Source organism: Solanum pennellii, chromosome 5 (assembly GCF_001406875.1).
Source record: "Solanum pennellii chromosome 5, SPENNV200".
NCBI classification, from domain to species: Eukaryota; Viridiplantae; Streptophyta; class Magnoliopsida; order Solanales; family Solanaceae; genus Solanum; species Solanum pennellii.
In genome coordinates, this window is record NC_028641.1 from 9,556,388 (window position 1) to 9,625,595 (window position 69,208).

Here is a 69,208-nt window from a genome sequence, read left to right on the forward strand (position 1 = left end):
TCAGGATCTTCTACTCCTATTAGGGGACAAAATGGGACAATCGAAAACGGTCAAATTGTTGCCAACATTGGTCAGAACAGGGGAAATGCAGGGACTACACGAGTCGTTCGTGATGTAGAAGAAACTATTAACAATGAATTAGCAGCTAAGAAGGAAACAGACCATCCCAACAAGGTTAATCCACTCGAGACTCGTGCAATGGCGTGGGATGAGGCTGAACGTGCTAAGTATATGGCAAGGTAATGCACTCAATGATCTGCCTCACTGATTCGGAATTAGTACTCATTATCAGTTTCAACACTTCCGTCAAAATCTATAAAACTAGTTTCAGCACTTAAAAGTGTTTATTAACAACTTGTAATCATATGAGTAACAGCAAATAAATGCAGGTATAAGCGCGAAGAGGTGAAAATACAAGCTTGGGAAAATCATGAAAAGAGGAAAGCTGAAATGGAAATGAAAAGAATGGAGGTAATATATCTTAATCCATTTCATTCCCTATATGTTCTTTCCTGTGATGGTAACTATACGAGTCATCGTTAGAGGCGGATTTAATATTTTAAAATTTATTGATGCAAATTATCAGTCTTTCGAAAACAGTTCTCTCTACCTCTACAAGGCAGTGGTAATGTCTGCATACATTTTACCCTTTCCATACCCACTAGTAGGATTTCTGTGAGCCTAGTGGTAAGGTCTGCATACATTTTATCCTCTCCAGACTCTACTTGTGAGATTCCATCTCTGTTTACATTCTATCATCTGCAGACCTCACTGGTACGATTTCGCTAGGTATATTATCGTTATTGTTGTTACGCCGAGTATGAACTTAATATCAATGTAACTTTTGAAAATAATTAACTACCCTATGTGGTATACTAAAATTACTTTTTTCACGTATGATCATTGAACTTTATCGATTGATTTTGCAGGTGAAGGCAGAGAGAATAAAAGCAAGGGCAGAGGAGAAGTACAAAAACAAATTGGCAGCATCAAGAAGAATAGCAGAAGAGAAAAGAGGTAATGCAGAAGCAGAGTTGAATGAAAAAGCTGTGAAGACATCAGAAAAGGCAGATTATATAAGGAGGACTGGTCATCTTCCTTCTTCTTTCTCCTTTAAGTTACCTTCTTCTTTCTGTTGGTAATAATAATAATAATAATACTATCCATTTGTGTATCTATAATTCACATTTACTAACTATTATTACTAGTAACTTTCTTTCTTTAATTAACATGTTCCAAATCATATGTGCAAACGTCTTTTTATTTGACGTAGTTTGACTCGACACATTTTATTTGACGTAGTTTGATTCGACACAAAATGTTATGATGATATTTGTGTGGCCATACACAGCTCTCTTCAATTAAGGAAATATTAAAAGAATAAAATTAAAATGTCATTCTTCTTCTAATTACAAGTATGTAATAAAAATATATAATGTCAAATAAAGTGGAATGGAGGGAGTAATGTCGAAATGTGTTTTGGTTGGTGATTTGTTGTTTTTTAACTATTAAAAGGTATTTGTCATGTGAGTCTATAGACCATACCTTTCATTTATCTTTTAGTTTATTCTATCGATTTAGTATTCATATATGATATTTCTTATGCTTAAACGTGTATATTGTAAAAGTTTATGTAGTTGTGATACCAAATCTCGAATGATATTTTAGTTTTTTTCGCATTTAATACTTTTGAAAGAATTATGACAAGAAGTTTTGGAATACATCGTTTGTCGCTTGTCTTTTTATTTTTATTAATTTTATTAAATTGGTTAAAGTATTAATTTAACTTATCTATCGATTTAGAACATAAGTCTCATTACAACTTTAACTTTGGATTGTGACAACTTCTAATTTCCTTTTTTTCCCCTTCATTTTCTAGCTTTCTCAAAATAATGATCTAGGAAAAGATTGATAAGAGGAAAAACCATGTTGATCGCAAGTGTGTGGTTGTGAATAAATAATTATAAAATTTTCTAATACCTATAATCAAAGATAGTCTTATATTATATGTCTAAAATTATTATACTTTATATCTCAACCTAATCAATTTAAAAACTATTATAGAGATGGTATTTATTAATATTCGATTTTAAAAACTATTATAGAGATGGTATTTGTCAATTACTTTAGTCAAAGTTAGCTAGTGCAGATGCGGACTGTTTTACTCTCTCTTGGAATCCACACCCCTCCTTACCGTCTGACAGTTTCCAATGTTTCCTCAACGTTACAAAATATACTCATCTATAATTGAATTTTAATTTTTTTTATTATATCATTCTTTAAGTTAGTTTTTTAAAAAAATTAGAAGAATCTTTAAGTGATAACTCATAAATTATGAGTTTTAAATGTCACATTACATACATACTTTTTTCTCACCCAATCCATATCGGTGTCAGTCCAAGAATTAAAAAAAAGGACTTCACAATTCTTAATTAATATAAAGAATTGTAACTCATTATTGAAGAATTATCTTTAAAATTTATGTAATATTATTTCAAATTTTAGGTAACTGATGGATGACAGAGTCAAATTTGTTAGTCACAAACTCACAATTGGGTGAACGAATTGTCCATTTTGGTATATGTTAATTTGAAAGTAAATGATCCCTATCATTCGAACAACTTTCTTATGTCAAAACTATTCTTTTTTTGTTGTTCGCCTCTCACTCAAGAGCTTCCACCTTTTTTATCTCTTAATAACTCTCAGTCGAAAGTGAGGAACATTACAAGATTATATTGTTAGGTGAAAATGGTCAATGTTGAAGAATTATTGATGCATTTCTTTGATCAATTGAAGGTTGCTAGTCATCCACTTTGTCTAGGAATGACACATTACTAGTTATCTGTTAGACCCCTAAACTACTTGATCTAACTACGTGCAGACATGTCAAGGACTTGGACATTGGTCTTGACATGAATGAGAGCAAAACAGTGCAACACAGGTTCAAGGTGCTTGAGTGTTGGCAAGGCAGCTTGAACATGCAAGGTTTACGTGCGGGCTAGAGTCATTGGCAAGGCAGCGTGTTGGCTTGACAAGGCAAAGCTGTGAAGACTTGACGATGGCAAGAACAAAGGCAGTTCACGTGAATTGCTGAAATAAAACTAAGTGTTGGAGGACAGCTAAAATATTCTAAGTGTTGAAAGCTGGCTGAAATATTCTAAGTGTTGGTATGTAGCCTGAAAATATTCCAAGTGTTAGAATATTAGTATTTCGTGTGGATAAGGATGTAATTTGAATTAGATTCTATCTGTTAGAAATATAGCTGTTGGAAACTTAGTTTGAATCCTGTGATGACAAGTGTCGGACATGTATCATTCGTAACTGCCGCATGTAACTGCCATGTGAAGAAATTTTATTAAGGGTGGAAATTTCGTCTAAGGCTGGGAGAGTGTGTTTTCTGGCCTTAGACAAATTCGTGAAGCCTTCCCTTTGTATTAATTATCAGATTAATAAAGGTTGGGACGAGTTCTTGTAAATTCTGTTTGTTGCTTAAGTATTTCTATACTTAGTCAAATTTGTGGGTGTAAGATAGGCTGAGTGTTGCAGGCGTTTGCAAGACTGCCTAGGGTGGTGTTCGGTAAAAATAAATCGACCCTCTTTCAATTGGTATCAGAGCACGGTTGAATGATGGTGAAAAACACAGAACTGTGGGAACTGGCACGAAAAATTGAAGCATTCGTTGGGTTTATAGATGATACTTTGGGAGACTCTTTTTTTGTGGATTTGTTGACACAAGTCATTGATTTGAGACTTAACACTGAGAAAGTTCACGGGGAGATTGGTGTATATCGACAGAATGTTGACAAACACATCACTGAAATCTTGAATTTTCGTACCACAACTACACAACAACTTGAGGGGCTGCAGAAGGAAAATGAAAACCTTCGGGCATAGATCGTTGTATTGTGTCGGGCTGTGGCTACGTTGAGTTCAAATCGTGTTGAATCATCTAAGGTTAAAATTCCAGAACCTAAAGCCTTTAGTGGCGCAAGAAGTGCTAAAGAACTGGAAAACTTCATTTGGGACATGGAACAGTATTTTACTGCTGCAAGGGTGCCTGACGCTGACAAGTTAAACATTACCACAATGTACTTGACGGGTGATGCTAAACTTTGGTGGAGAACTCGAAATGCAGATGATGTAAGTGCTGGTCGTCCTAGAATTGATACGTGGGATAAGTTAATAAAAGAAATGTGTGATCAATTTCTTCCTAGCAACGCCTCTTGGCTTGCAAGGGATAAGTTGAAAAGGCTAAGGCAGACGGGTTCGGTGAGGGAATACATTAAAGAATTCACCTCTGTGATGTTAGACATTCAAAACATGTATGATGAGGATAAATTACACAACTTCATTTCGGGTATGCAAGGCTGGGCTCAAAACGAACTTCGGAGGCAGAATGTTAAAGATTTGCCTAGCGCAATTGCCGCTAAAGATTCGTTGGTTGATTTCCGGACAACTCGTCCTTTGACGGATGTTTCCTCTACTTCAAAAACTAAGAAAAAGAACGATAAGAAAGGGGAATGGAAAAAGGATAATCGTAAGGACTGTACAAATGACAAAGGAAAGGCGCAAATGAAGGATGGAAAAGACAAACCAAAGAACAAAGATGGTAATTCTAAGGGCTGTTGGACTTGTGGCGGTCCTCATTTGGCCAAGTCTTGTCCGAACCGGGAAAAAGTAAATGCTTTGCTTGCTGGAAATATGAATCAAAGGGGCTGCAATGGCAAACCCATTGGGATTGTCCTTCAACCATATTACGGGAATTAATAATGTTGGAGAAACGTCTAGTACTTCGAATCCACATGCTTCCCTAATTCATATAAAAATGACAGTGAAAGAACAACGTGTGATGGAAATGGTTGATACAGGAGACACTCATACGTTTGTAGATGTGAAAATTGCTACAAAATTGGGGCTGAAGTTGTCTAAAAGCCATTCCTACGTTAAAACAGTCAATGCTAAGGCACAAGTCATTGTGGGTATGGCTTATGGTGTGTCTATGTCGACTGAAAATTGGGTGGGAAAACATATTTTGATGGTGATGCCGCTCGGTGAATTTGAGATCATACTTGCGATTGATTTTCTAAGAAAATTCCAGTTTGTTCCATTTCCTCACTTAGATGGAGTGATGGTCATGAATGGAATCAATGCTGGACTTCTTAAAGAAGTTCATCCATTTGGGAACATTAATAAAGTTGCAAAGAAGAAAGACAAGGGAATGTTCTTGTCTGCTATGTCAATCGACAAAGGGCTGAAGAAGGGTGATGACACTATACTTGCTGCCTTGGTTGAAGTTAAACCTGATGTTAAGATGGAAGTGCCTGATTGTGTTGCTGAATTGCTTAAACAGTATGTTGATGTTATGCCGCCTGAATTACCAAAGAATTTACCACCAAGGAGGGATATCGATCATAAAATTGAGTTGCTGTCTGGTACGGTTGCTCCTGCACAGGCTCCTTATCGTATGGCTCCTAAGGAATTGGCTGAATTGCGCAAACAATTGAACGAGTTGTTGGATGCTGGATTGATTCAGCCATCTAAGGCTCCATATGGTGCCCCTGTTTTATTTCAAAAGAAACAGGATGGGACGATGCGAATGTGTGTAGACTACAGGGCACTGAACAAGGCAACTGTAAAGAACAAGTATCCGGTTCCATTGGTGCAGGATTTGATGGACAGGTTGAGTAAGGCATGCTGGTTCACAAAACTTGATCTTAGGGCAGACTATTGGCAGGTTAGGATAGCAGAAGGTGATGAACCAAAAACAACATGTGTAACTAGATATGGTTCATATGAATTCCTTGTAATGCCATTTGGGCTGACTAATGCTCCGGCAACATTTTGCAACTTAATGAATAATGTACTGTTTTACTATCTTGATGACTTTGTTGTTGTTTATCTAGATGATATTGTCATTTATAGTTGAACATTGGAGGAACATGTTAATCACTTAAGTTTGGTTCTGTCTCAGTTGAGAAAATACACATTTTATGTTAAGATGGAAAAGTGTGAGTTTGCTCAACAGGAGATAAAATTTTTGGGGCATCTTGTTAGTAAAAACCAAGTTCGAATGGATCCTAAGGAAGTGCAAGCCATTGTTGATTGGCAGGCACCTCGTCATGTGAAGGATTTGAGGTCGTTTCTTGGCTTGGCTAACTGTTACAGAAAATTCATTGTTGGTTACTCAAAAAGGGCAGCGGCTTTGACAGACTTGTTGAAGAAAGATACAAAGTGGGTTTGGTCTGAACGATGTGATGAAGCATTTCAGAATTTGAACAAAATGCTATTGCATCTGAATCAATACTTAAATTACCTGATTTTGAGTTACCATTTGAAGTGCAAACTGATGCGTCAGACAAAGCAATTGGTGGCGTATTAGTGCAGGAAGGTCATCATGTGGCCTTTGAAAGTAGGAAATTCAATGATGCTGAACAGAGATACTCAACACATGAAAAAGAGATGGTTGCAGTGGTACACTGTCTGCAAGTTTGGAGAGTTTATCTCCTAGGTACTCGATTTGTAGTAAGAACTGATAATGTAGCAAATACATTTTTCAAGACACAGAAAAAGTTGAGTCCTAAACAAGCACGGTGGCAAGAATTCCTGACAGAATATGATTTCGTGTGGGAAGATAAACCAGGAAAACACAACCAGGTTGCTGATGCGCTGAGTAGAAAAGAAGTATTTGTTGCAGTATATTCAATTTCAAAACTCGAAACTGATTTGTATGATAGAATCAGGTTGTGTGCTGCAAATGATTCATTGTACGATAAATGGACGGGTCAAGTGCAAGATGGCACAATGAGACGGTATTGGATCGAGGACGATCTGCTCTATTTTAAAGGGGAGAATCGTTGTACCAAATCAGGGTGGACTGCGCAAAGACTTAATGAAAGAGGCGCATGATTCTGCTTGGGCTGGACATCCGGGTGTTGAAAGGATGTTAGCCTTACTGTCTCGTATTTATTTTTGGCCAAAGATGGAAGACGATATAGAGGCATACGTCAAAACTTGTCATGTTTGTCAAGTTGACAAGACTGAACGTAAAAAGAAAGCAGGTTTGTTGCAACCTTTGCCTGTTCCTGAAAGGCCGTGGCTATTAGTAAGCATGGATTTCATTTCTGGATTCCCTAAGGTTGACGGCAAAGCTTCTATCATGGTGGTAGTTGACAGGTTTTCAAAATATTCTGTTTTTGTTGCTGCACCTGAACTATGTTCATCTGAAATTACCGCTGATTTGTTCTACAAATATGTGGTTAAGTATTTTGGTGTTCCGGCTGACATCGTGAGTGATAGAGATACAAGGTTCACTAATAGATTTTGGACAGCTTTGTTCAATATGATGGGAACTGAGTTAAAATTTTCTACTGCGAATCATCCACAAACAGATGGACAGGCGGAAAGAATTAATCATTTGTTGGAAGAATACTTGAGGCACTATGTGACAGCAAGTCAACGGAATTGGGTGACATTGTTAGACACTGCGCAGTTCTGCTATAATCTGTACAAGTCGTCAGCAACAGAAATGAGCCCTATTGAAATCGTTTTAGGCAAACAGCCTATGACGCCACTAGATGTTGTCAAATCTAAAAATCAGGGAAAGTGTCCAGCAGCATACAGGGTTTCAAGGGACAGACTTGAAATGTTATCTGAGGCACAGGATAGATTGCGCAAGGCTCAACGGCGCATGAAGAAGTATGCTGATCAACATCGTTGCTCAGTTGAGTTCAATGTGGGTGACAAAGTGTTACTGAAACTTACTCCACAAATCTGGAAACAGATTGTAAGTAAGAATAGACATCGGGGTTTGATTCCTAAGTATGATGGTCCATTCGAAGTGGTGAAACAAGTGGGCGAAGTTGCTTATAGATTAAAGTTGCCAGAAAGGTTGAAAATTCATCCCACTTTCCATGTGAGTTTCTTGAAACCTTACTTTGCAGATGCAGATGATCCGGACAGAAACAGGTCAAAGAGGGCTCCTCCATCAGTACCTACACAGTATGATGCTGAAATTGAGAAGATCCTTGATCACCGGGTTTTGGGCACAAGTAAGAAGAATACTAAGACAAAATTCTTGGTTCACTGGAAAGGCAAGAGTGCAGCTGATGCAGTTTGGGAGAAGGCGAAAGACTTATGGCAGTTTGATGCTCAAATCAAGGACTATCTTAAAACAGTCTCGATGAGGACATCGAGTTCAAGTGGTGCGGGTGGACTGTTAGACCCGTAAACTACTTGATCTAACTACGTGCAGACATGTCAAGGACTTGGGCATTGGTCTTGACATGAATGGGGGCAAAACAGTGCAACACAAGTTCAAGGTGCTTGGGTGTTGGCAAGGCAGCTTGAACATGCAAGGCTTACGTGCAGGCTAGAGTCATTGGCAAGGCAGCATGTTGGCTTGACAAGGCAAAGCTGTGAAGACTTGATGATGGCAAGAACAAAGGCAGTTCACATGAATTGCTGAAATAAAACTAAGTGACAAGGCAAAGCTGTGAAGACTTGACGATGGCAAGAACAAAGGCAGTTCACATGAATTGTTGAAATAAAACTAAGTGTTGGAGGACAGCTAAAATATTCTAAGTGTTGGAAGCTGGCTGAAATATTCTAAGTGTTGGTATGTAGCCTGAAAATATTCTAAGTGTTAGAATATTAGTATTTCGTGTGGATAAGGATGTAATTTGAATTAGATTCTATCTGTTAGAAATATAGCTGTTGGAAACTTAGTTTGAATCCTGTGATGACAAGTGTCGGACATGTATCATTCGTAACTGCCGCATGTAACTGCCATGTGAAGAAATTTTATTAAGGGTGGAAATTTCGTCTAAGGCTGGGAGAGTGTGTTTTCTGGCCTTAGACAAATTCGTGAAGCCTTCCCTTTGTATTAATTATCAGATTAATAAAGGTTGAAACGAGTTCTTGTAAATTCTATTTGTTGTTTAAGTATTTCTATACTTAGTCAAATTTGTGAGTGTAAGATAGGCTGAGTGTTGCAGGCGTTTGCAAGACTGCCTAGGGTGGTGTTCGGTAAAAATAAATCGGCCCTCTTTCATTATCTATAGCAGCAACATTACTAGCTAGTAAATTAAATTGAAATATTTCCAGAAGTCATGAACCCTATGATTGGTCATATAACTGAAATTAGTCAACAGATTTGAACTTACCTGGTTATGTTTAGAGTAAACTTAATAGTTTAAAATCATAATTATCATTAATTCTATATTAATAGTTCCATAAAATTATCAAATCATAGTTATATTTTGAGTGGTATGAAATCAAAGTATAACTATATTTGATAATTTTTTAAAACTATCTCTATAAAGGGTAATTAGAGAGCTGAAGTTATCATTTATCAGTCATGTAAACAAATGAAATTCTATTTGCACGCCAGCTCGAAACAAACAGATATATATATTCTGAACAATGAATGGGCATTATGTTCACATCCTATTTAGAAGAGAATATAAATTAATGACTGAGTGCATCATCTCCCTTGCCAGGAACATTGCAGTGACCAAGCACACACAATGGGTACCATAAAAAGAAATTACTTCTGGTAGTTAAAGAGTAGCCCATTCAAAGCAAACACCTTCAATGCAAAAGAGTTCGAAATTCATCAACCACGACGTGGGCAAACATTAGCAAAATGACCTGGATCACCGCAGATGAAACATCTGCCAGTTATTGGTTCACCTGTTGCTGACACAAATGACACGTTACTGGAATGCGCACCACTCTGGCCACAGCCACGACCACGACCACGGCCACCTCTTCCGCTGCTAGTGGATGCAGAAGTATTTGCACGCTCTGCTCTTCCTCCACTGAGATTATCTTCCCATCTGTGGTACAGATAAAAAAGGTGTATCAACTAAACAAACTACTTTAACGTAATCAAGAACTGAGTAATACAGAGGTCTGAGCAATTATAACGAAGTTCAAATGTCAGCAATACAATTTTTTCGTCCTCCTGAATAGCAACTACCTCTAATTCATAAAAGAGTTTCTAGCAGTATGATGATGTGGTTTCTATTTGCAAATGAGTGTAGCTATTAAAGTGAGATAGACTGACATTATTTTACAGATTGTCGAACAGAACATGATATTGTCAACTATGACATGTCTGAGGCAGCTATTGGTGAAGAACTATAATTAGTTCTGAGCATTTACAGGGTTGCATCATGATAGATCAAGGATCATACTATAATGAAGAATTGGAGAGAAGATGTACAAAAAGATAGAGATATTTATATATAGTAAGTTTGCAGGTGGAAACCATGTATAAAGATAAAGACTCGTGTTAAAATTTAGTTTTCCCTACACGAAAAAGTTGCACTCCGATGATTGACATGAAAAGAACTTTCTTCCCCTGTTGTTGGCAGTATTGGCAGTGCGCAAAATGCAAGGCGCTCCACACGAATTACAAGGGATTGAAGATTCTCCTGCATTGTCAGAAGGGATCAGCCATAATGTTATTGAAGGATCGTAACATTCAACATAAGGTGGTGCATGTAATGCACATGGCTTTCTCAAGAGAATACACCACTGAATGTGCGCCTGTTCTGCTTAATACCAAGGCGTCAACAATTTCATTTTAATTAACAACAGAGAGGAACAGATACTATATCACATCACAGACCAATATTTTTCACATTGTGAGTTCTACTTTCACTGTATCACTTCATGTATTCTTTAGTTGCTTCAACAATGTTCTAATTGATAGGGTGAGAAGTGGAAAGGCTAGAGAGTAAATGTAACTGGAGAACAACCTTATGTTGGTAAGGGATATAAACAGCTAAATAACCCAAATTGCATAGATATCTCAATTCTCATACTCAAAGACCAATTTGGTGGCCAAAGGCCAAAGTGAGAACTTTTGCTTCATTCCAAAATTCAACTACGGCTACAGGAGGGTGGGAAAATTGCAGGAGGTGTTGATCATTGTACACAAGATATACAGATAAGGTAACAGAAGAGCACCAAACCATTGTCAACTTCCTGAGCCCGAGCAGTGCGACCACGAGAAGCCTGTGAAGGACAATCATTCGACAAATGCCCTGTTTGCCTGCAGTATGCACAAGAAATTTGTGCTCTGGAATTGTCTCTTTGTGCACTGCTGGATGCTGTAGGGTTCCCACGTCCTCTGCCTGGCAAAAGAACCCCAGCTACAGTCAGTCCTAAGGAGACAAGTATATCACTTAGGAAATTAAGTTCCTACAGCAACAAACAGATCATGATATACATACAAAAGTCTCAGATTGTTTGATTATTATGCAGTCATCAGTCTTTCCTAACTAAATTGTTCAATTGAAAAAAATAGATTACTCAAAAACGCGTTGGTTGAAAGTTTTAGTAGGTTAGCTGGTGCCTGGTGGCAGCCAAAATAGTGTACAAAGTTTCTAAATGAAAGTCAGATGATTAATGTTGACAAGGAGACTGCTTTGGTAGTTAGCTTGAACGAGTTTTTGGACAAGTTGCAGTTCCAATATTTCTCTCTTTATTCTTACTTTTGTGAAAAACGAAGAACACGATTATACTTTCTTGTTGTTACTTATCCCGACTATGGGGTTTCTAGTTTTACTTCTTGAAAGTATAGTAATTCGGAAGTCATGTAAAGAAGCCTTCTTAAGTAATTCTCTTGTGTCTTCTTCATTCCCTTAGCGATCAAGTGTCAAAAAAGTTTACTTGAGCTTGCAAGATCGTAAAAGATTCGTGAGCTAGTTGTCAAGTGCAGCACGGTGTGCTTAGTAGAAGTCTAAGGCTGTGACACGATGGTGTTTAAATAGTCAAAAGAAGTCAACTTGAAGTGGACAAGGATTGGAAGTCATCATTAATGTAATGTTTATACTCCCTCTATCCTAATTTATGTAATAATCTTTTCCTTTTTATTCAATTGCAAAAAATATGATATCTATCTATATTTAGTAGCAATTTAACTTTAAGCTTCCAGTTTTCCCTTAATGAGGTGACTAATAACGAGTTAACGACATAATTTAATGGCTAGTTTTAAATGGCATGTTTCAAAAGTCTTTCATTTATTTTGAACTCCATGCCTAGTCAAATACTTTTACATACATTTGGACGGAGTGAGTATTAAAAAATATTGCATACTGCTTTATTTGTGTGAGTTTGTATCCTATGTTAGTGCTGAATTAGTTTCCATTCAATCTAATGTGTCCCACATACAACAATGTTTTACTTCAATACATTCTCATTCCTCGGCACAATTGTGAGATTAACCACATTACACTCAACAAAGATTTCGAAGAAGCTTGGAGAGGTTATTATTTTATGATCTAAACCTCTCACTTCCACTATGGGAATCTGGTGATAAAGCAAAGATACTCGTACAAAAACCATGGGATCTTCAATCTTGCAGATATCAAAGTGTTAAGAAATAAGGGATAGAGAGTTTCTCTGGAATAAAATCCTCCCAGAGGTTTGACACCAAGTTGACATGAAGTCAAAGGTATTGTTCGTGACTAATGGGATTCTAAGATTCATTACTACACCAAGGAGCATAATTTGATGTTTTTGGGATGAAAGATATGCCTCTAACCCATTAAACTTCTTATATGTCTGCATCTGGAGATGGCATTACTGCAGGTAAAAGAATGACCACCTTTTTTATATTCATAATTTGTTCTCAAAAAGCTTGGTTAGAATAGGAATAGAAATAGGATTGTACAGTCTCCTACATGGAAAAGAATTATAATGTACAAATAGGGCTTCGTGTCAGTGTAACAATGTCCTCAACACAAGTCAATAATACTTTTCTCCTTTATTTCTCACATGGTATCAGAGCAATCACAGCAAGACTCATCACAGTTTTCATTTCCAATGTAGGATCCCCATGTTAAATTGCCCATGCACCACATGTCCAGCACTGGGCGTGAGGCTTAGTTTGAAGAGTCCCACGTTAGCCCTTTGAGGGAGAGGTGGTCTCTTCAATACGCATTGGGCAATCCTCACATCTTAAGCTAGTTTTTTTGGAGTTGAGTTAGGTCCAAGGTCCATAAGGACGACTGGTTGGTACATTATCTCGCGATTAGTAGACCTGACATTTATCAATTTATGGATCCTCCGTGGGACTCAGCTATCCACATTCTTGAGAAGTTTTCACGAATCAGGCCATGAGCAAGTTGTTGGATATAGGGGTGTGCATCAGTCGGTTCGGTTCAGTTTTATGTATTATCGATTTTTGGATTTTTAAATATGCTAACCCAGTAACAAACCGATAAGATATTATTAATCGATTTTCGATTCATCGATTTTTTATCATTATCGGTTCGATTTTTGGTTTACCCAATAAGAAAATGTCCGTAAAATATTATATGTCTTCTCACTTCTCTAAATGCTTTGATATAGTGAAACAAAAATGATAATGAGAATCGCATCAATAAGAGAAAATATAGTACGAAAGCTATAATTACATGTTATCACCAAAACATAGTATGAAATTTTTTATGTTAATCAAATTACGGACCTACAATTACAAACTAAAACTAAAATAAACTAGTCCAACAAGACTAAAACGAAAACTAATATCTAATCGCTACAATTATGAACCCCTTACTTTAATCTTTAGGTTTTGAGTAAATAGTAAAAACTAATAAAGTGGTCTAGTGTGAGTTGGTAGAGTACTAATAATTTGATATAGTTATAGTGTCTAATTATATATTAAATTATTAATATTTAATAATTAGGAAGGATAAAATAATAAATTATAACCGTCTTATTGGCTTATCGGTTTACCCAATAGCCCAATAATAAAAACCGATACCGAACCAAAACCCAATAATTTTTTTTATAAACCCAATAACACTTTTTTCGGGTCGATTTATCGATCGGTTCGGTTTTTGCACATCCCTAGTTGGATATTGAAATGTTGATTAGGTAGGATCACCTTCTGATAAACGTTCTACATTTAGATATTGTGTTTTGATAGGTCATTTTATGTCTAAAAAGTAAAAACAAAATGTGGTTGTTCGATCTAGTGCAGAAGCATAATATAGAATAGTGATGGTAACCACTTGTGAGCAAGTTTGGATCAAACAATTGCTCAAAGATTTAAAAATTAGAGAAATCAATCATATGGAACTTGTATGCGATAATCAAGTGGTCCTTCATATTGTATCAAATTATGTTTTCACGAGAGGACTAACATATTGAAATTGAACGTCACTTGGTGAGAGAAAAGATATTCTTAGGGGTTATTGTTACAAATTGGTAAAATCAAGTGATCAACTTGTAAATATTTTCACCACGTCCCTCATGAGTCCTCGTATTAGTTACATTTGTAACAAGGTCGGTACATATAGCTTATATGCACCAACTTAAGGAAGAGTTAGAACATGAATAGGATTGTATATAGTCTTTACATGGATAAAGATTATTATGTAGTGTCTAGTGCCGACAAAATGAACCCATATTTTGGTAACTTGTCAAATCCGCTCATATTTTAATGGGTTGGGTGAGTGATATTTTATATGGGTAAAAATTAAACTGTGTAAACTATGGGTATAATATGGATTAGTCATATGGGTTAAACTTTCAATTTTTATTCACTCAAAATTCATGATATAACTAAAAATATTGCAACTTCTCTTGCGTTTTATACCTTCTATAAAACTAATTATTCTTCCATGTAACTGAAAAGGTGAAGTATTTTTTAAATGTACATTTCTTTGTTATTATAATTATATTTTCTTTATTTATTTAATTTATAGTATAAAATAAGCAAATTATGTATTATTATTGACATAGTGCATTAAACATGTTTTAATCCTAAGATGCATATATTCATTTACTTGGAAATTAAAAATATTTTCCCCTTGTTATTACATAAATTTTATTTTATATTGAAACATTAAAGGATTTCTATTTTTGACTTCTATGATACGATAAAACTATATAAAGTATTTTCAACATTTTTTATCTAAATAAGTCTAAAATATTTTCTCTATGTTGAATTCTTAAGTAAAATACAATGTACTCGTGAAAATATAGGTAAATATGGGTAAACTTGTATTTTACCCAACCCATTTGTTATCCAATCCATTTTAGGGCAACTTTCATATATAGCAAATAAAAAATTCATAATTGTATGCTATAGCAAAGTTTGCATAATTGCACTCCATAGCAAACATAGAAACTATATAATTCGCTTTATATATACAGTTGAAGCAAATTGTATAAACGATGTGTATAAAACAAGAAAGGAAAAGACACTTGGGCAGAGAACTGTATAAAAACGAAGTGTATAAAACGAATTATATTATTATAAGTGTAGTACGATTATATACAATTTGAATTGTATAAAATGAGAAAGAGAGAAAGACAAAAGAAATTTGACAAGGAATATACAATTGAATCGAATTGTATAAAACGAGAAAGAGAGAAATTAGATACAATTTGAAAATTGTATAAAACGAGAAAGAGAGAAAGGCAAAAGAAACTGGGCATGGGAGTATTTTTATTGTATAATTACAAATTTATAGGACGAAAATATATGTACTTGCATGTGTATATACAATTTTCTCACGCTTTATACAAACAGAAGCAAAATATATGTATTTTGCTTCTGTTTGTATAAGTGAGAAAGGCGAGGGTGGCGAGCGAGATTTGGGAGAGTGGCAAGTGAGATCTGGAAGAGGGAAACAAAAATATATGTATTTATACAATTTTCTCTGCTTTATACAATTAGAAACAATTTTTATACACTTGTGTTTGTATAAAAAGTGAGGAAGCGAGGGAGATATTGGAGGAGAGTGGCGAGCGAGATATTTGGGAGAGAGGCGCCTGACAATTTTTTGCAAACGTTTGCTATGGAGCACAATTAAATCAAACCCTAGCTACTCCATTTATTTTAGGTTATTCGTTTGCTATTATATACAATTTTCCCTCCATTTTCCCCATATCAAATGGGGTGGGGGGGGGGTTGAATTATTACCCATTTAATGTCGACCTATTTTCAACCCGTCCAAATTTGACCCAGCCCACCCATTTGACACCACTAGTCAGTGTTATAAACAGAGCAAGGCGAGGCGCAACCAGTATTATTAAAAACGAAAAGGGCAAAAACGCTCTAAGGTCCGTAGGGCTTTGAGTGCAAAGCGCAAATAAAGTGTGAGCTTTAATGAAAAAAGGCGCAAAGGGAGAAAAAATAAAATGTGTATGTTTAGTCCAAGACTAATAATTATAAACTTGAATTACAACTATCTGACCAAAAAAATTGAAAAAAATTTATGATAAAGTGAAATATCAATTGTTTAGTGTCAGTTCTTCATAAGAGGCTCATTTACCAAAAAAAATTTGTTGGAGAACTATAATTACAACACTGAAGCGCATATAAAGCGAGGCGAAGCGCTCAACACGTTTTGAGCCTCGCTTTAGGGCTTAAGCGCGCCTTTGCGCTTTCTTCCCTGAAGCGAGGCAGCATTCAAAAAGCGATTGCTTCTACATTTGAATCGAGAAGCGCAAGAAAAGAGAAGGCGACACTCTTAATTAGAAAAAGCACTAATTAGGTTTTCTTTAAGAATTTGTAAGTTTTTTTTTATAAAAAAAAATTGAAATCTCCTTTCACGACTTCACAATACCTCCTTTCGTGACTGCGAGGCTACGACTGCTCCGCGAGTTTTTTTTCTATATTTTTATTGTTGCGACTGTTGTAAGTTCTATTTTCTCGTCTTTTCTTCTTCTTTTCTTCTCTGCGGGGTTGTGACTACTCTGCTACTGCTGTTTTTTAATTATGTTTTTGCTTTATATTTTATGACTTATGAGGATTATTTACTATCTATTTACTTTTAATCTAAAAATATATTACATCTATTCAGTTATTTGATATTTTTTTATTTTTATACTAAATATTGTTTTACTTTTAAAAAGTGTGCGCTTCTATGAAGCGAGCCCTGTCACTTTTTCCGCTTCTCGCTTCCAAAACACTGCCACTAGTAGTGTCTATAAATAGGGCCCAGTGCAATACATTGTGTAACACCTCAAATTCAAAAAAATAGAAAAAATGCAACTTTCCAGGACCTTGTGCCAGAACCACAGAAGCCATGGACGGTCTGTAGGTGGGGTCGTCATTTTGGGGTCCATGATTTAGGAATCTCTGATCCCACCCACAACCTACCAGTTGGGTCTGTAGTTTAGTAGTTGTTTAGAGGAAAATGACTTTTGGGTCAACTTCAAACAGTCATATCTTTTAGCACAAAATGAATGAGGCGGCCCATGACTTATCAAATTAAAGATAGTCGAATCCTCTTTCCAAAGCCACCAAGTTTGCTAAAATCCAAGATCGGAGTAAAACGTTATGCTTGTCTTAGTGAAGCCATGTCGGGCTGGCCACGAACCACGACCCAGTCAACGGGCCGTGGTTTTAACTACGGTCTGTCAATGGCCTTATGGATGGCCTTTGTCGGCTTTTAAGTCAGGGTCGTTTTGGTCTTTTCCTATATGCTTTGGGCACTTAAACTACGTCGTTTGATGCCTAGACTATGTCATTTTACTCTGTATCAACCTAATAATCTAGTCAGAACCTACCCAGAACCCTTATTTTACTAAAATCATCAAAGTTAGAACGAAAAGAAGAGAAAGAGGTGCCAATTGAATCTGAGAACAAGCAAATGTGTTCTTCAAAGTTCAACCCTAAAATCTAAAGAAGTTCTCCATAAATTGTCACTGAATATGTAGGATTTCACTAGTGGGTTCCTTTCATCCACTATGTTCCTAGAATTTAGTCAGTTCCTTGATTCCACATAACTTGTTTAAACCTAAGGTTTGTACAATCTTGGAGGAATTATGGTGATTTCAGATGTTATAGTATTCATAGTCTAAATAACATGTTTCTTGGAAACTTTGTTTAATTCCTTGTATCAAAGTCAGAACCTTAGTTTGTGTAAATTCTCTTAGTTCATAAATTATACTTGCTAGGTCAGTTAAACAGAAATTCATGCTCCAGATTTCGAATGTCACATTCTCAGTATATAAGTTGCATTCTCAATTATCATGTCACCATTTTGCACTATTAAGTATTTAGTGCATTTTAGCTTCATATGTATTCAATTAAGAGTAGACTTAGCACCGAGTTGGACTCGGGTTCAGCGTACCCTCATAGTCCAGACTAGTACCCGCGTAAGATTATAAGTCCTCTATTTTGGACATCGGTATTTGTGATCACACCACAAGCAAGCCTTTATACCCCTGAAAAGGCATATTGAGTCCTCTCGATGGGGCGTATATATCGGACTCCATGTTTAGCTCACATGATTTATGTCGGTTAACAGTAGATACCCACAATCAGATTCTTAGTGCATTGACCAAGTTTTCAACATTTATGTCAATATATAGTTCAGCATGTTATCTTCATAATTAGTTCTTAGTCATTGCATTTATCTTAGCTTTTCAGTTATGTTTCAGTATTTATATTCTTGCTCAGATTATGTCATTGCTCAATTATGCTTTGTTCGGCTCATATATATTTGTTCAGCTTAGTATATCTATATCCTGCATGATCAGTACATTTTCAAGTACTGGCGCATACTCTGCACTACCTGCTTTCATGATGTGGGTTCAGGCACTCAACATCCAGATCACGCTTAGATCGATTCTTGATTCGACTCCATCAGCTTCAGTGGTGAGTCCTTATACTTCCTGGACAATAGACATGCTTTCCATTTCATTCTCAGTTTTCAATTTTGTTAAGAGTTAGTTGGGGCAATTAGAGGCTTTCCAAACATATCAGTAGATTCATATTGAGTTGTTAAGTGGTCCTTTCAGTCACTACTAAACTCATGTTATGTTTATTATGATTATTCAGACTAGTTGGACTTGTTCCTCTTCAGATATTTATTGATTTAGTTCTGCTTAGTTGGACTTGTTCCTCTTCAGATATTTATTGATTTAGTTCCGCTTGGTGTTCTCCATCCATTCTTTGTCAGGTCATCGGATATCTTTAGTTGCTTGATTAAATTCACATTATTACTAGTCAAACGTTGCTTTAAAAAGTCCTTACCTACTTCAAAAAAAAACTTACTTGAATATATACCACTGAAATATTGCTCTCCTGTGATATCCTCGCATCGCGAGGGACGTTTTGCAGACAATAAGTCAAGTACCAATCCCTCCCAAGCGCAAGCTCTATCGCTACCTGGGTAGGCCAAGCTTGCTCATGCAGCAAGCAAGGCCTCGAGTGACAAAGGCAAGAGAGCAAATAACGTGCCACCGCGAGGAGTTCTGGGTGAGCCAACCTCTTCTCCTAATGGCCTCACGTGAGAAGAGAACCACTGTCAATTGAAAGGAGTCCCTAGACTTGGCATATAGTTTTGTGATCATGGGCACTATATTTAGTGTTTTGCAGATGATGATTAGGTTGGATCAAGAATTGACAAAAGATCTATTTAGGTTGTTGGATCCCTATTGGTGGGAACCTGTTGCCATTAAGGAGCAAGAAGCAAATTATTTTATCTCGATCCAGTGCAGAATCTGTTCAGGTTTATGGTTCAGTTCACATGTGAAATACTGTGGGTACATCACCTTTTAATTGAAGCCTGTGTCACCAACAAAACTTTGTATGATAATCAAGTTGTTCTACACATTACCTCAAATCCAGTGTACCACGAAAGAATTAAAAATATTGAGGTTGATTATCACCTTATTTGTGAAAAGATTCAAGAGAGTGTGATCTCCACTAGCTATGTAAAGTCAGGAGAGCAATTGGATGATATATTCACAAAAGTCTACATGGAAACTGGACAGAATATCCTTCTAACAAGCTGGCATGATTAAAGTTTATGCTCCATCTTGATGGGAGAGTATTACAGAATCATTATAGGTGTACATTACCTTGTGTTTATTGAGGTTTACAGCATTTATTACCTTGTATATGATAGTATAGTTGAAGTGTAGGGATTTCCAGATCTAGTTACCATATTCACTACATTGTACATAAAGCATAGTTTACTTTGAGCGACACTACAAGAAATTCATCCAATATTTTGTTCAGTAACACAAGCTTAATACTTATTATTAATTTGACAGTAACTGTAGGCATCTAACTTTTAGAGCATTTGGGTTTGCCTTCATTTTGTTTATGGTCTTTCTCTAAGACACAATAGTGAGTTTGGATTTGGTCCACAGAGAACTGATTAAGGGTTTTTTACATCAATTACTTTGGGTTTATTTTTTGAAAAAAAAATATATCACTAGACCACTAAAATATTGTTTTTTTTTGAGTTTACGTAAGGGTGAAATTTAATTGTACTTATACCGACCAGACGACATAGACAGCTACTAATCGTATTTCAAAATAGAACATTTATCGATTTAAAGGGAAACAATCAATCTAGATAATAATAATTCACTTGGGCAATAATGCAAATTGGATTTCAGCTTTTGCAGAGTGTTCCATTTCCACAAAAAAAATCCACAATACAAGTGTCCTCCTCCTTCCAAGAAAACGGAGTTCACTTTTCCATTTTGTCTTCCAACTATTTTTTGGAAGATATAGAAAACAAACCATTGTTTTGTGGAACTTAAATACTGCCTCAAAAAGAAAAGCAAACTGTCGAGGTTGGACATGAAACTACATTAAAGCAAAGAAGCACTACATGGGTGTTCCTTACCTGAAGTGTTGGAACTATTGCGAGAACCAGTTCCGCAAATTTCTACAAGCTGCCTAAGAATATCATCACAGCCACCAATGCAACCTAACAAGATATATAAATCATTCACGGTTATATGACTACATTATCTACAGGCAACAATAAATTGTGTTGATGCACTTACATAAATTAAGCAACTAGTATGGCAATATTATTTTAAAGACATTGTATTACTTCTATGCTAAAAGACAATTTCTTGCAGCATGTGGCAATTTACTCTTCTGTCAAAGTCTTCTCTCCTATTTTTAGTTTACCCTCCCTTTGTACCATTGAAAAGAAAACACAATCTTATATCGTAGCAATTAGCACCGAGAAATATTTCCAGTTTGATTGTTGAAATTAACAATGTCCAACTCAGTTGTGCTGTCCGCAATGACACCACAGTAGTATCTTCAGCTTTGTGTAGCTCTTGGAAAGTTCAACACAAAAAGTTCATTTTGGTAATGCCTCCACATCTACCTTGCTGTCACTACCCAATCTGAAGTCCCGCCAACCTTCAACACCCACCAAACTGTAAAGTATTAAACTTGGCGAAGATTTGATCAACTTCAACAGTTTACCACAAATGTTGCACACAGAAAAGAAAAGGTGGATTGCAACTTGCGAATAATTATTTTTCGTGAATTTGAATTCCATTTGTACATATCTTGGAGCATATTCATCATTCAGACTTCACCATTAGTATTTGAGAGTTCTTAAAATATATGTTCAACATAAAGAAAAGATTAGTTTTATTAAATAATTGGAAATGGAGTCAGAAGATAAAACATCAAAGACAAAATGTTAAGAAAGGGAACCACCACACATTGTACTTCTTTATACATATTTGTTGAAGGAGATTTATTTTTTTTTTATGACAAGGGAAACCCGCAGTCGCAACCCTTTGAGGGCGCACAGGGTTAAACCACCGCTCCTATGCAATAGCTCCCAAACCACATAGGAGCGGTAACCGGCACTAGGCAAGCCTGGTGCGACGAGCTCAACCCAGAAGGCAAACCCCTTGCTTTCGCTGGCAAGGGGTTTCGAACTTGAGACCTCCAACATGGAAGTCCTTTAACAATTTAATGTTCCACTGGGAAATAAAAAGGGATAGGGTTTCTCAGTAAGACTTAAACTATATCACAAAACAGTCCTATTCTCCAGCATACCTAAATGTTGAACACTGTAATCTGGCGGTATTTCCTGTTGTCGAAATTTAAACTGAATCTTGAAAACAGGTCCTGAAAGTCATATTCAGAAATCAGGAAACCAAATATGGAAAAAGATATATTGGATAAGGATACCCAATCCAGTACGAGAGAAGAAGAACTCCGAGAAGTAACCTGGACTGCAGGTAATGCATGTATTCTCGGTAACAGAAGCTTCTGAGACAGATCCAGGTAGCCAGACAACATTTCTGCACTGTATGAATCAATCAAATCATATCAAAATATAATAAGATCACCAGATAATCTTAACATATTATGTGTCTATGAATCTTGACATTTAAAATGGTAAATGTTGGGAATATTGTAATGACACTGTATCAAGTGGGGACTGTTAGAAGTAATTAGATTGATTCTTTCCTGATATTAGGTAGCTAAAAAGTTAACACTTGCACAATTAGTATTTAAACCAAGGTGATTGAGGGAATAATCAACTTCAATTTGCTCCTCCTTGTTCTATCATTTCACATGGAATCAGAGCGCTTGTGCTAAACTACTTGTTGTGCAATCACTAGCAACATCAAGAGAAAAAAGACCACTACTGCACAATTTTCAATGATCGCAAAGGCTGTCCGGATAATTGTCTTTTAGAAATTGGTGTTGCGCAAAAACCAATGTCACCAATAGAAGACCAAAATCCAGCTAAAAATACGTCTAACGTGCCTCCATGCACCACAAGATCTCCAGTCTCTGGCAGTGCGCCAGTTCACACCTCGAGTACGATTTCCTTCCACCTTCCAGCGAGATTCTTCTTCTGTGAAGATTGCCTTTTTATCCCGACTCTATCCGTCCAATTTCCTGTCAGCGTCTGTCACCGAAACCCTTTGTCAAAAACTCAGTCACTATTCAGTGAAGTTTCGGGACTTCCAGCCAGTCCTAGCCAATTTTCTGATATTGTTGGGCAAATTGGTAATTGTATCATCATTGATCTAAAGCTATTTTGTCAAATAGTTCATATTTTGTGTTGAAACTTTTTTGGTTCATCAGAATGTCAGTCAGATTTATATTTTTGGTTCTATAAACATGGAATCCAGCAAATAATCACCATAGAACCCTTGATAGATTGTGAAACTCATCTATCTTGATCTTCATATGTTCAATTATGGTGCAAAAGACAACGCGTTCAAGATCACTAGATTAAACAAGCCATAAATATTATTATTTTTTTAGAATGATAAACAAGCCATAAATATTGATGAGAAAGCTTAGGAAGAATAGGAAAAAGGTTGATGCCCAATTGTGTAACTGTTAGTTTTGGCCCGCGTGGGCTGTTATTTGATTTAGTAAATAATTTCTAAACTCTTAATTTTATAATTAGGGAGTTATTTTATAAAACCTACCAGTACCCACTGTGAAAAAATAAACAGAAGTATTATTGAAATAGTGTATTCTACATTATCACAATAAACCATATTTATAGACACCACATTATAATCCTATTCCAAGTAGGACAATATATACAATTCTATCCATACTAACACCCACTTTGACGGATAGTGGGAATTAACCACTTGGTCCCTCTCTCCATATTAAAAGAGAATAATGTATTCCATCTACAGTATTCTGAAAGAACAGGAAGGAAAAGAGAGAGAAACTGGTTTTCTCAAGAAGACAAAATCAAGTGCTTCTGCTCAATTTAAGTCGAGATTCAACAATAAGTTATGGCTGATCGGGGTATGTAGTCTTGACTAAATTACTAATGTTGTAGGTGTGCGCGAAAATTATTAAATTCAAACGAATATGAATAATTGGTAGGATTTCATGATAGAGTGTTTATGAACCACAGTCTAAAATCCTTACAGTAACCTCTTATGAAAGTCGATTGATACAAAATTGATGCACTGTTATCCATTCCAAACTTGCTTTTAAGTTTGGAAAAACGCTCGTCATTTATACACAAATGACATATTTCAACTAAATAATGTGATTTCTCAGTTAACTAACTTTACAAAGCAAGATTTGGATATGTAAATGCCTAAACAGTATACAAGTACAGTCTTAGTTTAGTTAACAGTTTCAAAAAAAAAGTATAGTCTTAGTTTCAGATTAGTGTCTATACATATCTACGTATCTTGGATAAGTTCCGGAAGTATTTCTAGTTATTAAAGATAGAAAAAAGGAAATCGATGTTCCTTGCCTGATCTGTGACGGTACCGCATGTCGCCGATGTCACCTTTTTGAAACTCAACTGTACTTTTTCATACCCTCTTCTTCTGAACACCTAGAAGTTTCTGAAGAATTACCAATTCATCTCCTACAGCTCCACCAGTCTTAACTTATCACAGACATTCATACTCCTCAATTGGTCCAGACAACTCATGCTCGACACCAGATCTTTTGCGAGTTGCAGACATGTCTCCCTCACAGGCTCCTCTATTGCTACTCAATTTATTCGTAGTCCTAATTATACCTATTTGACTTATCATCGCTTGTTACTATCTTACTATGCCTATGTGGCATCACTTCCATCTATTTTTATTCCTAAGACTATAAATGAAGCTCTGTCTCATCCAGACAGAAGACAAGTATGATTGATGAGATGGTTATTTTACACTCTAGTGGTAGTACTTGGGAGCTTGTTTCTTTGCCACCTAGAAAATCATCAGTCAATATTCGGTATGCATACACGATGGCAGATTGATCTGACTAAAGGCATGTTTGGTTGTCAAGGGTTATAAGCAACTCTCTAGACTTGACTATGGTGAATCACTTACCCCCCAAAGCAAAGATTGCTTCAGTCACGGTTTCCTATCTATGGTTGTTGCTCACAATTGAACTCTTTATCAATTGAGCAGCAAAAATATTTTCTAAATGGTGTGGTGATCTGAGGATGAAGCATATGTGATGGAGCAATCTTATTGGGGGGGATGCTGGTCTCTATATTGTTTCAAATAGTTTTCAAGTGAAATTCAACACAATTATTCAAGAGTTAGGAATGACTCGTGGTGGGGCTAGTCATGTTATATTTTATCGACAAACTGCTGCAAATCTATGCATTTATTTGGATGTATATATTGATGATATAGCTATCTTAGGCAATGATCAGGATGATATAACTAAATTACAACACTTCCAAACTAAGGATCTAGGCTGATTGAAGTCGCTCAGTCCAAATAAGAAATTTTCATCTCACTACATAAGTATGCGCTAGACATTCTGAAAGATAATGAATGACAAGTAAGTAGACCCATTGATACTCCGATGGATCTAAATGCTAAGCTTATCCTAGGGCAAGGGGAACCTCTTAGCGATCCTAGGAGATACAAATGGTTGGTTGGTGACTGATGACTTGGTGTGAGAAATGAAGTAATACAATCGAGGAAGATAGGAAAATGGATAGCTTCATCATACTCTAGAGCTATTGGGTGTTTAAATTCCTATTCTAAACTAGGGGGGAAAATCAAGGTTACATTGTTTAAAAGAAATAATATCCTCCTTAATTGATTCTATTTATTACAAATCATATATACATACTTTAATCATATCTACATGACTCTACAATATCTATGGAATATTCTCAACACTACCCTTTCAAGCTTAGTGCATAAAAGTCGCACAAACTATGCTTGTATAAAGAAAACAAGATAAACCTTAGCTTAATTGTTCCCTCAAGCTTTTGGTTCTTTAAATAGTGATGTATACCTATTCTAAAAAATGAGAAAGGATGTCAAGTTATAAAAGAATCTCTAATTGACTCCAACTGATTCTACAATATGTTAATTACTAGGTAAAATGTCCGCGCTTCGCGCGGTGGTGAACTACATCAATAATCTACCTGTAAACGTCTTATAATACATGTGTTTTTGAGTGGGTACAACCCTATGATAAATTGTCAAGAATATTTTATCCAAAGACAAAATGAAATGTTTTTTTAATCTTAAAACGAAAAAGATTTGATTCTAAGTGTTTACGAATATTGTTATTAATTCTTCATTTTACTCTAGTTGTTCATCACCAAAGTCTTTACAAAAGATATGTTATTGTTTCACTGTCTATATTTGTATTTTCAAAAAGTTGTACAAACATTATATTCATCAATTGCGAGAGTTTTTCTCCTACTCAAGGCCGCTACATACAAAATCTAAATATTACACATCTTATATAATTAGTTGTATACTTGATAGGTTAATTAAAATATAAAAACACATCTCTTGGAGTTCAATGAGTTAAGTATGTTGCTCAAATAATTTGGATTAAATGATGTCTTGGCAAGTCCCTTATTCAAAATCATACGAAGTCGACGACACTACTTTGATAGCCAAAAGACATATTTTATTGTTTATGTTTTGACCATTATGGTTAAAACTTCATTCTTTTCGGGACTTTTAATCTAAAGTTTATACAAAGGTAATTATTTCATTAATATATGATTAATATAGATTCATCCTACTTTGAGGGGTAATTCATTGACTCTAACCCAACATTTTGAACCCCAAACGTTTGATTAAGGTTGAGTACAATACTTACCATCCCACTACATTCCTTTTCTTTTTGAATGTCACTAATTGATTGAATGCCTCGATAAGATAGAAAGTTAGTGTGGAGTGGAACCACCATAACTTTTGAACACTCAAAGTCCTTTCTTGCACATCCCATGGATATTTTAGCCATTGAAAATTCTATAAAGATTAAAGTCATTTATTTTACAAGTTTAAGAATTCTTATCTACATGACACCAATACTCTATTGATTACATCAAACTCTTGATTAACACATCTTTACTTCAACATAATCATCAAAAGCATAAACATAAACAATAAAATTTAAAACATGTACACAAAAAAGAAAAATTAATAAAATAAAAACAAATTAATAATTGTTAAAAAAACATACCAGGATCTGTAATAATAAATTGAAACATAAAGGAACAATCGAGCCCACTTAATGCACATTGTTCTCTTAAGGAAATTATTTTCATTCTAGTACCCGAAGTTCAAAGGAATAGATCTTCTCAGGACAGAGTGATTCTATTCACCAGTGTGTTGATACAAAAACAATGGTTTCAGTCAGTCACTCAACATGAGCAAAGTACAGGAATATAAAATTCTACAGAAGAAAAAGAAGAAGAAGTTCAGAATTTTCGTTGTTTTAAAATGAGAGAAAATTCCTCTATTCATAGACAACAAGCAGTGTGAATAAATGCTTATTGTGCCTTATCAGAAAGGTCACAACTCTTTGGACAAGACACAATTTTTCATTAAAGTCACAATTTTTCATAAAAGTTACAACTCTTCATAAAAGTAGCAACTCTTCATCAAAGTTGCAACTCTTCATAAAAGTCACAACTCTTCACAAAAGTCGCAACTTTTCATAAAAGTCACAACTTTTCATGAAAGGGAATGCTAATTTTGAAAATAAATAAGTTAAAAGAGAATCATGGTTTGTAGTTGTGCCACATAGGCGGGCCTAAGGTTCTCTTTTATATAAATATATGATTATATCACAACCCCTTCAAGTTAGTTGTATATATGTAACTAACTCAAGGACTGGCGAGAGATTTGGTAAATAGATTTGCAAGTTGATCATTTGACTTCATGAATTTTATTTTATTTTTGAAACTGGTGACATTGTATTCCTCAGCATTAAGGTCTATGCTGGTCACCTCCAAAAGTGTTAGTTACATAGAAAAACCAACAAAAAACAGGACTACTTACAAAGCTCCTATGAAATCCACTAGTTGAATTTCTTCTTCTATGTTCATTTCTATACACCGAAAACCTAAAGTGGTAATTACTTTCCACTTAATCTTCTCTATAGTGCATTCTTTCCCTACAAAAAATCTCTGATTTCTCTCCTTCCAAATGCTCCACCACATACGAGCAGGTACGGTTCTCCACCACCTCCTCTGGCTTTTACTACCTCCCCTTCTGACCCAGCAACTTAGTAGATCTGTTGTATGTTCTGGCATAACCCAATATAGACTCATTATATTGGTAAATAGAGCCCATATTTGTGTTGTTACTTTGCAATGGAGAAAAAGATGATTGTTGGTTTCTAGGGCCTCTTTACAAAGATAACATCTTGAGGCAATAATCTTTCCCCTCTTTGAAGTTCATTATGTGTCACAAGCTCTCCTAGTTACCAACCACGTGAAACACTTCACCTTACACACTCCATAGCCCTAATTTGTTCCCCACAATTGTGGTTAGATCCCTTTTATACATTCTGTTCACAAAGAATTGACCATCAGTATGATGCCTCCATAACAATTTATCTGTTTCCAGATTTGTGCCAGGAAAAATCTCCAATCAAAGCTAGCATATCCGTTACCCACTCTATTTCCCAATCATTAAGAAATCGCCTAAAGAGCAAATTCCATCCTTGTGGGGACAAAACCTCTTGTATTTTGCTGTCAGGATTCATGCAAATGGAAAACAACCCAAGGAATAAATTTTCCAAGGACCCTTGACCAATCCAGTCTTCCTTCCAGAATAGAGCCTTATTTCCTCGACCAACCTTTATCCTTACATTGTCTATGAAAGCTAGCCATAAGTTTCTTATAGTCATCCGTATTCCCACACCATATGTTTCTGTCACTTCCTCTGAACACCATTGATCTTCCTGACCATACTTGTGTTGAATGAGTTCCTTCCATAGAGCTTGATCTTCCAAATTGTATCTCCACAACCATTTGGTGAGTAAGTTGTTGTTGTGTACCTTTTAGGTTTCTTACTCCCAAACCCCCATGTCTTTTGCATTGTTGGACCGCCATCCATTTAACTAAGTTGTAGCTCTTCTCAATCTTGTTACCTTGCCAAAGGAAGTTTCTCATCAATGAGTCTATTGCTTTGACTACCTTGCCGGGAATCGAAAAAAGTGACATCACATATTTTAGCAAAGAGTCTAAAACAGAATTAATCAAAGTGACTCTTCCCCCCAAGAATAGATATTGAGATTTCCAAAGTGCCAGTCTTTTCACTGATTTTCCTAGTACATCATCCCAGATGCTAACTGCTTTATGCTTAGCACCCAATGGCATACCTAGATAAACGGTAGGCAACCTCTCTATCTTGCACGTCAATATATTAGCCAAAGCTTGAATCTGTTGGACCTCTTTAATATGAAAAATGCTACTTTTCCTCCAATTCACTTTAAGTCCAGAGCATGCCTCAAAAATTACCAGAATAATTCTGATGTGACAGAGTAGTTCCTGCTCGGCTTCACAAAATATTATTGTGTCATCCGCATACAGTAAATGAGTCATATCCATCACCTTATTAATCCTGTTTTTTATTCTGAAACCCCTAATCCAGTTGTTTAGAAAAGCTCTCCTCATCAACTGTCCAACCCTTCCATGGCAATGATAAACACGAAAGGGGACAAAGGGTCACCTTGTCTAAGACCTTTTTCCGCATGAAAAAAACCTACAGGTTCTTCATTAACCAAAATGGAGAACTTGGTGGTTTTAATACAAAACACAATCCACTTGAGCCATGTAGGGCCAAAACCGATTTGCCTAAGAGTGTTGATCAGGAAGTCCCAATTAAGATGGTCATAGGCTTTTTCAATATCCAGTTTGCACATTACACCCGACACATCTCCTCTACTCCTAGTATCAATACATTCACTATCAATTAAAGCAGCATCCATTATTTGTCTCCCTTTAATGAAAGTCATTTGATTTTTGTTGACTAGCTTGTCTATCACCTTCTTCAGCCTTTCCGTCAACACTTTGGCAATTATTTTATAAACCCCAGTAATGAGACTGATTGGTCTGAAGTCTCTTAGATCATTTGCCCCCACCTTCTTAGGAATTAGAGCCACAAAGGTAGCATTGAAACTCTTCTCAAAACTTTGGTGACAGTGAAAGTGTTGGAAAGATCTGCATCAGATCTTCCTATATAGTTTCCCAGAATGCCTGAAAGAAGGCCATGGTATACCATCAGGCCCAGGTGCTTTATCACAAGCACACAATCTTATATTCTAGCACCTCATCCTCACTAAATTCTCAAGATAACCAGCTCTGCTCCTCCATTGTTATTCTCTGTATGTTAAGAATATTTAGTGAGGTCTCCAGTTTTCTACCTCCTTATACAAATGGTGGTAAAAATCCACATAGAGTTCTTGATTTCCGCCGGCTCAGAGAATAACTCTCCATTAATCTTTAATGAATCAATGGTGTTGATTCTCGTGTTAGTTGTTGCCATTCTGTGGAAATACTTCGTACTTTTATCGCCATTCTTGATCCACTGAATTCTAGACCTCTGTCTCCAAAAAATTTCTTCATTTTTTGCCACCTCCTCGTATTCCATGCCCAAGTGTACCTTTACAAGTTGTTCATCACCAGTAAGAGATCTAGTCTCTTCAGTAACTTCCATGTCCCTTATCTGACTCAAAATTTGCTCCTTCCTTGCCTTCCAGTTCCCCCTATTCTCTCTGCTCCATTCCTTCAGTTTTGTTTTAAGCAACCTCAACTTAGTAGCTAGTTTGTAGTCCGTCTTCCTAGCACTTCAAAGGAGCTCCACCATCCATGAACTTTACTTTTGAAACCCTCTACATTAAGCCACCACTTTTCAAACTTGAAATAGGATCTCCTGAAGGCCTTATCCCCACAAGTTAAGATGATGGGATTATGGTCAGACCCCAAGCTAGGCAAAGTACATTGCCTAATTTGAAGGAACATTTCATCACATGGGAACGAGTATAAAAATCTGTCAATCCTGGATGCATTCCTATGATTTGCCCCTCCTCTCCAAGTGTATGAGCCCCCAAATAAAGAAGGGTCAATCAACTCCAATTTGTTGATACAACTGGACAGATCCATCATGGCTCTAGAAAGCCTGATACAGTTGGTTTTCTCCAAAGGAAATCTAGTAGTACTGAAATCCCCACATACTACCCAAGGCCCTTCACAGAGACTCCTCATAGCTTCTAATTCTTCCCACAACTCCATTCTTTCATTTCTATCACAGGATGCATAGACTGCTGTGAGAAACCAAGTTAGTTCTTGATTAACTCCACATAATTTACAAGTAATTGATTGGTTTCCATATTCCACCATCTCCCCTTTCCATGATCTTTTGTCCCACAATAGAATTCAGATTGATTGCCTAGCAAGAATTGCAAGAGAAGGTACCAGAACTTTGGCAGAGAACCAGCTAAACGGAACGCAGCTACTGAATTGTAGTATAAGTAAATTTGGTTCAACAATGGTCTTATATATTCAGTATTCAGGAATTACAGGCTCTCTAGAAACAGTTGTGCAAAATTTCTGTGATAGCTATTGAACAGAATTACAGGAAAAGCACCTACTTGTGGGTAACCCAAGCAACCAACCATGAAGTTACCGTCCTGCATTAAATGAGAATTTTATCAAAAACATGCGTAAGGTAGGAAAAATTCAATTAGAAAATGAGAAGCAGCTGACTTAAGAAGTGCAATCAGACATAACATCCTTAAGCATGCAACTCTCATATATTCCAATCTAGCCAATAGATGAATTCATGCAACAGATAAGCTATTACCGGCTTTTGTCTGAGCACCATATCTGACTCTAGACAAAGTCCACATCTCCGAACAACAGCTCCAACTGCTTGTTGCTCGCCACTGCTGGATCTGTTTGATCTGCAGAGCCACAATTTTTTCAGGCAATCTAAGGAATGAGCCAGGCATAAGCAAAGCAAGCAAAAGACATACCTTTCAAAGAAGATAGCCATGGCTTCAAGGAGCTTTCCTTTGTTTGTTCTGGCCTGCAAAAGTTTCTCCGAGTACATAAAAAGAAAAGAAGTGCCTTGAACCTAATGGTACAAAGAAGCAGTGTGTCTCATTCTGATTATTATCTTAGCATAAGAATACCTTTGTCCATGGAAAAGAATGTAGTGAAGCTCATTTCCAGCAAAGTTTAGCTATAATTATTTAAGATCTACGCACTTTTGTCTTATCCCAAAATTCAATTTGTAGGACCACCAGCAGGAGGCTGAAGACTCTAATAAACAGAATGGTCACCCTAACATCTTAATCATTGGAAATCAGGTGAGGTCACTGTTTGATTTGATCTTGGAGCTGATATTGGGTATAGGTACCTCACATGCCTTAAGGAGAAACAATACGCAACTAGGTTAGACGCGATGGTTGTCAACAGAACTCTCCCTTCCCTAACAGTTTAAGCTAACGAAGTAGATGACAGTTCAGGTTCCTCTTTTTTATGTGAGAAGATACAAAATCTTGAAAAGCATCGGTATTTACTTAAAAAAAATTGACTTACATCTGAAAAGCAAGCTTTCATCTGCTGCAAGCAAGTTTCTAGAACCTCAGCCTTTCTCTTGGTTCCAGTGCTAACGGCTTTCATATCGCATTCCATCATAGCCCGGAGATATGGTTTCCATAGTTCATAACTGTAATAGAAAAAGAAAAGAACAAAAGGTAAGTTACCTACGTATTGCAAGCCAGTACTTAATGTAATAATATAAATGTTAGTGCATTGCAACAACACAATCAAGCTTAGAAGAAAAATGTGAAGACAACATGAACAAATGTTAATCACCTAAAGCTAATATGATGGAAGATGAACCATAAATTTGTTTAGTTCAGATAACAACTTTGATAAGAAATATGATTATTAAATACCCTGGTGCAATGTGTTAGGTTTTAACAATCAAATAAATGGTTTTCTAGAAAGCTTTCTGCTTCCTCTGACACCAAGGTTTAAAGTCACCGTGCTCTTTATTCTTTATAGATCAGAGAAGTTGAAGGAAATATCGTAGGGCCAGAAGTTGGTAGCTGTACTCTGTAGTTCTTTCTGCCTCATTGTACATAAGAACACAGTGGTTCTTATCAAGTAATATTAGGCCAAGAAAACAATGCCAAATGGCTTTAGCACAACATGCGACATGGAGCTAGTGAAATCTTTTTAGTCTTTGCTTTCTTTCAATGATGCTTGACCATCAATTCTGAAGTCTGCAGAACACTATTTCTATTCAAGTTGGAAAGAAAATTGAAAAACCTTAAAGAGCTCACCAGACTACATATCAACTCATTTGAGGGTCTATTAACACTTCTAATGATGTGGCTCTAACTCAAGAGCCTGATGAATGTAACATTCAGATTGCTTATGAAGTTTTATACAGCTCGGACAAGAAGAACTTGGGGCAGGAAAGCGAGAACTCCTTACTCAACTGGAAGACACTTTTAGAGTGACATGCGCTATTACCAATGTCTGCCTCGACTTCTAACCTACATCCAATGCACTACAATCTGCATTAACATACCATAACTGCACTGCAACTAAATCTTAATTTCTTGGAGACTAGAGGCTGACATCATTTTTCACGTACTCAGTAGCTAGCCGCAAAGAAACTGCCTACAGGCTACACCAATTCCAACCGCTGTTCCACAGGAAGTTTGAGGGGAATTGAAAAATATAAGTAACATAATCTTTGATGTTTTAAGGGAAGGGCATTATTTGCTGTCAGTTCTTCCTTTGCCAAAAAGATGTCCCCAATCCATCAGATCAAACAGTTTCACTAATCAAGCTATCCCAATTAATTGCTACCAGAATGTGCATCTATAGCTCGAGCTCTGCATATTTGTGTTTAAGAGGTATTCCCTCTTTCCCAAAGGGATACCTCGGGTTACTCACTAAGGCTATATTCCACATTGACTTTAGAACAAATGTTTTCCATGATAACAATGTGTCAACTTAAAAAGAACATAATCATCAAAAAGTATTAGGTTGTTTGAGCAACATACTTTTTGAGTCTCAGTGAAATGATCTGAGCAAGAGAAATTTCAGCAGATGCATCTGATATCAAGCATAGAACTGCTATACTCAACTGGATAACAGCTGCTCAGTTTTACCTAAACTATTTTGGAAATTTAACTATAATGTCGAGCACTAAGTTTTGACACTTTGAGTAAGTGTAAGCCATCATTGGATCTAAAAAAGCCAGAGACTATATATGAACCATATGAAAGGAATGCTAGTTGGCAACAATTTCACTTGCACAGTACATAAGGTTTCTAAACATGTTTATGCAGCAACTGATTTTGAAACATACAAGGTAATCTTAGGAAAAGTAATTGCAAATGCATGCCAGTTATGACGCACAACCTAATCCCAGGAAGACGACTTCCGAAATGGAATACCATGTCAATTAGTTACTAACATTACCCTGTCATAGTTCATCCATCTAGTGAGGGAAAAGATGGTTTTATGTAGAACACAATAGAAAGCTTGGAATATTATATTTTCCAGGTGCACCCCCCCCCCCCAAAGAAACACGGTTTAGTATGTTATTAACTGCATAATCATCAGAAAAGAATAAGAACAACAGCTCAATGATGAAATCGAGACAAGAGTACAAGAAAAACAAGTTAGATCTGAGTACTCACCCCATATCATCATATCCCATTACTAGTGCTTCCCCCTGGATTTAAGAAAACTCCTTATGAAGAGATTAATTCAGAAATGTGAAGAAGATGCGAAGAGAACTGCATACAGTAGCTGAGAAGAGAGCAAACCAAGGCTATAACAGCAGTAGGCAGCTTACAAACATATTGGAAGCTCAAAAATACCAACTTATTTTCTCAAAAAGGAAAAGGAGAGAGAATATGTTTTCTAATAAGAAAAAAGGTTTTCTTCCATTATTATCCATAACAAGTACCAGTGTTGAACAAGTTGCTTCACATTATGTCATTGGTTTATTTGAAAAATTAGAAAAAAGAAGCCATATCACTGCATCATATCAGCAGCTAAAAATATTGAGCAAGTCAAACCAGATAAAGTGTTTTCCATCCATCCGGGCCTATTTCCTGTAATTTTGCCAATTTTAGTGTGTTAAATTAGGTCTTATGTCTAACTCAGACCCCAAAAGCTATCTCAAAGGGAGGAAGATTTCCGACGCCTTATAAGGATTCCACCCATCTCATTAACCACCGATGTGGGACTTTTGTCATTTTTTAACACCTCACCTCACGCCCAGTGTTTAGCATCTGATACGTGGGCAATTTTGATTTTTTGGGGGCCCAACATCGGGTGAGACGGGCCCTGCTCTGATATCATGTGAAATTAAGTCTTAGGCTTAACTCACACCCCAAAAGCTAGCTCAAAAGGAGGAGGATTGCCCAAGCCTTATAAGGAGTCCACCTATCTCATTAACCACCGATGTGGGACTTTTGTCGTTCTTTAACATTTAGAAACCAGTCCTAATGAGGGACGGACCCACATCGTAATTCAACAAAACCCGCTTTGCTGAAAATTTTTGCTACTTACATATGAGCATTTATACTTGAAACGAATATCCAAGACTGAATGAATCTGCTTGACACATCAATGAAGGTTGGCTTAGTGGCCAAGCAAAGTCATTTCATCATTGAGGACATGGGTTCGAGCCTACTTGTGCACAGTCAAGATGCATTTTAAATATTTTTCGGTCACAAGTATGTTAGTACTACATTAGAACAATATTCTGCAAGGGAGTACCACAGTATACTAGTTTAGTTTATTAGCTTCATTTCTTTTATCTTTTTTATGTTAAATTAGTTCAATTAATAATATGTTAAAATTGTTGTGTCACAATTTCTTTTTAGTTATTTATTTGGGTCACATTTTATTACAATTTACACTACATTATGTATTGTTTGTAAATAATAACTTTTGAAAGTTAACTTGTATGTGTAAACTTGTGTATTTACGGTTTATTTTGTGTATTATAATACCTTTATATGTTGTAAAGTTGTCTTCCATTTTTTGGGATACATGAACGTGAGGTTAGTTCCATATTTTATTTTATTTTTTTATGACCTGCTATCCCGGCTAGCTTTCGCACACCTCGACTAATTCCATGGAAGACATGTCACCTCCCCCACTAGCAACATGTACCAGGTAACTCTGCCACGAAGGTTAGGACAGAAGGGAAGAATCACCTAGTGTTTTTGGTCTCCGTTGAATCTGAGACCTCAGTGTTCTCAACCACTTCATTGGCCACTAGGCCACACCCTTGGGTGCAATTCTATATTTTTATTTATTTATTGTTTTAGTAAATTAGCATTTTATTTTATTTAATTTTTATGGTATTTCAGAATTACTAAATTGTTACTGTTATTAAATAATTATAGAATAAAAATAAAAGTCAAAATTGAAGACTTTAGTCTTTTAGCTGACCAGATTCTGTCTATATACATATTCAAATAAAAGTTTTCATGGGCATTATTGGAAAAACAAACAAGATAAACATATAAAATTCACTTTGTTGTACACAGTAATCCTTATTGTCGACCATCACGTTATTCATAATTTGTTGTCTAATTGATTCTGCTTGACCAAAATCTTGGGTCCACCACTGATCCTAATGTGACAGAGAACAAAAATGGAACCACCGATATTCTACAGATACAGAAGCAACAACAACACATGTCAAAAGGAGAAACAACTCTGGAGGAATTTATTGTTACACTTACGCATGATGTAATGTAACAGTCAGAATCAAAGGAATCGTAAATCTTCTTAATGACAAATGTTGTCTTCATCTCTCTAGCAATTCACCCTCCAATAAAGAGAACAGGAGAGAAAACATTAGACCATGTTCTGAGATGAGTTTTCCGGGAAGTTTTGCAGTTCGATATGCACAAATGAGGCTTCCAGAAGATTATAAGATTTAGGCAGAGACCAAGAAGAAGATCAAGTGGGTATTGGTGAATTACCAAGAATGGAAACAAGTTTGCTGATAGATGAAGAAGGTATTTTGTGGTCCGGACTAACTGTTGATAGTACAAGCTTTGGAGACCAGAGTTACTCGGTACCCCGTGGAATAAGTCAAGGTGGCTGGCCTGGCCACCACGGTTATCCTAAAAAAGTTTCAGGTAAATGTATACTAATAAAATATGGATGGTGACAAGTGCATGAATAGAGTTTGTGAAACTCCAGTTATGCTTTGTATTGCATGATATTTACTAATTCATTCGGGAAAAGAATAATGCCGGTGTATACCACATTGAACCGAAAAGGGACCTGCAGCATGTAATTCAAACCTCTAATACAAAACCAGTAAAAGGTTGATCATTTCTTTACCAGAGAAATTTAAGGGAGAAGGATCCACGAGACACATTTACCAGTAAAAGTAGGAAGTAGGAAAACCGAGACATGCACTGAATACATGATTGTTGCTGAATGAGAAAGATGAACATCTTAATTTGATGATCTTATTGTAAATATGGCTCAGTACTGCCTATGTACTGGTTGTAGTAATATACAAAGTTACCAGTTTCAAACAAAAAATATCTTAATTTGACACTCCCTCTCTTTTTATAGACACTGAAATGTCATGTACTTCCACTAACTGATACTTCTATAGAAGCTCTCATAAAAGGAAGAACAAAGTACTTCAAGAAAAGATTGAAGGGGAAACATGAATTTCCCCTATTTAATGTATTTACTTTCCAAAGTAAATTTTACTATGATTATATGAAGTTTACTTATTTCTAATCAAAGCAATATATACACAAGTGAGAAAAGTAAATGGAAGATCTGAAAAAGAAAAAAAAATAATACACATAAGAAAATAAATAATTTAGTTGAGTAAGGATATTACTAGTTTAGTTGGCGAGAATCGAGTGTTTGAGTCCTTAATTGCATAAAATCGATCAAGTAGTTTCTTTATATGATCATGCATTGTTGCATCTGTTCCAATGCCAGCCTATTAGAAAAAACAATAAGGAAATAGATGAAAATCCATGTAATCATTTTCTGGGAAAACCTATTAATACTGAAGGTCAGGCACATGAAAACACACTGTTTATCATAAAAAATGATTAACGCTGTTCTGAAAAAACAAACTAGCATCACAGAATCCATACCTTGTCCATACAACCCAATAGATCAGCCTCACTTAAAAGGGGAGGAGGTCTTGTAACTCCTGAATCAAGTGTCAAAGTAGTTGGAGTAAACTGCACTTTACAACAGCAAACAGGTACATGTGTTCAAGCATCTTGCAGCAAGAAAACAGGAGATAATCTATATAACTGAATAACTCATTTCTTTACACAAGCTTTGTTTTCCTAGAGTGCATGTAAATTATCTGATGTATGTGGAAAGAATTTCCAATATGATCTCTCGACATGGAAGGTTGTATATGCAAATATGGACCATTTCATCAAGATATATCAAACATTACAATATGCAGGCAGAAATGGATTGTCAGCATATATGCCGAATTTCACAGATTTTATGCCTACTGTGAACCTGAACTTGTAATAAACAGAATTAGTCCCTTGGCTCAACTAAAACTGCAAATTTAGCATAGGTTTTCAAACTGTTGCTGCATTTTATTGTATTTGGATAAAGTAATAGATCTCATTAATAATACAAGGCCATCTTGGTCATATATAAGAGGTATACCAAAAAGAAGAAACCTACAAAAGAAGGTTTTCTCCAAATGTCAGTCAATCTTCTATATAATTAGGAACAACATGGGTGCACCAAAAGTAAATAAGGGATTGAAGACCACTCCTTAATTGAGCAAAGCTCGTCTCCACCCCTTCAAAAACTTCCCTCTTTCTCTACTTCCAAATGATCCACATCCACGCAAGGGAATTACATTCCAAGCCTTGTGCCTTCTTGTCCTAGCTCCAGTCTTCCAGCTGAATAACAACTCTTCCACTGACCTTGGCAACACCCAAGATATGCCAAATCAACTAAAGATATCCCACAAGAACCTTAAATGGTTCCTCACTCAATTAAAAGTAAGATGAAGAGAATTTTTATTATCACTAACAGTAGCATACACATGATGCAATTGACTTTTAAGTGGTAAGATGGGAATTAAAAGAAAAACTCCCAAAATAAAAGGAAACAGCCAAGCTCAAGCAGGAGAGGTGGATTGTATTATGTTTTACTCTTCCTCAAGCACATGCAATTTACTTTATAGACCATTCGATGCACTTTGAGAGAACCTCTCTCCTCCTATAGGTGATGCATACTCTAGTATAACTATTTTGTACCGGCTCATACCCTGTTTTGCCAATAAAAAATCACTAAACATTGAAACTACTGACAGGCCCTTCGCTAATCCCACCACTGCCTCCACTTTCATCTTCCCCCATTATCCCCCTCTCAATCAAGTATCATCTATCTATACCCCTTGAGCTACCTTTTGGCTTCTTGTACACACTCCAACTTCAGCGATCAACCTCAGTCAACTCAAAGTTGCGCAGTATCCACTAAATCTTATGATTTATTGAACCCCTCCCCTATTCAAGTCCTGGCAGATTCAACTAAAAGCTCACCAACTTGCTTAGTCAACACCAACATTAACTGCTCAATAATAAAAGTAATGATATCAAATTCAGTTTTGGTGCATAAACAAGATGAGCAATTTCACAATAAGGCAGCTAGGAGATAAACTGCAGATACATTCATATAGGAGGATTGATTTTCAAATTTTCCTAAATTATTTGAGAGGGGAACATCAAGAGGGGGGAAGGAAGGGCTAGAAAGGAAGGAAATGTTTTAGGCAATTTTGTCAAATTTAGACACCTACCATACCCAAGGGTGTGGCCTAGTGGTCAATGAAGTGGTTGAGGACCGTGATACCTCGGGTTCAAAACTCAGTGGAGACAAAAGAACCTAGGTGATTCTTCTCATCTTTCCTAGCCTTGGTGGACATAGATACCAAGTATTTGTTAGTGGTGAGAGGTGGCAGGTATCCCGTGGAATTAGTTGAAGTGCGTGGGACACCACAGTCATCAAAAAAAAATGTAGCCACTTACCACTGCCAGAAGTAATAAAGGAAAGAATAGTGCAAGAGAACTCATATTTCTTAAGAGAATTATGAATCAAGTCTGAGTTCAAAAGGACACATCAAGATTACATATCAAGTCAGCTGTCAGCCCCACAGGCAATAGGTTCATTCTTTAATTTTTGACAAAAAGGTTCATTTTTTAATTTGCAGTTACAGAATAGAAGTTGTATAGAATTTACTTAGAAATGGCTTCAAACAATAAAGCTTGTCATAGGGAAGATGATAATCAAAATACTGCAGAGGAACTCACCAAAAAGTGCCTGCTTAGCCTCACCATTGCTTAATTGCAATGTCATAAATAGAATAATAAATTGTTTTTTGGATATAAACAAAGAGAGCACAAACCAACCTGTTGGCCGAAACTGTATGTGGGGATCACTGAACCTCCCCATGATTCAAAGCGGTATACATCAAGGTAGTTTTTCTGGAATACAAGGAAAATGATAATTTATTAGAAATAGCCAGTTAGGATTGCAGTTGCACTAGTTCTCTACAATATCTTGTTTAAAGTGAAAAAATTACATGATTGAGTTAGAGTAGAGCGCAAAACAAATTTCAGAAAGGAGAAAAAATAATTAACATCCTCCAGCCTCCGGGTATTGGTTTCTAAATAGATGTAGCAAGTCTATCCTCAAAGTACAAATTGGTCCAGTTTAAGAAAACAGAAGATATTATGAATTGAGATTTGGCTTAAAATATGAAAAAAATAGAGCATTCAAATGAAATAAAAACAATATAACAGTTAAATTTTCTTCTTCCACCATTATTGGTAAATCAAACTGTTGGCTGATCCAGGATTTCCAAGAAGATATTCTCGACATCAAGATATGATCTTCTAAGATGGAAAGATATTCTTCATATCAAGATATGATCCTCTAAGATCTTAGGATTAGGATAATTATGGTAAGCTAGTATAGCATATCTCTGATATGATTCTCTCTTAATGTAAAATATACGATTTTGTATAATCCCACATTTCATGGAATTTAGGTGATTTTATTCCACAATCTCTTATGTATATATAAAGTCATGTATATGACATAGAAACATATGAATGAAATTATTCAACAATCTAATTTCACATGGTACCAATTTAATTCTACCTATCTTGAAAAATCCTATTTTGCTATCTTTATCTGCTCAAACCATGTCTGAAAATGGTACTGCCGCAAATACTCCAGTCTCTCAAATTATTTCTGCAACCGTAGAGAACTCTACAGTTTCAACTCAAGATTTGCAACATTTAGCTTCAACAGGTTGTTTGTTTTTTTTTTTGACACTAGTAACATTGTATTTGAGTCCGTACTTAGGTAGTACTGAAAAAACATGTTTACAAAAAGAAGAAAAAGATTAAAGTCCTTCCAATGCTAAACCAGGAACTAGATGGACCCAAAACCATCTATGATTGACTCAGTCTCATTGGAGTAGACATTTGTACACCAAAAACAGAATAACAAAATACATTTAAGCTTGACTTCCTGCAGGTTGTTGTCCCTAGTTTCAAAACATCTATCATTTCTCTCTCCATATAGTCCACCATATACAAGCAGGTATTATCCTCCATCTTTCTCTTTTTGCTCTGTTTGTAGCCTCAACTCCAGCCTCCTCCCAACTGAAAAGAGTCTCATCAATCTTACTAGGCATACCCCAGGAAATGCCTCTGAGATTAAGGAAAACCTGCCACAGTTTGAACAGTGAAATTCCAGTGTAGTTGTTCATTGGCCTTCTCAGGTATTTCTTACTCTTTTATAACTAATGTCTAAGACAAACTTTCTCCAACGTGGGTTGTTGATTCCGTGGCAGCTGATCACATGACCAGTCTCTCTCATCTCTTCAAATCATATTCCCCTTGTCCTAGCTAAAAAGAATAACTTCAGTTGATGGTTCAATTATTACTGTAGCTGGACAAAGAAATATACCACTTGGAAAATCCTTGATACTTAAAGATGTCCTTCATATCTTAAAGTTATCTGCATATTTCATTTCTATCCAGAAACTCACCAAAGAATCCAAATGATGTCTTCATTCCGCCCCTCCATCACACCCTTAACCAATCTTCTTTTGTCCTTGTCATTCAGTCCCCTTACATTCCATGTGACTAACTTGAATTTTATCTATGACATATAGTCAAGTTTCTACCCTTACATTCTATATGACTAACTTGATTTTCATCTTATTTACCCAAAGGAAATAAGGTAGAAAGATGCAACTGGGTTTTTGCCGATCCTGATGGTTCTCTCGCTAGACTTAAAGTCAGACTTGTGGCTAAAGGCTATACTCAGACTTATGGGGTCGATTATTTCGACACTTTCTCCCTAGTAAACAAGCTCACCTTGTTTATTCCATAAGCAAATTCTCAGCATTGGCCTTCACATCAGTTGAATATCAAGAATATGTTTTTTTATGGTGATCTCTATGAAGAGGTTCATATGGAGCAACCACGTAGGTTTGTTGCTCAAGGGGTAAGTGTGTAGAGTCCTCATTCCTAGTTTGGAAAATTTAGCGACGTACTTTAAGAATTTGGGTTGAAAAGAGCAATTGTGATCATTGATTTCTTCTCTGAAGAAGTTTTTACACGCCAAGTTCCATACCAAAACTTAGGGAAGTTGAAATACTTCTTGGGTGTAGAAGTAACAAGAAGCAAGAAAGGGATTTTCTTGTCCTAAAAAAAGTACGTACTTACCTACTTGCAGAAACTGGAAAGTTGGGAGCTAAGCCTTGTGGCCCACCAATGGTTCCTCATGTACATCTTACTAAGGATGATGTTGATCTGTTTGATGATCCAGAAAGATACAAAAGGCTATTAGGAGATTGAACTACCTCACTTGACCCGTCCATATATTGCCTATGCAGTTCGTATTATCAGTCAATTCATGTATGTACCAACAGTCAAATACTGAGCAGCCTCGTAACAAATCTTGTTTCGTTTGAAGGAGCTCCTGGCCTTGGCATATTGTATAGTGATTACGAGCATACTCGTGTTGATTGTCTTGCAAATGCTAATTGGGTTGGATCAAGAATCGATAGACGGTCTACTATTGGCTATTGTGTATTTTTAGGTGAAATTTGGTATCTTGGAGGAGTAAGAAACAAAATGGAGTATCTAATTCTAATGCAGAATTCGAGTATAGAGCTATGGCTCAATCCACATGTGATGGATAGATCACCTTGTAGCTATGGTTGGTTTGAAGCCTTCTTCTCCAGCAAAACTTTGGTGTGATAATCAAGTTGCTTAGCATATTGCCTTAAATCCGGTGTACCATGAACAAACGAATCATATCAAGGTTGATTGTCACTTTATCCGTGAGAAGATTCTAGAGGCCATGATTTCCACCAGCTATGTGAAGACAGGGGAGCAATTGGGTGATATATTTACAAAGGCTTTAAATTGAAATCAGGTGGAATATCTTTGTAACGAAATTGAGCATGATTAATACAGTGTTATCAAAGGTGTGCTTTAAGCACGCTTAAGCCCTGAAGCGAGGCTCAAAACATGTTGAGCGCTTCGGCATTGTCATCAAAGGTTATGAGGCAAAAATTTCCTTGCCAATGAGCCTCTGTGAAGAAGTGACACTAAACAATTGATATTTCACTTGATCATAAAAAAAATTCAATTTCTTTGGTCATAAATGTGTCATTCATGTTTATAATTATTAGTCGTGGACTAAACATATATATTTGTATTTTTTTCTCCCTTTGCGCCTTTTTTCATTAAAGCCCGCGCTTTATTTGCACTTAAAGCCCCACGGACCTTAGAGCTTTTTTTGCGCTTTTCGCCTTTGATAACACTAGATTAATATCTATGCTCCAACTTGAGGGGAAGTGTTGCAAAATGTACATACACATGTCTACTGTCTACATATAGTATACATAGCAAAATCATAGGTAGAGATATTTAGAATTTTTTCTGATTTTTTTCCTTAGACAGATTTACTTGTATGCCTACGAATAGCTGTTGTTCTTGGAATAATACTACAAAACTGGTCCATTTTCTTGTATTTAACAAGAACTTAGAAAGCAATTTAGAAAAGTAGCATGTTATATGCTCCCTTTATTATGATCATGGAAGCACACTGTCAACCTCATCAAATAAAAAAAAGGCAGCTTGCTCTCAAAGCATGTGGTATCAGTCAGGAATGCATACATAGAAACTAGTATCGTTCGGAAACTTACTGCAAGTATCACTCTCCCACATGCAGAAAAGGATTCACCAGCAATATCAATCTCAACTATTGTTTCAGCCCCAACAGCTGGTTGAGAAACACAGGCCAAAAAATGGCGAACAACCAACTCATACACTCTCTGCACAAAACAAATGTCAGTAGTAGAAAAGGAGTCCAGCATAGGTCACAAGAAGTCATAGAGCAACTCCTATATAAGTTGCCACCAACTAAGAATAGTGTCAGATCCAGTACTAACATGGTGATCCTGGCTCCATCTGGTTTCGCCAGCAGAAAATTTAGTTGGATGAATAGGAGGATGGGCTTTGTCATCATGCCCACCTCCACTAGGGTTTCTCCAGAGTCCTGATTGAGGATCTAGTAGGCGCTGCGCATATGTGCCCCATACAGGATGACCTTCTTGTTCTTGCACCATTGTCTGTTTACACAAAGTATCAGCTGAGTACTTTCATAATAATACCTAAAATAGTGTACTCTAAGAATCAACACTCATTTGGAACAGTTAAGAGAATTTGTGTAGAATTCGCATTCTGGCCTCGTGAATATCACACTTAAAGCAGCACCAGCACTCTGGTTAACTGACACAACTGAATTCCACGTTTTAGTTGTTGCTGAAGTTTCTCTGCTGAATTTTTATCGGTCATTTAAAGTTAAAACTAAAAACAGCATTTTCCTACCTTTTTCCTGAATTTGCTGAGCTACCTTATTCTTCCCTCTGCTACAGCATGAATAGAGGCAATAAGGTCATTCAGATTGACTAAGCTGGTATTAGTTTTGAGTATACTTCTCCTAATATGTTACAAGTTTCTTGTATAAGTTATTAAGCTTAAGAGCTAAGAGCATAAGTACCTTAGTACTGACAAGATCTTATCTTTGGGCCTGAATGTCTTGAAAAACAATATTAATTGTTTTGATTTTCAAAAGAAAAATGTTTAGTTATAACCAGTGTAGTTTTTTGATCTGGAAAAAAGAAGTCAATTCAGCACAATCCAGAAACAATTACTCTCACAACAAAATCTGAACACTTCCCACAAAATTTAATGCAGAATCAAACAGAAGAAAACTGCTTTCTATTCCAAAGTTGTATTAAATTTGCTTATGGCTTCTTTCTTTTTTGTTTTTTCTTTTTCTTTTGATAACTGAGAAATCATTGTGGGTCGTCGGTGCAAAGTTCGACACTCGACGGATAATGTGTCCACCTCTCTACCTTACTCCACTTAAATTCAAAGCTTTTGTTTGTGGCAGGGTTCTAAGCCGTGTTGTGCACCTACTGACACATCACAATTTGCATTGCCACCACTAACAAAAGCCCTGGGGCTAAAATTGCTTTTGATTTGAGAGGGAGTTGAATATAATATAATTAAATAATTACAATTAAACTTTCTAACAGTTTAAGCTTTGAAATGATATGGTTGCATAATTCAATGTGGTAACGGAGCATGCAAGACCGAGGGTTCAAATCATACCGCCACTTAAAAATCACAACAATATATTCCACGTGTTCGGCCCATAAAAAAAAATCAGGCACATGTGTGCAGGTGCATGTTGAGACATGATAGAATTAAATAATAGAAGTATGCTCTTTTTGAGTTAACAGCTTAAACTATAAAATGAGATGGTCACACAATCCAATAGAACCTGCCACAGTCCATAGTGGACCCTTCTCCTAAAACTGACCATTGGGTGACATTTTATTTGAATTTTCTTCACCTTTTGCTGAACTCACATGGCAACCCCTTGCATCCGCTAACTCTTTCATGAAAATGTTCTCCAACCTTGTATTATCCACTGGTCCAAAGCCCTCCACCTTTCTCTTTACTTTTTCTGTTCTGACAGGTGACCAGTGCCTCCACCCATTATCAGAATCATATACACATAACCTTTGCTGGTCACCTCTATCTCTCTCAGAACTCTCTTTCCATTTACATGCACCTTAATACGAGCCTAGTGAAGGTGATTTCAAAAGTTGTCTCCTCTGTCTCAATGAATCCACTCGCACTGGTCGCTGATCTGCTTGACCATCTTGTACAACCACATACTCAGTGGGAGCCCTAGGACTCTGAATCATACCCAGTCCCTCTGTATCTCCGCTGGCCAGCATCCCAATTGGTTGGACTTACCATTCAAGCCTTAGCTTCATTTTTTCCAGATCCATTCTCCAGTTTGGACATGTTCAGCAACATTTCATGAAGGTAAGTCGAAGAGGAATTGGCCGTCGTTCATCGCATAAATACTAATTCCAGAAGCAATCTTCCAAGTATTGCATGCCCATCACCTCACGTTGTTTGGGGTTGGCATCTCCTGTGTTGGATTCTGAAACTTGCGACAATGCATCTGCTTAGAAGATCCTTCTCTGATGTTGATGTGCCTCCAATGATTCATATGTTATCATTGTTTGTATGTTATTTGAGCACGCCTCTTTGAAGGATGAAGTCAACAAGGTTATGGGTGGAATCTCCCACGTTTTCTCTGGTTCTAGATGAACCTTGACACTTTGTGCGCTATGTCCTCCCCCCCCCCCTTTTATATGTACTCTCCGTGTAAAAATGACTGATTTGCTTTGTCCTTGAATAACAATAAAGCTTATGTACTTTCCTGTTTTTGCTGTAGTTGAGAGTGCAGAAGAAGTCAGAGAACTGGTCCTTCATTTTCCATCTCTTAATTGTGTTACCCTGTATTTTTATGCTTCAATAAATACAGATACCAACCACTTTAAGACTTCAAGGCTAACCTTAACTCCTAGCATGAAATTTCTGCTACATTCCACCCATTCGAACCAGAATTCTGCCCCTGATCTGCCTTTAGTGATGTCGTATGACTTAAATCCAGCATTGTAGAATATTGTGTTGGCCTCCATTCAGCAATATCCAGCTTAGTCACCAGAAAAAAAAACCCAGAAAATAGCTAAGTCGAAGCTGGAACCTGTAGCTACATAGGCCTCGTAGAATGTACCTGGGAGATTTTTTTCTCTTTCCAGTTTTAATACCCAAAAGATAGTTCCCATGGCAGAAACTCTGTACAACGCCACACCCTTTGGCTCTTGAAATCATAAATCTATCACCAAAGTGGGTAGATAGATTATACTGTCTTTTGCAGTCCGGTTTTCCTCCCTCACTTACACTTCTTGGGCAATAAAATTTGAGATAATAATTAATAACTCTCCACATGATCTCTATCCAACCCAACTGAATGTTTACTGCATCATATTATTTGCATAGCAAAAAAAAATTGATTTTATCCATCAGAATAAAGTTTCAGTATATTCAATAGTTATTCTTTTCAAACAACAAACTGTAACTAATAATCAAAATACTAAAAACCTATGAAATTATTAACCAAACCAAAGACCAGTTTGGATCAGCCAGTCTGATTTTTTAAAGTGAATAATGGGATCGAGAGAAGAAGAAGAAACCTAAGCTTCAGTAACATCAGTAGAAGTACATTTCCTATCACCAAGCTTCCACCTGCATCTCTGGTAAAACTTCCTCTTTCCCATTAATGTTGACACACATTGATTGTACACAAAGAGTAAGGAATTAGTTTGACTCATACAGCAACAGAATACAGTATATTTTGGAGTTTATGCGGGAAGCTGGTCTATTGGACATAATAGTGCATCATTGCACGTGTAAAAAGTGAAACGGGGCAGTGGCAGTGATGCATTTTCATAAGTCATCTTCCATTCACATTTTTATCACAATGATTTAACCAGTGGCACGGCTTGAAGAACATCACCTACAAAGTGACTTATTCTTAGCTTATCAAAAAAGAAATAGCAAACTCACACGCAAGTCGGTCTTATCCGAGAAGCAATCAGTTTCTGTGCGAGGATAACTGATAAAACCATTTTGATATAAATCTTCTGCCACCTATCAAAAACTCGAAAAAGAATAGAAGAAGTTAATCAGCAAAGTGTGTTCTGAAATGCATCAGCAATAGTAAAGTGCATGCCGAATCAATGAAGCAAATAATGTCATAATCCTGACAACCAGAACAATCAATCTCTGACCTAGAAAAAGGACACTGGAATAAGATATGCAACAATAATCCTATTGCGGTTCATGTGACTCACTGATGTAACATGGCACGCAAGAGCTTGGAGGCTTCATTCTCAACATTTAAAGTTTGGAGTGCTTCAACAGGTCTTAGAAACCAAGATCGGGCCACGGAAAGGGAACGAAGCAAAATAAAGGTGCAGGATTTCTGAATCTGAGCTGATCCCAAACACGAAGATGGAGAAGTCAATGGCCTTTATGATCGCGGATTTCATTGAAAACGCGGAAGCCAGCGTCAGTGGTAAAGGTGTGATCGAGGATGAGACTAATAGCTGTCAAATTGTGGTATTTCTGCTCTCTTCTAATTTTAGGCCTAGTTTAAGGGTAATTAAGTAACTCACAGTAAATTAGCCCTGGTTAAAATAAAACATTAATTCATTATTTAGATAGAACATTAATTCACTCACTTTGCATTCTGGCCTTCCAAAAGAAGTTATATATTAGATGGGACAAAGAAAGGAAGTAGACATTTTTTCAAACTACTAATGCCTAACAAACACCAACCAATCTGAGACACATGAAGTAACACAGAAAACAACAGAGAAAATCAAATTTAGTCAACAAGCACGTATTCATCCGAGCCCCTTGAAGTTGGCCAGGTTGGGTAAGAAATACATTCGTTGATTGGTCAATTTGGCACAACCCAAAAAAAAATTAATCCAAAAGCTTTAAAGCAGCCCAATTTGGCCCATACGTAAAATTTGACAAGTTGAAATAGAAATTGTATTTAATTGTTTATGAATATTTCTCACTTTACACATCTACTCTTTCTAAAAATCGGTTTAGTAATTAAACACGATGGTACTAAGAACAAACAAATCAATGGTAAAATGGTTTGATTTGGGAAGGTTTGCTTATGACCCATAGTTTAGTGAAAGCGATGTCACCCATCTTGATCTAAGTAAAATTGGGTAATGTTGGGTTATAAATCATTTAATGGCTCAAGCTATTTTGATCCCCCTCAACTCGCCCCTTTGACGCCCCTAGTAAACGTGATTATAAAGTTTTGATACACTAGAAATTATGCATACAAGTACATTACACATTTTGAAACTGATAACATTTTATTCACAACAACACTAAGGCGTGCAAGCCTATTTTACATATTACAAGAGCCCTATCATATCTAACAAACATTTTGTCCATACACCTCTCAGTAGAATGGTGTAGCAGAAAGGAAGAATAGGTATCTCATTGAGACTACTCGCACCCTTCTCATTGAATCCCATGTTCCGTTGCTTCTTTGGGGGGATGCAGTCCTTGCATCTTGTTATTCAATTAATAGAATGCCCTCATCTTCTATTCAGAATTAGGTTCTACATTCCATACTGTTTCCTCACTCACATCTCTACTCTACCCCCGCTCATGTCTTTGAGAGCACGTGCTTTGTTCATAATTTAGCCCCAAGTAAAGATAAATTAGCTCATCGTGCTCTCAAATGTGTAATTCTTGGTTACTCTCATTCAGAAAGGGTATTGTTGTTATTCACCTAATCTTATTGATACCTTGTGTCCGCCAATGTCACATTTTTTGAATCTCAACCTTACTATTCATCTTATGATCATCCTGATGTCTCGAAGGTCTTACCTGAATCGTCTTTTAGGAATCTACCAATACTTCTACATCTTTTATTGTAGTGCCACGACTCCTGACATATCATTGTTGTCTGCATCCAGCTCTAGTGCCAGATGATCCATGGCATGCGTTGTACCCTTCTCGTACTGCGGACTTGACTCCTAACCAACCGATTGCACTTCAAAAAAGTATATGATCCACTCGAAATGCTAACCCACATTATACTTTCTTGAGTAATCATCATCTATTGTTGCCCCATTATGCCTTTGTATCATTTTTGCCCTTTATTTCCCTCTCTAAGACTACATGTGAAGCACTTTCTCATTCTGGTTGGAGACAAGTTGTGACTGATAAGATGTCTGCTTCACATACGAGTGGTACTTGAGAGCTTGTCTACCTTCTTCCATGTAAATCTATTGTTTGTTGTCGTTGGGTTAATGCAGGCAAAATTGGTCAGCCGGTCAGGTTGATCGACTTGAGGCTTGCCTTGTTGCTAAAGGGTATACTCAGATATTTAGGTTAGATTATAGAGACACTTTCGCTCCCTTGGCTAAAATAGCATTCGTCTGTCTTTTTCTATTTATGGTTGTCGTTCGTCATTGGCCTTTTCATCAATTGGACATGAAGAATGTTTTCTACATAGTGATCTTGAGGAAGAAGTCTAAATGGAGCAACCACTTAGTTTTGTTGTTAATGGGAGTCTAGTATGTCGATTGCATAGCTCACTCTATGGTCTAAAACAATCTCCTCGAGCCTGGTTTGGGAAGTTCAGCACAATAATTCAAGTGTTTGGCATGACGTGTAGTGGAGCTCATCAATTTGTGTTCTATCAGCATTCTTCACCAAATTTGTGTATTTAGTTGGTTGTTTATGTTGATGATATTGTAGTCACCGACAATGATCAAGATGGTATCACTAATTTGAAGCAATATCACTTTCAACATTTCCAGACTAAAAACCTCGACACACTAAAGTATTTTCTTGGTATTGAGGTTGTTCAATCTAGATCACATATTGTTATTTCTCAATGCAAGTATGCCTTAGACATTCTTGAAGAGAGAGGAATGACTTGATGTAGACCTATTGACAATCCTATGGATTCAAATGTTAAACTTTTTGCAATATAGAGGGAGCCACTCAGTAGTTCTTAAAGGTATAGATGGTTGGTAGGGAAGTTGAATTATCTCAAAATGACTAGACTTGGCATCACTTTTCCTGTGAGTATTGTAAGTCTGTATAAGACTTTCCCTTGTAATAGTCACTAGGATGCAATTGTTCTTATTTTGTGATATATAAAGTCAGCTCTGGATTGAGGACTACTCGAGGATCAAGGCCATGACCATATCACTGGATATACAGACGTTGGTTGGGTAGGATCACCCTTTGATAGACGTTCTAGTTTCTACATCCAGATATTGTTTTAGTAGGAGATAATTTAGTATCGTGGAAGAGTAAGAAACAAAGGGTGGTTGCTCGATCTAGTGCTAAAGCAAAATATTAAGCAACGGTTGTAGCAACTTGTGAGCTAGTATGGGTCAAATAGTTGTTGAGAGAACTAAAGTTTGGAGAAATCGGTCAAATGGAACTTGTATGTGATAATCAGGCATCAATCCAGTGTTTCATGAGAGGACTAAGCACATTGAGATTGATTGTCACTTTGTCATAGAAAAGATACTTTCAGGAGATATTATTACAATTTGTGAAGTCAAGTGATCAAGATATTATTACAATTTGTGAAGTCAAGTGATCAACTTGCACACATCTTCTCCAAATCCACCAGCGGTCTTCGTATTAATTACATTTACAAGCTAGGTACATATGATTTGTATGTGTTAAGAAGTCCCACATCGGTAAAGGGATGGGAATCCGATCTCATTATATAGACTTGGACAAACCTCCCCTCATGAGCTAGCTTTTGGGGTTGAGTTAGGTCAGGTCCCATATCTTTACATAGTATCAGAGTTAGGCCCATCCCAATTTGTCCCAATTTGTAGTTCACTGATGTTAGACCCCCATTTAGAAGTGTTCACGCTCCAATTGAGGTCTAGGCATGCGGGGGTATGTTAATAAGTCCCACATCGGTAAGGGATGGGAATTTGGTACCTCCCCGCATGAGCTAGCTTTTGGGGTTGAGTTAGGCTTAGGTGACATATCTTTACCATATGCACTAGCTCGAAGGGAAGTGTTAGAATGGTTATAGGTATATACAATCCTACTAAGAATAGGAATAGGAATTGTATGTAGTATCCTACTTGGTAAGTGATGGTATTATAATGTCTAAAAAGGAGTTTTGTGTAATAATGTAGATAAGCAATTCAATAATAATTTTCTCCTATATTTCTCACATGATCCATGTAAACTTTACACCTTAGTTTACCTAAATAATAGTAGGGTTCAATTTTACAAAGAAACCAAAGAGGAAAATAAAAGAAAAGGGAAAAACTTGCAATATTTTCATGACAAAAAAACTAAAAAAATAAACATAAGCAAAAGAGACATTCCAATGAAAAACTTTTGAGCAATACTAACCTTCATTGTCTGCTCGGAACTCATACGGAAGTATCTGGATGCACGCTTTTCAAGCTCAATTGTACTTAAAGGATGAGGGGGGTATTTGAGTTTCTCCTGTTGTTTGACCTTGGTAACCTTTCCAAAACAACATAATTAAGTGAGCTTTGCAGCCTCAAATTTCTACTGTATAATTGGGCTTAGCTATGAGAATTGGCATTTTGGAGCTCACAGTTGCAATGGGTTCCTGGATGCACATCTCATAAATCATTACTCCACATGTGTAATCAAACAGATGACCACGCCTGCCAAGTCAAAATCATTATAGGTACCTTGACCGTCTATTTCAGAAATAATTTTATGATGGAACCAAGTGCAACATTACATCCAGTTAAAGGTAGCAGTGCCTTCATCCGAGTTGTGAGTACAGTTAATTGTCCAAAATTCTTCAGGTTCATGTGCTTGTATCTCCCAATACCGCTCCACAACAAAGCCAAGTGTAGGGAACTGCAGCAAAAATTATGGAGTACGATGCAAACTTTTACACCTCAGACTGTAAATAAAATTAACTTTTTGAAAATGCAATACATTAGTTACCTGGCAGGGACCATAGCTCAAGACAAGATTTCTATCATCTGTAGCAAAATCAAGGACAAATGCACCTCTCAGAAGCATTGTCTGAAATCTTGTGAAAGAAGCACCAATACGAAGATCAATCTCCTGCAAATTCAAATAGCAAAATGCAGCAAGGAACCAAATCAGGCCATTCTATCATACTTGACCAAAAGGCTCCACCTATCAACATATAATGGTTAGTACTTATTTTATTATTTAAGAATGTTACTGCAGTTTAATTGCCACAGGAACATGAAGGTCAAACTTTACATGGTTGTCTCATATCTAAAGAAGTTTTTCACTGTCTTAAAATAAGAATGACTTGAGCAACGGAACTCACTTGCCGAACATCTACAGCATCAGAAAATAACTGATTTGGCTGAACAAGGGTCTGCACTGATTGGTGAATTTCCCTGGTGATCTCAGAAGTATTTTTCAGGAAGTACAATGACAATTCATAAGTGGTACATAAAAACTTAGTATGGAAAGAAGATGTCAACTAGCTGGCAGAACCTGTCAATTAAGGCAGAGAACCGAGCTCTCCACACAGTAAGGTTATGATTCGCTTGTCTACATACATCCAACACTTCAAATGCAATATTTTCTCCTTCTCTATCACAATCGAGCCACAATATAATCCACTGACAACTTCTGGCTTCTGCCTCCAGTGTCCTTTTGATATCCAACTTATCCTATAAATTACCAGAAATATTTTAGGCCATATTTTCATATTTTTTTACAAATGATGTCTCAATTTCAATCAGAGCAATGTTTTGATATACCAAAAGACAAAAATTGTATTTGGTTTTCACTTTACAAAACAACAACATACCAGTGTAATCCCACATCTGGGTTCCAGGGAGGGTGGTGTGTACGCAGCCTTGCCCCTACCTAGTGAAGGTAGAGAGGCGGTTCCAATAGACCCCAGCCCAAGTTCACTTTACAAAACAGAAAAAGGAAAAACACAAGTATAACAATATTTGACAGGAACACAAAAAAGAAAAAAAATTGTGTTTTTTTATGGCAAGAAAAAGAAATTTTTTTATTGAAGCGTTTTATACTGGCGGTATGTAATTTGTGTCTAGAACTTCTGTTTAGGAGGAGGGAGAAACACATTTGGAAGGTTACGCCACTGTGTATATTTGGAGAGATGAGCTAGATGAATACTTGACGAGCAGAAAGAGGAAGATTAGGAATTTTTCACTATCTTATTTGCACTTTTAGTGTAAAGAATATATGGTATAGATAGTTGGATGTACTTTTGGAAGCTTTAACGCCGAAAAAATTGTAATATTTTATAGGCCAATTAGTCTAACTGGGAGTGTTTACAAGATTGCAAAAAGTACTCGCACAAAGGCTCAAGGGTGTAATGGGCAAACCTGTTCCCAATCATCAAAATGCTTTCATTAAGGACAGGCAGATCACAGACGCTGCTCTAATTGCCAATAAAGTTATGGATTGGAGAAGGAAAAGTAAGAAACCTGATATCCTATGCAAACTGCCAAAACAATTGGGAGAATCGGGCATAAAACATTTAGCTCTTCACAACAATGCTTACTCGTGAAATGGTTATGGCGGTACACTCAAGTGTATCAAACTATGTGGAAGGAAGTAATCAAGGCAAAACATGGAGTCTTAAACCATTGGTGCTCCAAGCTGTCCAGATCCCCTCATGGTGTAGGTCTATGGAAGAGTATATGCAAGCTTAAAGATGAGTTCTTTCAAAACACTAAGTTGGCAGGATGTAATGGTATACATATCAGGTTTTAGAAGGATAGGTGGCTGGACAATATCATTCTGATGGAGGAATTCCCAAGTCTATTTCAAAGTTACAAAAAAGCTTGCTAGTCCTTCCTTCCATGTTACCCAACATATACGAGTTGGCACTATATTCCACCATCTTCACTGATTTGCACATCCCCCAAACCCCCCGGCTCAACACTAGATCCTTCATTGTAAACAGCATGATAAAATAGATTATGAATAGGTTTAAAAACAACAACCAGGTCTGTCTTGCAATTGGACATTGTTGAAAAAGGTGGTTGGTTCTTTCCTCATCACTGTTGCGCATGAAACATTGGCTACAAATTAATACACCTCTCCTCAAAGTCTAAAGGTTGTTTTGTGTGAGACAAGCATCAAGTGTGGTTAACCACATGAAACAACTAACCTTATAGTGGGCTTTTGACTTCCATATTCGTCTCCAAAGCCAGCTAGTAGTGTTGACACTTGACCCCCTCACTGTTAAGGATCTTATAACAAGAGTTCACAGAGGAAACTCTCTTCCAGTTCATTTGAGTGTATAAGAGACCTCATCATTCAAGACCATCCTCTACAAATCATTTGAAAGTGTATCTATTCTAGGAATATCCCATCAAAACAATTTCTAAGAAAATCAAGACACCAGTTACTTCCAATCCAGCAATCTGAAACCAACTACCAGTATTTATGGTGAAGCCATAGAGGTCCAAAAACTATGACACTGGTGGAGTATGCCCTATCTATTCATCTAGCCAGAACCTTGTATCTCTTCCATTACCAACTTTTATCCTTGTGTAACAACAAAACCCTCTTTTGCTTTTGATTAGCTCCCTATGTTTAAAGGCCTATTGCTGTTGGAGCTAACATATCTTTTGTAACTTTGCATCTTCTTGATGCCAGCTATACAAAACCTTACTTCATCACAACAACAAAAAAAAAAAGGCCACAAGCTAGATATATGCTTCCATGGACAAAAAACCATGGGAAGAATTTACCGGGCTAGAGAACCAAGAAGATTGTGATCCATAACCATCTGAAACAATGCTTCTCTATAGGTGCCCCCCCCCCTTTCTTTTTAATCTCCACAACCACTTCATTTATAAGCTATTGTTATGCAAACTCAAGTTCTTGATTCCAAGCTCGCATCTTCTTTTATCTATTGTCACGTTGTCCCATTAAACCAAGTGAAAAGCCCTCATTCTCCGTTGTCACCCCGTAAAAAATTCCATCTAACCCTGTCCGAATTCATTCTCACATTAGCTGGCATTAGGAACAATGACATAAAGAACGTAGGGAGGGAGTCAAGAACCCTGTTTATATGAACTGCCCTGCCCCCAAGAGATAGCTATTTCCATATAGCCAATTTCTTTTCACAACATTCTTCCATTTTCTCCACACCGTTTAGACTTGTACCTAGCACCCAATGGCATACCAAGATATTTTGTGGGTAGTTCTCCAAGTTGGCAACCCAAGGTATAATCCCAAATCATGTATGTTATGCACTTCATTAACAGCAAAGATAGAGCTTTTGCTCAGGTTTGTCTTAAGCCAAAGATCATTTCAAGTAATAACAGAACTATCCTGATATGCCTCAATTGTGATCCGCAGCACCACATAGAACGAGTGTATCATCAGCATACTATATGTGAGTGATTACCACTCCTGAGTAGCCATATGTCCAAAGCAAAAAACAATGATCCAATGAAAAAAGAACTTATTTAATGCATTCAATTCTTGCAAAAAAAATCTAGGTCTTCTTCTTTGCAATCTTTTTACTCCCTCTGATTATGCTTTTCTATACCTATTTTGAAGCCAAGTCCAAATTCATCGGTGAGCATTGCAACTGAATTTGTTTCACCACGGAGACAAAATCTATCCATGGGAGTTCTAGGGCCTCCAGCAAATTCTTAGTGGCATGGCTTGACATTTTTACGAATTTTGTGTTTCAATTACCAAGGACTAGTAGAGGTAGAGAATATATTTGTATTGTTGTTAATAGATTCTTAAAAATGACACACTTAAATCCTTTCCACAAGAGTGATGATACACATGTTGCTTATTAATTAGTTGAGCGTTGCATGTACTTTCTTAGTTATTTTGGATTTGTTATTTTCCAACTAAGGTCACCCTCAAACCTAGGTGGTCAATAGGACTTCGGACAAATAAATGGGTAAAAGGAAGTATGCTTCTTGGAAGGAACATATGCCTTTAGGCTTTAATTGAATTTGCATACAATAGGACTTTACACTCTTCTATTGTCATATGTGGCTGAAGTTTCATACATAGAAGACAAATCCGACCTTTTCTATTCATGTTTTTCACATGGTATCAAAGCTAAATGAAGACTTTTATCAAATTTTGAATTTTGCTTTCCATTTTTCACATTGAATATAAAATAATATACCAATGCAACATAATTGATCCAATTTTAATACATGCATGACTTCAGCAATACATCAAAGCAAATGACCTCTCAGAAATTGATCAAGTTCAGATCAACTTTACCATATTCTGCAAATTGAATCATTTATAGTGAAAAGCCTCAGTTTGCAATCAACATTAGCAATTGGATTGGATTCTAGCGCATACATGAAGTTCAATATCTTATTCAACATGTAACCAAATAAGCAGGAAAACAAATATTTAACAGGAGATAAACTTAAGGTAAATAGGATAAAGAGACACCTCAGGGACAAACTTCCGAACAGGCGCATTATAGAGGTCGAGCGGGTCACACGAGTGCCATTTCCGGTAACGCTCGTGAAACTCAATCTCCATGAGATGTCCCGTGACAGATGTGAACAGCATCTGGCAAGGCTGGTTCCGAATGGTGTAGTTGAACTCAAAGATTTTGTTGTACCTGGAACGTCCGTCTCTTACTCTAATGCCACCTGGTTGGTTCTTCGATAGTATCCCCGACACTGCCTTGGCCACCGACGGCTTTTCAGCCACATTTAGTACCCTTATCACCCGCCCTCCGCCTCCGGCCATTTTTCCGACGAAACGGTTCCCGGAATGCCCCTTTCTTATATCGTCGCTGCTTAAAATAATTTCCCGCCTTACAGCCGTGCTCACTGCATCCAATGCATTGTGTATCCTCGAGTACTTTATAAAAATTATTTGCACCTTATTCTCTTACAATTTACCCCTTAACCTAATCATTTATTTGTAACATAGCTGATTTTGTGAGGGGCATAATAGGAATCAAAATTCAAATACGTAAATATTTAATGACTATCTTTCGAGACTTGGACATATGGAACAATTATTTAGTGAAATTAAACATGAGATATTATAATTTTCAAATCATCTTATTAACGACTCGGCCATGTCATTGGGTGCTCTGTTAACTAAAATTTAAAGGAGCGTGAATTAAAAAAAACACTTATGTAATTGATTGTCTGAATGGAAGAGTTTATTTGCTTACAGATTATTGTCATATATAATAATCAAAGACGGTCTTTATACTTTTATTAGTTTGTATTCTGAACCAATCTACTTATTCCTTTGTCATCTGGACTCTTAAACTTAATTAAAATAAGATTTTTAAGCCCCTTCAACCATGTGTGTACTTAATTAAAATGAGACTTTTAAGCCCCTCCAATTATGTGTGTAGCTCACTATCCATTACATAATCGGAAAAGGGCCTAAAATACCCTTGAAGTATTGAAAATGGTACAAAATTACCCTTCATCCACCTATTGGCTCCAAATTGTCATTTTCATCCACCTATTGGCTCCAAAATACCCTTGTCATCCACCTTTGAGTTCAAAATTGACCACTTTTTAAATTGTTTTAAAATTTAACTCTTTAAATATTTTTTAAAATACTTGGCGTTCAACTATTGGTTATAATTTTAATTTATTAATATAATTTATAAATCAACCCACTACCCACTCATTACTAACTAAACCTCACCCAATTAATAATCTAATTATAATATCAAAATAGTCATAAACACTACTAAAACACGATGAAATTATAGATTCCTGAAAATGACATCCAAAATTATTCGAGTCCGAATCAAAGCCCCAATTAAATTTAGGTTGAGCCGCTTATTTAGGAGGACACTTTCTTTCGAAATTGAATTAAAAATTTATGATTAAAGGTAAAGAAGTATATGCATCCCGAATTAATTCATGCACTTTTTTTAAATATAATTTTATAAATATTTATGATTTGTTTTAAAACCTTTAATATATTATTTTGAAAAAAAGTTACCTATGAAGTAACATCACATAATTGAGACGTAAGAATAATTAAGATGAACATAGTCAGACTTTTAAGTTTATCGGTGATTTTTATTTAGCCACTTGAATGTATGATAATTTACTTCTATAATTTTTAAAAACACTCAATTGGCAGTAGCTTGCATTAATAATGTGACGGGTTCATTAATTTAGAGGGATTTAATTAGTAATGGGTGGGTAGTGGATTGATTTATAAATTACACTAATAAGTTAAATTATAACAAATAGTTGAGCGCCACGTATTTAAAAAAATATTTAAATAGTTTAAATATAAAACCGTTAAATAAGTGGTCAATTTTGAACCAAAAGGTGGATGACAAGGGTATTTTGGACCCAATAGGTGGGTGAGAAGGGTATTTTGGAGTCAATAGGTGGATGGAGGGTAATTTTGTACCATTTCCAATACCTTAAGGGTATTTTAGGCCCTTTTCCGTTACATAATTTACATGTCATATTCACGTCAGATATATTAATGCCACATCATAATTATTTCATAACTATTTTTAAAAATTATTAACCAAAATTATTTAATAAAATATAAAATAATAACATTTTAATTTATTTTTGATATTATTTAAAGTGAAATTCCATACATTCAAAATTTTCACGACCAATATCAATACGTGCTGATTTTGTTTGCAGTGGGTTACAAGTCACCTGGACAAATAAATTTGGTTGCTTTGAATTTCTTCAACATACTTGGTTCTCTTAAGCATTTCGACCAACAAGTTCTATGCAGAGAGAGGATCGAGAATGAAGAAAGAGGTTTTGCTCTTGTTAGGGAGCTCGACTTTAGAATCGCTCATTCAATCAGCTCATGATTTTCAAGTTTCTCCGATCGTCAAATACTCACTGTTGTCACTTTCACCAACTGATTCTATCCATCTCTTACTAGAGAAGGAATCGAAGATGCTAAGAGCTGGCTCATAGGGCCTATGAGAGAAGGCAAATTTCAGCTATTTGCGCTTATTGCGATATGGATCTTAAGCAAAATTCACGATTCTCCTTCTCTAAGAGTCAAATCCTTCAAGTCTCTAGCAGACAACACCATTAAAGAGCAACATTTTACAACAAAGGATTTTCTGGAAGCTAAGCTAGTGATTGAAATTTGAGATCGGCATGTTAAGCATTCCCTTTCGTTTTGATGAACTAAACTTCGAGGAAGAAGAAATGACTTTTTAATTGTTTTTTTAAAAGAAAATATTTCTTTAATGATCGAAGAAACTTTTGACTTTATGTGCTCAGATGTTAATTTCACTTTTTTTTCCTTTTTTAAAAAAGATTATTTCTATTGTTTTGTTTTACGTGCTAACTCTTTGTTTTCTTTTCAGCTGGATCATGGCAAGATATTGAAGAAAATATTCTGCATTTATTTTTATTTTTAATATAATAGGACATATGGCCATTTGAGTTTTAAAAAATTCTGAAAAAATTATCCACTCACCTTAAGATGCGTGAAGTCACACACTTTTGCCAACTCAGTCATTTTAAAGACACATAAGTTTGGTCAATGGTCAGAGGGATTTGTTAATTGTGTTTTATTGAGTTTAAGGATCCATATGACAAAAGGATAAGTAAAAGGGTTCAAAATACAAATTGATACAAGTTTAAGGGTCCACTAGACCATTTCTCCATAACTAAATATCAAGCATAAAAGTAAAGATGATAGAAAATTTCATATTGGTTTGAATTACCAGTGTGGTGTCTAGTCTAGTTCTCTTTGGATTTAAGGGTTCCCTTAAGAGCTCTAAGTAGACTGTACAACAATTTTAATTCTTAACTTCTTACCGACTTTGTTTTCAAGACACAACATCGTTTTGTAGAACCCGAGTTATTTCTTTTTCTTTTTTTCTTACAATTGCAGACAAAGAATACAATGTTATATAAAATATAAAAGAAATATAATACATTAATTGAAGTAAAGTGCGTTGATTTCTCCTAATTCTAAAGCTAGTTTATACAGTGTAACTCTTTGTTATTGTAAAGAAAATCTAAAGATACGTTTTTCAGTGAAGGATTCGTAATGATTCCTTGACTGAGGATGATTGTATTACCATATCCATGTCGTGCTATAATTTCATCTCATCTTTGATTTGGTCTTATTGTAAGTTTTTTCTTCTAGAGTGGTGCTTCCTCTCTCGTAAATCTGGGCTTGATGATATTCTTTCCCTAATCTTGGTTTGCGTATTTCTTGTTTGAATAAGACAAAATTCCTTCTTGATTGTATTCATCTATCTTTGTGATTTACTTGTTTATAGTGTGTGATCTTTTGTCATCTTGATTGATTCTAGATTGATTCTCCAAATGATTTTGATATGATTTATTTACTTTTTTCTATCTTTATGCTATCTTTTTCTATTTTTTCTCCTCTGAAGAATTATTTCATTTAAGGATCATTAATCAAAATCAGTAAGTCATATGGGGCTAACATTGAGATGTATATATATACAATTCTATATACATAGGGATGGCAATAAAGCGGGATGAATTTAAAAAAAGTTTTGCGAGACGGGTGGGATACGGGGCGGGTTGAAGTGAGTTTTTTAAATTAATGTGCGGGTGGGGATCGATTGCGGGTTTATGTGATTTTATGTGGGTTCAAACTTAATTTTAACTTCTTAGATGTTACAAGAGTGATAGAGTGTTATTTATTAAGATAACTTTTTTAAAACTACTAAAATATTCAAGATAATAATGAAAATTGTTCAAAAAAAAATAATACATTCTCTTACATGTTTCCCAATTGACATCTAAAATAAATTTTTAAATCATTATACTATTAAGTATATACAATTTAATAAAAATATGAATTTATGTTTATGAATTTTATTATTAGTATCAAATTTAACTAGAGAAATAAATATTTTTAAAAATTTATGCAAGGGAGATGGGGTGGTTGAAGAAAATGTTATGAGGTCCAGATTAAAAATTTTACAAGTTAAGTTCAACCTGCTCCACCCCGGTCCGTACCACCCCATCGTCAACCCTATATATATATGTTTTGTTGTAACTCAACTCGATAATGTTTATATTTTGAGTCTCGTTTTAAAATTCAAGATTGTGTACAAGTTAGTATAACCATTTGACACTTGTTTAAGGGTTTAGGTTAGGATTTGAGAGGCTCAAATGGATTTTGAGACTAACGAGAACACTCAATTAAATTGTGTAGGATTTTATATTTGATTCTAGATGTAGACCCTCGCGATTGAAAAGATTAGAGTTATGATGATGCAAGGATCATTTTTTGGTCAATTTAGTCGCGAGTCTGTTGTTGTATCTGTGTAGGGCTTATGTTTGATCGTTCCTCGTTATCGCATGGCCTCTTGTTACGGCCGTGAGAGAAAGTATGCTATATAATGTTAAGTTTTAAAGTCTATTTCATTTCAAATCATTTTTGAGATTCTAAGTTCGAGTTAGCTTAATTTTTGTTGGAAAATATATAATTTGAGTTGGATTAACAATCTAAACTCAGTTTAGTTATATGTATTAGCTACAATTTTTCTTTAAATATAAGTGAAATTTGAAAAATTATCTATGTTTGATAAAATATATATTGGAGTTTTGAATGTCGAGCTGAACTAGAATCAAGAGTCTAAGCATATATTTGAAATTCTTATATAATGGGCAATCCAATTAAGGAATTGATTTGGAGGCTTGATAGAGTCATTAATTTTTAGGATTGTTTTTGTTGATTTTAACCAAGTATCATATTAAATTATAAAAAATGACTGATTAGATTCGTTTGATATTATTAAATATATTTTTTTACTAAAGTTTATTTTTAGACCTGATTGAACATGGAGATGTGATTTTGAGATGTTAAAGCGCACGTAAGGTTAGATAAATTAAAATTTTGATATTAATAGAAATTTTATACAAACATTATATTATACATGCATGGTAGTGTGGGGATAACATATAAATGGTGTGACGCAAATATATGTGATAATCGAATGTTGAACGAGAAATTCTTGAAAATGCTAGTTCACATCTTTATTATCACACCAATCATAAAATAAGTATATAACAACAAGAACTTGATACGCTCAAACTTACTTCTCAAATAAGAAGTAAAGCGGTCGTTTCAAGTAAATAACCCAACTAGTAAGGTTGGGATCGTTCCCACGAGGAAAATAGTCTAGACTTAACTTCAACTTGTTATTACTATTATTTGGTCAATGACTTCCTTGGAAAATAAAAACAATAAAAAGGGGGGTTTCTAGTTCTAAATGAGTGAAAATAAATAACACAATTGAAAGAGACACTTAACAGTTTTGAAAGTTGGATTTTAATCAATTAATCAAAGTAACTAGGGTTTACGTGTTCCCCACAGGTTCATAACTTGATAATTCTAACTATAACAATTCTTTCCTAGTATCTTGCATGCAAAGTGATAAGTTATGTATTTCTAAATCCTTGGTCCGGCATCTAGAAAATCTCACTCCGCACCTTGGTCCGGCTACGTGTGTTGCTTTCCTAACCCTTATCTTTACCTCATATTAAGCATCGTATTCGATATTTGACTAAGTTATTACCTCGTACCAATCAATACTAGCCTATTAGATAGTATACACTAAATCTATGTTGATAATTCTTTTCCTATTATCTACCTCCTTGGTCCGGCAAGTAGCATTAAGGCGAGTTCTAACGTTGATCATCCGTTAAAAAGACTTCTAAGCGAAAGAATTATTAATACATGCAAGACACTATTCTAGAATTGTTATTTTAGCTAGGGTTTATCTCATTATTTGCCTATGGTTCCCACAACCCTAGTTATGGAGTTTAGTTACTCATAGCCATAAATACAATACTCAAATATATTAAATAAGAATTCATGTACTTACTTCAATGAGAAAGAATAAAATCCAAAAGGTTGCTTGATTAATCACCAAAAATCACTTGCAAGAATTCTCAAAGTAATCAATAATCTCACGAAAAGTCTAATGATTATCAAGAATCTCACAATACAATGTTTACCAATACGGAGTTTTAACAATCTAAGAGTCTAACTATCAGGTGTCTAACCTCAAAAACGAGGTTTTTCGAACTATTTATAAAAAAACAAAAACCTAATTAAACAAGAATTCTAATTGCTGGAAATCTGCCAAAACGCGGCTGGGTCGACGGACCTCGCGACGGACCGTCGTGGTCACAACGGACCGTCGTGGACTCCGTCGTCCCATACTTTGTGCAATTTCTTCTGCTGCTTTCTTCATTCCCCTCGACGGCAAGTATGACGGACCGTCATAGGCACAACGGTCCGTCGAGGGTCTTCGTTCCAAAATACTTCAACTCTCGGAATTTGGGTACTGGGATCACTTCTCTGAACTTCACGACGAACCTGCAGGACGGACCGTCATAGCCATGACGGACCGTCACAAGCTTCGTAATCCCACACTTGGTCAGACTTCCCCATCTTCCTTCAGCAGCTGCACTACGCTGCCACCTACGGACCGTCACAGGCACGACGGACCGTCATAAGCTCCGTAGGTGGTCTCTTCTGCATTTTTTCGCTCAAAATCTCCGCATTCAGCTTTGGACAGATTTCCTGCAAAACAAAGAGAAACTTATATCAAAATTAGCACAAAAAGGCTTTCGGACACACTAAACTTAAGGAAAAAGTATTAATTATACCGTGAAACCACGGTATATCAACACCCTCAACTTAAATTCGTTGTTTGTCCTCAAGCGACGCACTATGACTCACTACACAATCCTTGTACAATAGTATCCATGTTTTATCCTTTGCAATCATTTGGCTATCAATCCCGATTAATCTCATCAAATCTATGCATGCTATCACTATTAAGCTTGAATTTTTGTGGGATCAGAACATGACACAGACTCACCATGCATTAACACCTATCCTCTTCAATTTCTCACCGAGGTGCTAACAATTCTGGTATTGCAACTAATGTCCTCACTTTAGAACAAAATCCTCATTTTTCACACAATGATTTCAGTTTGAGTATAAGGATTACATTTCAACACTCGCTCTCAGAACAAAGTCACACTCATTCATACCTATTGCCATAAGCTTGCCCTTATTTTCACTGCCTTAAGTTCGCTATACAACCCTTAGGATCACGATAGGACTTTTTTAGCTTGTAACATAGGCTCAGGGTCAGGTAGGGTACATTTTTAGGTATACGTTAGTGACTTTTTGCCCTCCTTGACATATCGGCTAAACCTTCCCTTTTTATCATCTTATCTCGCCCAGTTTCTCATATTCTTTCCCTTTGCTCAATTTTCTCTTCTTTCTTCATTTGTGTAAGTGATTTTTCTTTTTCTTTACTTTTCTTTCAACTAATTTTGAGTCACCTTACTTTTGTTCTTTCTCTCTCTTTTGTTCTTTCAACCCCACTTTCCAGAGCATTCCTCGTAATAGCCACCCTCAACTCATGGCTTTGCCATGAGTCAAGGTACACAATACCCAAGGTTGGGTCAGGGCCAAAACGAAGGTTGTTTACTGTATTAGCCACCCTCAACTTATGCTTTTGGCATAAGCTGAGGTGCACATGTCCAAGGAGGGACCAGGGCCAACACATTGTTCCCCGAAAAGATTAGTTAGGGTGAAAAAGAAAGGTCTAATTTAAGCTCAGATTATTTGGATCAAAGAAGGATAAATTTCATTCGGTTTCTTTTATTTGGGTTGGAAATGGGCTTTCTTGAATAAGGGCCTATGATCCTTTCCTAATTGTTTGTTACAGCTTACTTTTAGCAGGACTAACCAGGCAAGTTCTAGCTCAGTACCAATAGTGGACTATTCAAATTTCCTCACTCTCACTTGACATGTCATCACTATACCAGATTATTAGACACCTAGTTCGAATTAAAGACTTAGGGTAATGCAATGGTGTAACTCTATTTCACGCTTAGAGCCACACAATTGTCAGTTACTATGCCTAGTCATGCGTTATTTTCAGTTTATCAGGATATCATTTTAGCCATCATGCTCTAGAATTAAACTATGTACAAAAGATATAAACATGCCGGTTCCAAAAAAAAAATAATCAGTCTTTTGGGGAAAAAGAACTCAGGCAAGAAAACCCCAAAAGAGGATAGTGAGTTGGGCTACTCAGACTTCACCCTAACACTCACTTTCCATTTACCCCACCCCCAACAAAAAAGCATGCAATTGTCCCCAATGCATAAAAAAATCTAAAGATTAGAGGGGTAGGTGAAGCAAACCTGTGGCGCATAGCGCCGTCGATCAACAAGCTGGTGGGTCCGGTTTCCCAGAACCCACATCCTCTGCAATCTGGACACCCTCAGTGGTGTCCTCAGCAATCTGGACACCCTCAGTGATGTCCTCAGCAGCCACCGCACCATCAGTAGGGCCTCCTGCTGTCTCTATAGTGCGGGAGCTAGACGCCCCAGCCGCTATCTGTGATGCTCTGATTTGGTGTGCCTCCGCCTCAGCAAGTGAGGCTCTCCTCGCGGCCTCCATCTCCCGTCGCTCCTTCTTCCTTGCTCGCGCCTCATCTTCTGATCGACCCCTACGCCTCTTGGCACTCTCTCGAGGGGAAGGTGGGTGAATGTCTGAGGTGGCAAACAGGGCCGCCAATACAGTGTCCTCAACAGGCTCGACAGGCTCCGGCACTCTCGTCTCTAGGATCGTGTCAATGTCTGCCCGAAGACTGTCGACTGCAGCCTGAAGAGTCGACACATCTACCGGAGGTGCTGGGCGGGCTAACACTCTCAACTCAAATGCATCTAGGCGCTGGTGAACCTCAGCAATCTTCCGCTGCATCTTCCTCTCCATACGCGCTTCAGACTCAGTAATAGACTTCTGCATCCACGGCTGGATATGATGCAGAAGAGTGGCCATTTGTGCCTCTAGTTTCTGGACCCTAGCAAGCGGGACCAGTAACGGTAGAGGGGCTGTGCGAGAGGAGCTCGCGGCTGTGCTACTACCCGGGATAGACTCGACCGGGGTAGTGTCAGTGGACGCCTGTGTAGCTGTGCGGGCCTGGGCTACCGTGTCTACCAGATCATCCGCAAGTGGTGGCAGCTCTAGACGGGGCCCTCTACGTGGGGCCAACTCATTGGCCTCGTCTCTGATGAGGCCGACGTCAACGGTACCCTGTGGGGTCCTCAACTGATCTATGTGCCATATGGGCACACCTGCAGACCTGCAAAGGGCAAAGATCATGCACGGAAAGGGGTAGGTGGTGGTGACCTTGAATGCCCTCTCGTGCATGACTGCCTGGAGAAGCCATGCGAAGTCGACCTCGAATCCGGCTATCATCGCCGCTATCAACACTGCGCGATCCCAAGTGACGATGTTGTCAGCAGCTGTGGGGGAAAGGCAGTGACGGACGAGCAGCCACAAGAACTTCGCGACGAACGTGAGGTTGGCCTTCTTGATGGCCCCCTTCGGCTCAGTGACCCAATCTGCACCCTCTCCGTCGACTGATAGGTGCAGGGCCATCCACCTCTTGGTGGTCTCCCTCAGTGCTGGCTCTCGCAGGAACTGTCCATCCTTCACTATCTGCCAGCGATAGTCAAACTCGGCAGTGATGGGGGTCCGAGTAGCATCTGCACTCTCGCCGTATAGGAACCGGCGGATGGCTGGCAGGGAAATGTCAACCTGCACGCCCCGGACTCGAACCTGCTCCAATGGGGCCTGTTTAGCGGGAGCAGCCCGCCTGTCGATCTGTGATCGGAGAGTCGCTACGTAGGACGCGTAGAACTCTCGGACCATCTCCTCGCTGTATCGTCCCAACGGACGTGCTGTCCACTCTAAGCGATGCCTGGTGAAGAGGTTGTGGATCTCCGGCATCGTTGGGAGACTCCCTGTAAGTACCCGCCGCTCCAAGGTGAGTGTTCGAGTCATTACTCCTTTATCAGTCAAGAACTTGGCGTCGGAGTAAACTTGAAACTGGCCGTCGACACACCACCGGTTTGGCTGGTCAGCGGCTGGGGTGGGGACCTGAACTGGTGCGCCGGATGTAGAGTCTGAACTGTCAGCCTCATCAGACGAGGCCGACGCTGCAGCAGTGACGGGTGCGGGAACCTCTGCAGAGCCAGAAGCTTCCTCGGACCATGATACTCCTAAGGAGCCAGACGCTCCTTCTTCATTTGTGGCTGACCCAGAGGGTGTGCCGGTCAGTGTGCGCTCCTCATCAGACTGGGAGGCAGTGACTACGCCGGATGCCACCTTTTTGGGTGTGGCTCTGGGAGCACGCGCAGCACGGGAAGGGGCGGAAGTGCCTGGGGGCACGTACTCAGGGTCACGCTCATCATCAGAGCCAATGACCATGCGGGCAGACGGGGCGACAGACTTCGATCGCCCGCGTGCGTAGGTGCGGTCTTGCTTGGGTGCCATAGTAGATAGTACCTGTAAAGGATCGATATTAGTATGAGTAGTGGCAAACAAGACAGGCAAAACCATACGAAATAAAACATTGAAAATAGTGTGTCATTGCTATTGAAACTGTATCACACGACGGGCCTGGTGACGGCTCGTCGTGGCTATGACGGACCGTCATGAGGTCCGTCGTGTTTTACTTAGTCTATGTATATATAAAGAACCCTGAAGGAGAGTCTCTGACTAGCATGACGGGATGTGCAGGACGGACCGTCGTGGGTACGACGGTCCGTCGTAAGTGTCCGTCGTAGGACACTTAGAAAAATATTGGAGACCCTTAGCAGAGGGGTCTCTGACCATCATGACGGTCGTGCAGGACGGACCGTCGTGGGTACGACGGTCCGTCGTAGGTGTTCGTCGTAGGACACTTGAAAAATTATTGGAGACCCTTAGCAGAGGGGTCTCTGACCATCATGACGATCGTGCAGGACGGACCGTCGTGGATATGACGGTCCGTCACATGTGTCCGTTGAAGGACACTTAGAAAAAGTGAGAGACCCTTAGAAACAGGGTCTCTGACAACCGGAACGGTTGTGCAGGACAGACCGTCGTGGACACGACGGTCCGTCACATGTGTCCGTTGGGACAGAGTGCTAGGGCTTTTGGAACGGACCCTACGACGGTCCGTCGTGTGTACGACGGTCCGTCATTGGGGTCTCGTTCTGAATAGCAGTGACAGCAGTGGGGGTACCCTATGCATCCCCGATGAATCCACATGGTCTTGTAGTGTTTTGGACCTATATTTGTCTATCCCAACTACCTAGGAAACTAGCAATGCAAAATCACCAATGTCTAGGGTTGTCAACATGGCAAATTCGAACATTTTGAGCCTAGGTTTAGACATAATCATATAAAGGAAACAATATACGACTAAGAACTAAGCTAATACTAACAAATAAACAAAAATGCAAGATAAATGAGTATAAATTTAGAGACACATACCTTAGAAATGGCGAAAAAGCAAATGGACAATGACTCAGTTGGCAAGGTAGACACCTACAGCAACGGCTCCGACTAGTAGATGATAATTTTAGGGCTTTGGAGAATTGTGGGAGCAATGATCAGTGGGGGAAATGTGGAAGTTGAAACAGAGAGGGGAGATGAGAGGAATAAGGAATGAATGGGGTGACATGAGGGGTTGGGGGGGTTTAAACGGTCAGATTTTGAAAAAGGGTCCAGCCGGGTCGGGTCGGGTATAATTCATTAATCACGCGACGGTTCTCCGACGACGGTCCGTCGCAATTGTGACGACCCGTCGTTGGTTCCGTCGTGTGTGCCCTAATTTCAAAATAG

General features: G+C 37.1%; 2 protein-coding genes across 5 annotated transcripts in view; one reads left to right on the top strand and one right to left on the bottom strand.

Annotated features, from left to right (window-relative positions):
• Positions 1 to 1,245, top strand: part of LOC107018555 (remorin 1.4) — a 3,367-nt gene extending 2,122 nt beyond the window's left edge. For both annotated transcript variants that reach the window (XM_015219064.1, XM_015219063.2), the window contains exons 2-4: positions 1 to 239; positions 390 to 471; positions 930 to 1,245. The exon at positions 1 to 239 is cut by the window's left edge and continues 618 nt beyond it. In XM_015219064.1, coding sequence (XP_015074550.1) covers positions 1 to 239; positions 390 to 471; positions 930 to 1,142 — 534 coding nt within the window. In that variant the 3' untranslated portion in view covers positions 1,143 to 1,245. The remainder of the gene's footprint in view (positions 240 to 389; positions 472 to 929) is intronic.
• Positions 1,246 to 9,358: 8,113 nt separating this feature from the next.
• Positions 9,359 to 57,487, bottom strand: LOC107018792 (DNA topoisomerase 3-alpha). Of its 3 annotated transcripts, XM_015219369.2 has the most exons (24): positions 56,978 to 57,283; positions 53,045 to 53,223; positions 52,872 to 52,944; positions 52,514 to 52,636; positions 52,302 to 52,423; positions 52,149 to 52,221; positions 51,938 to 52,054; positions 47,564 to 47,647; positions 44,017 to 44,196; positions 43,771 to 43,899; positions 39,947 to 40,021; positions 37,655 to 37,744; positions 37,390 to 37,494; positions 34,193 to 34,227; positions 32,067 to 32,196; positions 31,499 to 31,551; positions 31,327 to 31,426; positions 31,115 to 31,153; positions 21,980 to 22,058; positions 21,806 to 21,877; positions 20,619 to 20,702; positions 10,980 to 11,141; positions 10,316 to 10,436; positions 9,359 to 9,836 (listed from the first exon to the last, which is right to left on the bottom strand). In XM_015219369.2, the coding sequence occupies exons 1-24, from the start codon at positions 57,281 to 57,283 to the stop codon at positions 9,614 to 9,616; spliced, it is 2,754 nt and encodes a 917-aa protein (XP_015074855.1). In that variant the 3' UTR covers positions 9,359 to 9,613. The 3 variants fall into 3 exon arrangements, with proteins under 3 accessions (XP_015074855.1, XP_027772736.1, XP_027772737.1); XM_027916935.1 differs by lacking the exons at positions 43,771 to 43,899; positions 44,017 to 44,196 and having other exon boundaries at positions 56,978 to 57,481; XM_027916936.1 differs by lacking the exons at positions 9,359 to 9,836; positions 10,316 to 10,436; positions 10,980 to 11,141; positions 20,619 to 20,702 and adding an exon at positions 20,766 to 21,151 and having other exon boundaries at positions 56,978 to 57,487.
• Between the last annotated feature and the right edge of the window lie 11,721 nt (positions 57,488 to 69,208).

Bases quoted from the DNA above. Each gene is read 5' to 3' on its own strand.
- LOC107018792 (XM_015219369.2), bottom strand. From the start codon at position 57,283: ATGGCCGGAGGCGGAGGGCGGGTGATAAGGGTACTAAATGTGGCTGAA. The intron at 31,552-32,066 runs GTAAGTCAATTT...AAACTTTTGCAG, and splicing joins TGAAAGCTTGCTTTTCAGAT to GCCAGAACAAACAAAGGAAA. The intron at 21,878-21,979 runs GTTACTTCTCGG...TATGACTTTCAG, and splicing joins ATGCATTACCTGCAGTCCAG to GACCTGTTTTCAAGATTCAG.